Here is a 72,089-nt window from a genome sequence, read left to right as displayed (position 1 = left end):
TTCTCTGTAAGTTATGCTGATTCTGTTGAAATGTGGCCAGGAAATTTCTATCTTCTTTGATGTCTATCAGTTGTTCTTACAAAGTAATCTTGAACTACTCTCATACTATTAGTATTCTTAACAAATGAGTTCAGAACCCACCAGAACTCTTTGTTTGGAGGTTCTTTAAACAGGCTAGAAAATTTTATTTTCAACTTTTTAAAGAGTGTGGGCAGATGGCATATTTATACTATTTGTGCCAACAGATGAAAAATTCAAACCATTTCCAAAATGTTCTTTTCATATATAAGTTTCTTTAGAAAGACTTTCTTACTTGTTAAAATGTCACCTTTACCTCGAGGGGACAGATGAAGTTGCTTATTGTTTCAAAAAATCTGTTTCATGACATTTGTCATCATAGTAAAGGTCTGCAAACACAAAACACTCCTTTCTTGTAAGAGAAAAATGTGGAACTTATCTTTAAGTTTGACAAATCTATTCAGAACTTTTCCATCACCAACGAGTGGTTCAAAATATTTTCATGATCACTCTTCATCTCAATAGACAGTATTGCTGATTCTCTGGTCTGAGATACCATAGCAACTAGGCATACGTGAAGGGCAGCGACTCTCAATACTGGAAAGGATAGAAGGATGATGGCACCATGGCCAACTCTCTGCCTTGGAGAACTGCTCTCTACTTACAGGGTGTCTCCCACACTGTGTGACAAGTAACCCTTTGACATTCAGACTGAGGGTGCCAGTGACAAGCCACATAATACATTTTTATTTGGGTTTCGGATGAAAAATAAATGTATAGAGAAGCTTTAAATGTCCCAGTGGCTCACCCCCCACTTTGGAAACATGTTACTCTTAAGTTGGCTTCACTTTGAATCCATATAGTTCAACACTCTGGTTGTGAGATGTTGGGGACATTTTACAACCTTGCTCTGCATAGGTTTCCTCTTCAAACCTGGGATGATGGCAATACTGACCTCATAAGCTTGCTATGAGATTACATGAAATCTTACAATGAAATCGCGTAGCATGGTGCCCGGTACAATGAAAACTGGCTACAATGATGAGTACATTTCAGTTTCTATTAATCAAGAAGCCCACTTTAACCAGATTTCACCAGAAAGAGTCTGCCTAAGATAATCTATCATTCCTCCCCACTCCATTTCATCCACTATCCCAGGTCTGAGTTTAGGTGTGGCAAATACATCTCATGGGATCTCACATGTTAGATCCAATTCAGTAATAGTAGTTGCCTGGAGCACTGGGTTGAAATGGACTGTGATGTTGAGTCTAAGTTCCACAGGGGAAAAAGTGCTGTGATTGATTAGCGATGTCTGCCAGGGGCACAGGTTGAGGAGATGGTAATAAGCCATCCCAGATACTACTGATCCTTCTCTCACTTCTGGGTACCTTCAGGACCAGGAGAGTGCCTTGATCATCCTCACATGACCATTCCCTAGCATAGTTTCTACAATATATCAAGGAGCCAAACAAGGTTTGTTGGATAAAATGAACACATCAACAAATGGTTCTACCTTGTCTGTTACTACCATCACCTCTATCGGCTTGAAGGAAATTATCGTTTTCTAGAAGAAGTTTGATCATAGGGACCTGCCCAGGGGGTTTGGAGTTGGACAGGCCAGTCTGACTAGGTACCTCAGGTTGAAGAAGGGACTGCAGAAGGAGGGCTGTGGAGGAGGGTGAGCCTGAGGAGCACATGAGAGCGGGTTGCTGGAAAAGTCCCTGTAAAGCTTGTGGGACACAAACTGAAGTCTGACAGACTGCAAGTCACATTATAACCAAAGTGACTGTCCTAAATTATATCAATTGAACAAAGGAGTATTATATATGCTTTTAAGCCAATATTTTTAAAAATTGTTGGATAACAGATACAAAAATATTTCTGTGAGTGTAAGGAGCTTACAAATCACAAGGGTAGCTGTTGAGCATTCAGTTTTGCTACCTCTGAAGGTGTGATCCTATGCTGGAGGAAGGCAGCTGGATTGTAAGAAAAACTTACTCTGTGGTTTGGCCAAAGAGACAACTATGAAGTTTAGGGATTTGTAGAAATATGGAAGGAAGGGATCTTGAAGATCAGACCAAGGAGTCCAACTTTTCCGTTGGAAGATTAAAAAATATTTCCCTTTGGTTTTTGGACATGATCTCCAATTTTTCTAGTCCATGTCACCATCCTACCCCTAATGTGTCATGGATATGATCTTGTCTTTTCAAACTAGAGTAAACTAACCTTGCAGTTGACTCTTGAACAATGCAGGGGTCAAGGGCACTACCCCCCGCACAGTCAAAAATCCATGTATAACTTTTGACTCCCCCCAAACTTAACTACTAACAGCCTACTGTTGATCAGAAGCCTTGCTGATAACATAAACAGTAGATTAACACATATTTTATATGTTATATATATTATGTGCTGTATTCTTCCAATAAAGTAAGCTAGAGAAAAGAAAATGTTATTAAGGAAATCATAAGAAGAGAAAACACATTTACAGTACTATGCTCTATCAAAAACATCCAGGTATAAGTAGACTCACACAGTTCAAATCCATGTTGTTTAAGAGTCAACTGTAATTGAGTTTTAGGCATTTAAAACGTTGGTCATGCCCTCTTAAGCTAAGCCAAGATTCCCTGGGTATTATAGAACTTGAACGAAGAATGACTATAAGCTTTGTATACCCATATAAAACAGATATGTAGTTATACATGTACATTATAATTAATGTAAAATTACAGTTTAATGTCCGCCATTTACTGTTGAGTAATATTCATCATTCACTGTAAACTGGCAACAGAAAACACCCACTCGAGTTGTTAGGCATGCCTTTGATTTCCTGACTCTTTTATGCCTGGCTCAGTAAATTAAATCGCTTAGTGTTCTCCTCTAGAGGAGAGGGATTTTCTTGTTATTTGTTTCATAATGAACATTAGTCAACACTTGACTATTGTTGGCTATGAAGTTACACATTAGCCATGTATTAAATATTGTCTGTTGTGTGTACAGAATGTAACTGTGCAAGGTAAGGTTCTTTTGGCATTTGAGAGAGCCAATAAATAGCACTTCTCTTCCTGGATCAAGTTCTGAGCCAAGTAAGAAATCACACAAAAGAATAAGGCAGCCAAGAAACTAAATCACCTTTTTCTCCCACTGATAGAGCTGATATTGGAGAATGAGGCTTATAGACGCAACCAGACTCCAGAATTAGGCAAACCAGCCTACCCAGGCATAGGCAGGCATGGATGACCACAGATGTACTAGCCCCCCGGAACTTACAGCATGGTGGAGCACAGATGTACTAGCCCCCCGGAACTTACAGCATGGAGGAGCACAGAAGCAAATGCACATCTGCAGAAGAGAAGGAGAGCTGGGCCCCAAGTCCCAGCATCACCTTCCAGACTCACCAATCAGATGAATCCCTCCTCGTACCTCTTTTCCAGGGTAGCCCCGTAGCCTTGAAGTTGTGGGAGGGAATGGTGCCAGATTCAGGAGAAGGACAGCAGAAGGTCATCAAAATACTGAATAAGATCAAAACATGCAGGAAATATGTTATTATTCGTTTGAGTAATATATTTGAATATAGGCTCTGGGAAGGCAAGAAATTTTTTCTCTTTGTTCACTGCTATATTCCCAGTGTTTAGGAAGATTACCTGACACATATAAGGTGTTCGACACATACTGATCAAGTGAACAGATAGGGAGGAGTAAGTGAGCAGGCAGAGAGAATATTACCCATGTGGCTCTCCTTCCTCATGGAAAGAAATGGCCTTCCCCACACATCTAGAAGATATTTTTAAAATAATAATAGCTGTCCTAGGAAAAATTTTTTTTGATTTGACAACTTTGCCATCACATGATTTCATCGAGTTATTTGTGGTTAAGGAAAAGAATGGTATTATTTACTAATATTTATTGAAGAGATATTAAGTGCCAGGCACTGTCCCAAGCTTTTGATGAGTATTAACTCCTCTAAATTTTGTAGCAATCATTTGAAATAGGTACCGTTGGGGCGCCTGGGTGGCTCAGTCGTTAAGCGTCTGCCTTCGGCTCAGGTCATGATCCCAGGGTCCTGGGATCAAGCCCCGCATCAGGCTCCCTGCTCAGTGGGAAGCCTGCTTCTCCCTCTCCCTCTCCCCCTGCTTGTGTTCCCTCTCTCACTGTCTCTCTCTGTCAAATAAATAAAATAAAATCTTTAAAAAAAAAAAAGAAAAAAGAAAGAAATAGGTACCGTTACGGGTCAAGTTTAGGGATGTACAAAAGGACAGTGCTGAGTGTAACAAAGTCAGATCCAGACATTTGAGTTCCTGAGCTTGTACTATTAACCACTACACATCATTTTACTTTTGAATTACACCTTCTTCTCTCTCTTTCATGGGTACTCACACACATTCTTTGGTGGGTTGTCTTCATCCACAGCTATAAAAAGATGGTAACGATACTTATTTGATACAGTGGGGCTAAATAAAATAATGAGTTTTAAGCACATAGCACAATGCTTGGTCAATAGTAAATGATTCAAAAAGAGCTGTTATTGTCTGCATCGTTGATATTGATATTGCCCCTATTGCAAAGTCTTTGTTCCAGGCCCCATATTCATCTCTGGAACATCCATTCTTGGGTCCACCCAGATCCAGTCAGCTGCAGCAGGAATGATGGGCTCCCGTGTCCATTTTATGTCTGACAGAACTATGGACTTGGTGGGTTCTGAGCTCTGCTTCTTCCTAAACACATGGTCTGGACGTTCTTCCCATGATGAACTCTGTTGGTGGGCCTCACTTTCCATTTTATAAAGGAGGCCAACACCTGCCCAGCCCCTATCCTCGGGGAGGTCATGAAAGTACACACAGTGTTTTCTGTGGAGGAGAAAAGGATGTGGCAAACTACAGGGATGCACGTGGAGGTGCAGAACGCACCTGTATGCAATCAGCTCCTTTTGAGTTCCAGGAGAGCCCACGACCCACACTTCTCTTCCCTGAACAAGTTGTGAACCAACTGTGATATAAGACAAAAGAGCAAGGCAGCCTGGAAACCAATATGTCACCTTTAAAATTTATGGAGAAAGCCGATATTAGAGAATGTGGCTTACATACCCAGGCTTCTATGATATACTGAATTCTGGAAATAGGTAAACCAACCTATCCAGTCAAAGACAGTAAATCCTTGCAGAGGTCAAGGTTATTTAAGTTAAAAGAGATGATGCTTGTAAGGGCATAGGGCTCGTGACCCAACTAATGTGTGCTGCCATTGTTATTACTAAGAAATTTGGCCAAATGCAAATGAAGGAACTTGGCATTGAGAGTAACGTCATATAATTTGCCACTATTTCCTAGGCTAAGAAATAATGTCTCCACGTCTGACATGGAAGGCCTTGAATGCCTTGCACCTCAATTTCCATTAACCCTGGAGGAAGTGAGAGAAAAGTCAGACTATTGTGGTGAGGACAGCCTAGACCCCTTCCCGAATACACTAATGTACCCATTTACTTTCCCCCTGCATCTCTCCAAGACTCAAAAGCTCAGAAATGTATTGGAAACTTCTGGAGACATGTGATTTCCAAGAACCCACTCATCATGAGTGGTCATTAAGGTGTGTTTCAGTGTTTTTCTAGCAAGACTTTGAGGTAGAATTTTTGTTTTTTTTTTTCCTTCCTTCCATCCTTCCTGCTTGCCTGCCCCCCTCCCTCCCTCCCTTTCTTCCTCCCTTCCTTCCTTCCTCCTTTCCTTTCCTTCTTTAGCTAAAGAGCTGTGAGCAGAAGTAGATGGCTTGGTGCCAGAAAGGCGCCGAGGTGAATTAACACTGATTCCCCTGAGGGAAAATGTAAAACTGCTAATAACTTGTTTGCAAAGGTAGGCGAGGTAGAAAGTGTAAGCCTAACATTCCCTACAAGCTGCAGCTTGCTTTTCTGGGAGGAGAGACTGTTCTCAAGAGTTCTAAAATACATTGTGCACCTGCCATCTGCCTGCTGGCCAAGTTCATTGGCTCTCCCTCTCAATTACGATGCCTTTGGAAAGAAGCCTCCAGACTGTCTCATCTCCTGCATGGGGTGGTTGGTACTTGTTAGCTGTTGATGTTTCCCTTGCTGTGGGGACCACATGGTCCGACAGGACAGAACCTGCCTGGAGGAAATGTTACAGGCAGATGGGTAGTAGGATGGGGGATACCGGACAGTAGGAACCTGGAAGACCCTCTTCACAGAATCACTTGCCACCCATAACCGTTTTATATACTCAATTCACTTCACAGCTCTGAGGTCTATCAAAAATTATCTTGTTTACTGACTCATTTATTTTATTGTCTGCCTTCCTCACAAGAATAGGAGGTCCCAGGAGGACAGTGGTCTCATCTGTCATGTTCACCTCCTCAATGTCTTCATCAAGGGCACAGCCTGGCTCACGGTAATCAGGAAATAAATATTTGCTGAATGAATGAATGAAGAAATGAGCCCTGTCCTACACGCTCATGTTACAGAAGAGGATACAAAGCCACACAGTGACTTGCCTGCGGTCACGCAGGTGGCGGATGGACATGGCCTAGAACCCAGTTCCTCTGACTCTGAGCACCTTCTCGTTCCTCAGCTCCTTCAGGACTTGTAATCCCACATCACCTTCTCGGGGGGCCTGCCCTGGCCTCCGTGTGGAACACGCCACCCCTCCACACAGCCAACGTTTCACATTCCCTCCCCGGCTCCATGCTCTGCTCCCCGCGACCTGTGAGCCCTTATCGTGACTCTATAGATCTTAGCTTGTTCTTGTTTGTCCCTCCCTGGAGGATGTGGCTTACATGAGAGCAGGAATTTTGTCTGTGCGTTCATTGCTGTGCCCCCAGCCCTGAGCATAATACCTGATACACAGTAAATAACAAATATCTGCTGCTGAAGAAAGAATGAGCAGGACTATGGTCCTCAGCCTTTAGTGACGCAATAGGATACAGTCACCGTATGATGGATGTGACTCAAGTGCGTGGCAAGTAGATAGAAATTGAAAACTAAACTTGTGTTCTCAGTACCTTTCAGGCAGGTTTGCCTGGGTCTCCGTTCTCCCATCTGTGTAATGGGATCACATAATGACTATATGATGCCATTTCTCTAGACCCCTCAGCATATGTCTGGCATCTAGTAAGTGCTCAATAAATGATTTTCCCCTTGCTCTTAATCTGTCAGTAGGGTTCCTGGACCTAAGAATCCCAGGAAAACATAGGCAGGCCCTTGAAATGAGTGCTGAGAGGTGGAAATTATGAGCAAACGGGGAATGGAGGGGAAGCTGTGAGATAACACCTCTCTGTTCCCCTTCACGTCTTGTCTGGGCCCGAGCAGCATGATGCATACTCTACTTTGAGGGCAGAAGGCAATCTGTTCATTATGGTGAAAGGAAAAGTGCTGGCATGCTGGGATTTTCCCACTCTATTCTGGGAGCATTTGCCAAAGCGGTGTAGGTGAGAAAGTGAAAGCGAGGCCAAGGGAGCCTCCCTGCACTTATTCCGAGTTGTGGACAGCTTCCCACCTGTCCTTCTGTTTCCAGGCCTATGCTGTCATGTGACAAATGACACGCCACCTGAAATGACAGGTCGGGAGCCACACGGACCCCGTGTGCTGGTTTCTGCCCAGGGCTCTGCCCACTGGCTCTGACTCGCGGCCTGATTCTTCTGTGAGTATGGTTGAGTCACAGGAAGAGCCGCTAACGGCGGGGGTGGGCCATCCCCAGGCTCTGTGGGCCCCAGACACCTCCAGCGCCTGTCCCCTCCAGAGCCCCCTGTGCGGGCAGCATTTGCTCAGTGGTTCCGGCACTGGCTTCTCATCCTACCTGTCACTTACTAGTTGGGGTTGGTCCCTTCACTTCTTGAAGCTCACATTTCCCATCTATAAAATGGGAACACTATAATAGTTATAATAATAACAATAGCTACTTCATGGGATTGTGAGGGCTTTTAATGGGATAATCCACGGAAAGTGTCTGGCACATAGCAAGTGCTCAGTAAAGAATAGCTATGACCATAGTTATTGTTGCTGGGGGCACAGCGATGAACGCACAGACAAAATTCCTGCTCTCACGTAAGCCACATCCTCCAGGGAGGGACAAACAAGAACAAGCTAAGATCTATAGAGTCACGATAAGGGCTCACAGGTCGCGGGGAGCAGAGCATGGAGCCGGGGAGGGAATGTGAAACGTTGGCTGTGTGGAGGGGTGGCGTGTTCCACACGGAGGCCAGGGCAGGCCCCCCGAGAAGGTGATGTGGGATTACAAGTCCTGAAGGAGCTGAGGAACGAGAAGGTGCTCAGAGTCAGAGGAACTGGGTTCTAGGCCATGTCCATCCGCCACCTGCGTGATCGCAGGCAAGTCACTGTGTGGCTTTGTATCTTCTTCTGTAAAATGAGCGTGTAGGACAGGGCTCATTTCTTCATTCATTCATTCAGCAAATATTTATTTCCTGATTACTGTGAGCCAGGCTGTGCCCTGGACGTAGACATTGCAGAAGTGAACATGACAGATGAGGCCGCTGTCCTCCTGGGACCTCCTATTCTTGTGAGGAAGGCAGACAATAAAATAAATGAGTCAGTAAACAAGATCATTTTTGATAGACCTCAGAGCTGTGAAGTGAATCAAATACAAATATGACTATTGGCGGAAAGCAATTCTTTGCCTAGAATAGTCAGGGGTCCTGATGTTCTGCACCCCGGGGCCCTGTGTCCACGTGCCGTGCCACCTTTTCCGGTGGACCAGGACCATAAAGGAGGCACACCAAGCAAGGCCTGGGCCAGTCTCAAACTGGGAAACCACCAGTGCCAAGGAGCAGTGGGAACCATAAAGGCATAACTAGAAGTAGAGCCTTCCTTCCTTCCTGGGGTCTTGGGGACCTCTCCAAGTCCTTTCACAGCTTGATGACATTTATAGCCTGCAAAGTCAGAAAAAGTGGGACATGGCTATTATGAGATATCATCCCACACTGGCCATCAGCCAACTGCCTTCTGCTAGCACTTCCAGATTCTTTCCAGGCATTTGCTTCTTTTTCTTTTTCCTCTACTCTCTGCCATCAGAAAGCCACACTTCTGATCATTCTTCTCTTGACAGTGACAGTATTCCTTTCCCGCTGAATCTCAATCCTTTGATTTTTCTGCCTGGAGTCCTAACCTTGTTACACTGGCGTGGTTTGTGTTCTACTCTTTCTAGCCACAGTGGCTTCCTTGGCAGGCCCTGCTGCCACTTCATTAGCAAGCTGTTTACACCATGTCCAGGTCATTAATAAAGATGGTAAATGAGAAGAGGCCCGGCACCAGTCCCTCACACCCCTGCAGACACCTCCCCGGCGGGTAATGGCGATTTATTGTATTACTCTGTTTATCGTCTTTCAGCCAATTGTGACTGTGTTATCTTCTAAACTGCCTTTAACAGATTTTTCAAGGGGATTTCTCATGAAGCAGATAGTCACTCTGAGGCTTAATAATGCCAAGGACGGGTGGGGGGGTGGGGTGGGGAACTCACTTTGTTGGCAGGATCGGGTCCAGGGTTGGACAAGTTAAAAAGCTCCTTGACCCTGTGGATGCCGCTGCCCTGAGCCTGCCTTTACTGGCTTCCTGCCTCTTGCTAACTCTGAGAACTTGCTGTTTCTGTTCTTCAAGTCCCCTTGATTAAGATCTTTATGACTTCTAAAGTCTAATTATTATTGGAAAAAAAGTAATATGAACTAATGAGAATAAACTCTCCTCCTTCCTTCCCTCTAATATATTTGTTCAATTTAGCAATGCCTTTCTATTTATTTTGTCCAATACAAAGTATTTCCTGAGTGCCTACACAATGTGTTGGACATTGTTTAGACACAGAGGTACAAAGACAATGAGGTGCTTCTGCTTCTGGTAGGACATGTAAGCTCTTAGCACACCAATTCTCCCATAGATAACAATGATAAACTCTGGATAAAATTTTTAAAGTAATAATAAATTAAAAAAAACACCAACTATTTGAAGGAACTGGAGAGTGAACAAAAGCAAAAGATACTGGAAAGAGATTGACACTTGGAAGGAGAAAACAGCACTGGGTGAGTTTCCTATATTTATGGCTTTTAGACTTGGGGTACCCTAAGGGGTAGAGTGGCTAAAATCCTATAAAAAATTCACTGGTGAGTGGGAGGGGAATCTCAGAAAGGAAAGAATTGGAGAGAGAGAGAGAGAGAACCCAAATTCTGGGTATAAACTCTGAGTCTCTATCTGCCCCTTGAACAATGCACGTGTCAGGTAGATTGTAGGCAGACCAGTGGAGGATGAACGGACTGAACTGAGATGGAAGCTGCTGCCCAAAAGACAGAGTTTGTATTTTGAATCCAGCTAAATAAGTTATCTACTAAAACAAATAAAGTAAACACTCTTGAGAGGAATATAACATAATCAGGAGTCATCACAACATAACATGCACAATGTTCAGGACATGATCCAACAAAATTACTCAATATAAGAAGAAACAAGAAAATGTGACCCATTCTCAAGAGAAAGGAGCAGTCAGCAGAGACTGACCCCTATGGGACCCAAAGATAACAAAGTATGTTAAATAAATGATTAGAATACAATACCAACTGTGCCTTAAGTAGAGTCATAAAGTGATGTACTCAGCACAGAGATGGCACACGAGGCAGAACAATCTGAAAAAAAAAACATTTGATGGGTTTTCAAACTCAAAATGATTTTGAAAATCTCTTGTGATCCAAGGAATGAAAACATCCAGTTTGTGATTTTACTACATTTAGATTTTGTTCAGACTCCAGTGGAAGACTTTGGAGAGGTCATGTCACTGCTTACACTGCTGGAAGCACTTAACATTTCCTTTTGGGATGGAATGGGTCTGCATGGTAATTCAAACAAAAAGCAGTACTTATAGAGTGAAATAAATAAAATTTTAAATTTAATAATGAGAGACAGGAAAGTTTCCTCATAGGAGTTAACATCTGACCTGGAGTCTTAGGACTTGAAGAATGAATAAGAGAGGGAGAACACAAACTGTGGGGAAGTGGATGTAGGGAGTGAGGGAGGGTATTTTAGACAGAGGAAATAGCAGTGGCTTGGGAAATTCACAAGTTGAGTTGAAGTTCTCCTACTCTACGTTAATTGGCTCATCAAAAATATTAAAGTGAAGAATTATAGAAAGTTATCTTTACATGCCTTAAACATTTCATAGGAATTTAAAACATATAAATGGATATTCTTTTGCCAAACTTTTGATTTTAGTCCCAGCCCTTTTCTTGGAGTATGGTGTTCTGATTAGTGTTACATGTTGAATTTCTTATATAAATGAATCCCTATGCACTGTACACTATTTCCAGTTTTGATTTTATAAGTGAAGTGAAAACTTAGAAACACTTTTAAAGCCACCTTAAACAGAGACTATATTTTTGTCATATCCTCCCACTCAATCTGTATAGTTGCCTTGTTCACAACTAATCCAATAGCATTTAGGGGCAACTCACCTTAGTGAGTCTTTCCAAAGCATTCAACCTAGTTTTCATAGAAACATTGTTTTCTCTATGATATAGTGCCTCATTGTGTAATATTTATATATAAACTAAATTACATAATGGCAATGACAAGTACAGGGACAATGGACTCTTGGCAAACATACAACTTGACTTGTGGGAGTAGAAGTTCATGGACCCAAGAGAGAGCCACCAAGCATCTCAAGGGCTCAGTGTGCTGGTCAGTATGTTCTGTCAGGATGTTCACTGTCAGGATGTTCAGAGGGATTGGAGAACTTGGGTCAATAGGACAAAGAGCAAATGTCCTAATCTTGTATGACTGCTGCATAGCCCCGAACACCTCTCTAATATCATCTAACCCAGAACATTTATTCTAACATTATTAATTTCCAGCTGGGAGAAACAGAAGTGTCAGTAGGAAAGATATATTAAAGTACTCAGATCTAACAGAACACCAAAATCACCCCACATAGATTGATCCTTATCTAAAATTCTGTCAAAAACTGGTCATTTCTAGGTCATCTCAGTCCTCACGGACTTCCTCCTTCAGAGACATCTTCATCAACTGTAGTTCTGCTCCCTGAGTTCCTGTTCTCAGAGAATAACATTGGGTTGCTATTGTAAATATAAGATGAGTTCAAGAAATTTAGCAAATATCCAGTGGCCTAAGTGAAGCATTTCCTAAAAGCCAATTTGGAAAAGTCATTTACATTCAGTTGAAACGATTCATTAAAAATTTGGATTGGCAATCACATGTCAACAATCTTCTACAGATATCTAAAATAAGAAAGCTCAGTTGAAAAACAGAGCAAAACAAAACAAACTCTTGGTACATGTTTTCTTGAGTGCAGCCTAATTTAGAAGTCAGAGGCATTTATTAGTTAAGACAGGATAAAAATGGGAAAAAATGTCATTTTCAGAAGAATAGTTCAAATAAAATAAGTGAAATAAGACAATATAGCAAAATGCAATTCCAAAAGATGCTAAGGTAAAAGGATTTATTTATATGCATATTCTTGGCTGACTAGTTTAAGCTGATTTGGGTAATCAAGTGAAAAATGAATAAGAACTACTGAAGAATTAGTAGAATCTTTCTAAGTGGACAAAGCTTGTGAATTACCTACATAGATTTCTTTTGATAAAATATTGTACTCTTCTGAGCTTTTCTATTGTAGCAATTTGTACTATAGATCTAAATAATGATTCATGAGCACTCTCACTTTTCTAACTTCTGAGTTTAGGTGGTCAACAAATATTTATTGAACACCTACCCTGTGCCATATGCTGGATGAGGTACCAATTACATATGTATGAAGATGACTATTATTTGACACATAATTCCTTTGTAACCATTAGATCATTTAAAGAATAATGAAGAGTTTTACAATTTTCTCTGTTTCAGACTTATTGGAGAAATATATTGTTTGATCACACATGGGCATCGCTTCTCGGCCTTTTGGCTAAGATCAAGTGTGATCACACATGGGCACTAATTCTTAGCCACACATGAACAGAGCTTCAGTCATAATAGAATTGCCTTGTCAGAATCCATTTGCTAGCTGCCTTATCGTGCAGAGGGCATAACAAACACCTCTATTTGGACTCTTTATGTGAGAACAGGAAGGGACCACGTCATGTGCATCTTCTCACAATTATGAAGATATCATTTCAAAATATAGGCCACCTTTTCTTACAGTATTACATTATCCAATGACATTATCCAATATTTGGACCATTGTTTTTGCATTACGTATCTGTTTAAAGTTTTCACTTTGTTAGTGACCATAAGTCCTTATCTTACTAAGCTTAACAACATTCAACACACATGACCATTCCTTCCTTCTTGAAAGATTCTCATCCTTTCTTTTCTTTCATCCCATAGTCTCTTCTTTCTCTTTGTTTAACCATGTTATCGAGGTATACTTTATATATTATAAAACTCACCTATTTCAAGTATCCAATTCAATGCTTTTTAGTAATTTATCAAAAGATGTAACCCTCACCATAAATCAGTTTTAGAACATTTTCATCCCCCAAATGAGATCCCTCAGACCTACTTACAGTGAATCTCTTCTCATACCCCCAGCCCCATCTTTCTTGTTTTTCCTCCTACCTCCCTGACTACTCCCTCACTCTTTTGCAGGTTCATTCTCCTCTACTGAGTTACTAAATATTTAAAAATTCCCAGGTACTGTGTGGGCCCTCTCCTCTTCTCACCATGAGCACTTCCTTTGGAGGATGTCATTCTGACCCTGGCTTCAGTTACCACCTAGAAGCAGGTAGCTCTAGACCTCTCCATAATGCTCCAAATCTGAATATCCAAAGAATCTACTAGATTCCTCTATTATAGATGCTGAAAGGTACTTTAACTCCACATATCCAAAGCCAAACTCATGGCTTCTGTCTTAGTTCTGGTCCTTAATCTTAGTAAGCAGAACAATTATCAATTTATTCTCCAAAGCCAAAAATCTTGGGGCCATCCTTCACAAGACCCCCTTCCTTGCCATCCCTATATTTAATGCATCACAAGTTCTCTTCAATTTTATATCCTAAACATCTCTTAAATACAGCTCCTTATTCTCATCACTTCTGCCACTAGCCTTGTCTAGGATTCCATTATCTCTCACCTGGAATATACAATAATAACCTTTAACTTATATCCTTATCTTCTCTCTTCCCCTTCCAATCAGTTCTCCATATTATAGCCAAAGTGAATTTTTTTTAAGTACAAATTTGATCCAGTAGCTTTCCATTCCTCTTAGATTAATATAAATGTATTAACACAACTCATTGCACCCACTACCCCTGTTCCTTGTTCTCCAACCATTCAGCTCACCTTTAATTTTCTTAAAAACGCACATGTTCCTACACATCACAGGGCTATTGCACATTTGTTCTCTCTCCTTAATCCTCCTCTATCACTCACTTCCACTCACGAGGTTAAGCTGCTACCAATCCTCTAGATCTTGGCTCAGTGCAACTTTGTCATGGAAACCTCCCCACCCATCCTCCAAGTAGAGCAAATCACCAGGATATATGTTTTCTTAGTATTCTATACTTCTCCTTTGTAAAATCTACTATAGTCTGTAATTATGCACTTATTTATGGCTATTTGCTTAATATGTGTCTTTCCTACTGACCTGTGCATGCCGTGATGACCATAGGCACGTCTGTTTTTGTTCATCGAAGACCTAACACAGTATACAGGAGGTGCTCAATCAATATTGTAAAATGCATAAGTAAATGAATAAAATGAACAGAACCAGTAAAACCAAGCAGAATACAAAGCTAAGATCTTGCAATTGCTTACATTGCATATTCTACCCCTCCCATTCTGCCCCCTCCCTGCCCCCAGATCTTTAAAATGGCTGTATTTTATATATAATGTGTTTTTACCCAGAGAGAAGAGCTCAGTTTAAATTCAGAGGCTATTTTGTGACTCGGGCATGTCATGGAGTCAAACTCTTACTACTTTTCTATGAACATGACTTCAACTGTGACATGTCTTTATTTCTAAAATGATATAATCTCTCTCACTTCTTGGAAATGAAATTAAGAATTAGCCTTCCACATCCAGCAGTGCTCTAGTAAACATTTAACAACTGGCTCTCTAGAGGAGAAAAGCCCTGATGGGTAGCATTTGACAATTTCAGTCCAATAAATACTCCGACCATAGTTGATTTGAAGCCACCAACTTGATCTCCCCAAAAACAGAGCTGAAAAGGCAAGCAAACTCTTCTAAGAGGCCAGCTGGCACCAGAACACCTCTAGATCTGAGGGATACTTGTCTCCAGTTTCTCTTTTACTTCCTTAGCTAAAAATATGGGCTGCTCTTGCCTCTGTCCCACTTTCTGCAACTTCATGGTTATTTTCCTATTTTTAATACTCTCAACTGGTAGAGATCGCTATTTCTAATACAAGACTTTGGGAGAAGTTTTCCATATCTATTCCCAAGGCTAAATTTCTACCATGAACTCTACTCTGCCACAAAAATTGGGCAGCAGAGTTCAATCTCTGTTTGTAGCTTCATAAAGATTTGCATCAGACAACCAATCCCACCAAAAAGAAACACAGGTTCAGAAATCTGATCATGAGTTCATGTTATTCAGTGACTGTTTACCAACAGTTCCACATGCCTTTGCAGATACTTCGTGAACAATTTTCAAGGCAGTGTTTACGCAAAGCATTAACGAAAGGGCAAAAGTCTCAAGAGAGAGACCTCACCAGAGCGCATATCTCTCCAAGCATTAAACTGTCAACAAAATTAAACCTTCACTCCACCCTAGAGCCCAGTTTCTCAGCCAACGTTAGACACCCACGTGTGTTGGCCAAGATAAAGTCAACAACAAAAGCACACATGTCACATCTCCTGCAAAACGACATGACCACTGCTGCTCAGGCGTGGCAACCCAAGCCTGCTGGAAATCCTCACAGTAAACACACCCCCGAATCCATCTCTTGTTGTGTGGCTGAAGGCAGGGTACAGAACAGTTGCTTCTGAAAGCAATGAAGAAAAGCTAGCAACGGCCCCAACTGTTTGTTAAATGCCTAATGATTAACAGAAGCCCCAGCCTCAGCCTTTGGGCTGCCACGCAGGGTAGTCTGTTTAGTAAACAGTCAACCACCAATATCTTGAGCAGGTTGAACAGATGGCTCCAGGGCTCAGGCCAACTGTGCCTCTTTCAATTCCACACAGCTTTGGGTAATGAAGGCCACAAAATGCAAGAAAAGGTATAAACATAAACACTTCCTCCCTCAGAAATGTACAGGGGCTCCGATCACTAGGTGATGAAATCTGACAAAGGTGTAAGATTGAGGGAGGGGGAGAGCAGAAGTGGAGTGGATATGAAGTCATTAGGAACTGTCTGCTTGAGACTGAAGATGGAGGAGGGGGAAATGAAATCTCAAAAAATTTTTCTGCATGGAACACATAAAGGAACCCAGACCGTAAAAGAGCATCATGATCTCAGCCAGTAGCTCAGACTGGGCAGAGACCACTGATTCTAAAGTAGTGATTCAGCTGTAAATGGAACAATTGGCCTGCCCACCACAAAACCTCCATCATGTCCCAGATTCCAAACATTGTAAGGAAGAGAAATGTTAGAGGCTGAGCTGCCAACATCACAGGCCTGATATGATTGTGAATATCACCTGCTGAAGTCAGAAACAGGAGACCTATCAACAGTCCGAGCCTGCGGCTGACTGCCTGTTATGCTCTCTTTACACTTGTAAAATGGGTACAGAGAGCCTGACTTCATCTAGTTCATAGAGATGTCACCAAGATAAACATGTCTTCTGGGCCAAAGGGGATTGTAAATTCATGCTTTTAGGCCCTTCACTCTTAAAACTTTATCTGGCACTTATTATACGAATAAGTGCCAGATAAAGTTTTAAAAGAGAAAAATAAAACAGACACAACCCTCATTTCAGGACAAGGTAAACTTTTTTTTTTAATTTATTTTTTATTATGTTATGCTAGTCACCATACAGTACATCATTAGTTTTTGATGTAGTGTTCCATGATTCATTGTTTGCATATAACACCCAGTGTTCCATGCAATACGTGCCCTCCTTAATACCCATCATTGGGCTAACCCATCCCCCCATGCCCCCTCCCCTCTAAAACCCTCAGTTTGTTTCTTGGAGTTCATAGTCTCTCATGGTTCGTCTCTCCCTCGGATTTCCCCCCCTTCATTTTTCCCTTCCTTCTCCTAATGTCCTCCATGCTATTCCTTATGTTCCACAAATAAGTGAAACCATATGATAATTGACTTTCTCTGCTTGACTTATTTCACTTAGCATAATCTCCTCCAGTCCCATCCATGTTGATGTAAAAGTTGGGTATTCATCCTTTCTGATGACTGAGTAATATTCCATTGTATATATGGGCCACATCTTCTTTATCCATTAGTCTGCTGAAGGGCATCTTGGCTCTTTCCACAGTTTGGCTATTGTGGACATTGCTTCTATGAACATTGGGGTGCTTATGGCTCTTCTTTTCACTACATCTGTGTCTATAAGGTAAACTTCTACAGGAATCAGCAGCACAAAGCAGGAAACAAAGCAGGAAGAGTGCTCTTCCCTGCCACATGCCCTGGAAAAATATATATGGAGCTAATATAGAGCTTTCTACTTGGGGAAAAGGGAGAGGGCAGACCCAGCTGCCTGTTGCTGCCTGCAGAGTGGTGACTGGACAGATGCTTCCTCAACTTTCACTAAAGGACAGGGGCCCTGAGTTTCCAGTAGAAGGCAGAGTTTTGGTTTAACAATGCAAGTGGTCTAATGAAGACATCCACAAAATACAAGGAGGGATGATATTAGAGAAACAAAACAAATCCTTTCTGCTCAAAGTTGTACCTAGAAGTCAAAATTCTAAAACATAGAAGGAGATTAATCTAAAGAAGTTAGCCAACAACATGAAAATCAAGAGATTAATTCACTCCTGAAAATTAAACTATCATTTCCTTGGCACCTGTAACTCAAATGGGCCTATCTGAAAGTGACTATGTGAGTACATTTAAGGACTTCTAAGAAATAGAGAAAGATTGCCATTCATAAAAAAGAACAAAAGGGGGGCGCCTGGGTGGCTCAGTCGTTAAGCGTCTGCCTTCGGCTCAGGTCATGATCCCAGGGTCCTGGGATCGAGTCCCGCATCGGGCTCCCTGCTCTGCGGGAAGCCTGCTTCTCCCTCTCCCACTCCCCCTGCTTGTGTTCCTGCTCTCGCTATGTCTCTCTCTGTCAAATAAATAAATAAAATCTTTAGGAAAAAAAAAAAAAAAAAAAAAAGAACAAAAGGTCATGAGACAAATAGGAATAAATGATAATAATAATAATCACAATAATAATAAAAATATACAGAATGTGTAGATTTTAGAAATCTCAAAGATGACTTCTGGTTTCAGCTCCAACATGTAAAGAACTTGGAAGTCATCACTTTTGTCCTTGCAATAAGAAAAAACTGAACAAACTAAAAACCAATAACTTTTCCTGAACCCATCAGAGAACTAGACAGACAGGTGGGTTCAGAGTCACAACCAAGATCTGATTTCCTGAAGCAGAAGATGCTGGAGCCATGACCTAGTAGGAATACTCCCATGGTGGTTTTGGTGAACTGCAAGAGGCAGAGTATGGGCTAGCCTAAGAGTGAGAAATTCCTGGGAATCCAGTATTAGGAGGACCCCACACTTTCATGGGTTTTTATTCCAGGAAACCCACCAGATTCTTATAGTCCTAATCTGAGAAAGATACCTTCGTAACTCTTATAGGAGGAAGGAAAGCATAATCCTTGTGAAACACACCCAGATCTTTCTCCATAACAAAGGCTTACTTTCTAGGGGAAAAATTTACCAGAGCCCTATCCCAGCAGAGTGAGAGTAGGGGGGGGGACATTTCTCCCATTCCATCCCCCTAGTCCTCTCATTTCATGTAGGAGGGGAAAATGGCTGAGCAACCTTTATGAAGGTCTCAGCCTAGGGACACAGGCCCATGGAAGGAGAGATTGATTAAATAAAACTAGAACACTTTCCCTCTCCCTTACCTTCCCACCACACCCATAGGGCTCCAGTGTAGTAACTGGGTTATGGTTGAAAGAGCTGTAAGATGAAAACTCTGAGGAAGAGTTCTCAGGGAAACCAAAGTAAGAGAGGGAAAAAGAAAAACAAAAAACAAGGATACTAGAATAATTTGAAAGCTCTGGAATCTGTAGCTTCAGAAAAGATTAAACGTAGCCCTGCTCTAGATAGATTAATAGAAAACATCACACCAAATGTCTATTTACCTTGGTTCCTATAACTGGATGTATTACAATACATTATGCTCATCTTTTGACAAAAGATTTAAAGACATGGTAAAAGGTAAGAAAAAACACGGGCTGAAGAGATAAAGCAATCATCAGGACCAGACTCAGATGTGACACAGATCATGGGAATTTTTAGACAGAGAATTTAAAATTACTATGATTAACATGTTGAATGCTCTAATGGAAAAAAAAAATGGAGGCACAGAGGGCTGTTATAAGCAGACAACTGGGAACTTGAAGAAAAAATCAAAAGAAAATGCTAGAAATCAAAAACACTACCACAGAAATAAAGAATGCTTTTGATGGGCCCTTCAGTAGTTGGGAGAGGGCTGAAGAAAGAGCTGGTGAGCCTGGAAATAGAAATTAATAGAAACTTCCCAACTGCAAAGCAAAGAGTAAAAGAGAATTAAAACAAAACAAACAAACAAAACCATTCAAACATTTTGGGACATCTTCAGAAGTGTTATATATGCATCATTGAAATATCTGGGGCGGAAACTGAGGAGAAATGCTTGAAGTCATAATGGACAAGAAATTGATAAAATTCATGACAGATTTTAAGCCACAGATCTAAGAAACTCAGAGAACACCAAGCAGGATAAATATGAAAAGGACAACACTTAGTTAGGCACAGCATATTTAAACTACAGAAAACCAAAAACAAAGGGAAAATCTTGAAAGAAGTCAGAGGAAAAGAACATCTTACCTAGAGAGGAACAAGGATAGGAATTACAGCAAATTCTCATCATAAGCCATGTAAAGAAGAGACCATGTGAAATATTTAAAGCATTGAACAAAAACAAAAATTCACCAACCTATAGTTTTATATACAGTGAGATTATCCTTCAAAAGTGAAGGAGAAATAAAGACTTTCTCAGACAAAAACTAAGGGAATGCATCGCTAGCAGATCTGCCCTGCAAAGAATGTTAAAAGTTCTTTGGAGAGAAGGAAAGTTATATAAGTCAGAAAGCCACATCTACATGAAGAAATGAAGAATGTCAGGGAAGGAATAAATGAAGATAAAATAAAATATTTGATTTTTCTTATTCTTAATAAATCTAAAAGATAACTTTATTTGAAGGCATAATAAACATGTCTTAGATGATTATAGCATACAGATAAGTGAAATCAATTATAAAAATATCATGAGCAATGGGAGGGGGGAATGGAGAGTACTCTATTATAAGGTATGTACACTACATTGAAGGCAGTATACTGTTATTTGAAGATGGATTTACATTAGTTTAATCCAACTGTATCAATAATGACTTTAAATTTGAATGCTCTAAATACAGTAATTAAAAGATAGAGATTGCCCAAGTGGAAACAAACAAACAAACAAGATTCAACTATGCTGTCTACAAGAAATGCCAGCAGAAAAAAAATGAAATTAAAAAATTCAATGGGTGGAAAAAACTCAAGTTTGGTCACAGAGAGGGTATTTAGGAGATAAAATTCAAGAACAGCATCTATAAAGAACTTCTCAAACTCAACACCCAAAAAACAAATAATCAAGTCAAAAAATGGGCAGAAGACATGAAAAGACACTTTTCTGAAGAAGACATACAAATGGCTAACAGACACATGAAAAAATGTTCATCATCATTAGCCATCAGGGAAATTCAAATTAAAACCACATTGAGATACCACCTTACACCAGTTAGAGTGGCAAAAATGGACAGGGAAAGAAACAACAAATGTTGGAGAGGTTGTGGAGAAAGGGGAACCCTCTTACACTGTTGGTGGGAATGCAAGTTGGTACAGCCACTTTGGAAAACAGTGTGGAGGTGCCTCAAAAAATTAAAAATAGAGCTACCCTATGACCCAGCAATTGTGCTACTGGGTATTTACCCCAAAGACACAGATGTGGTGAAAAGAAGGGCCATACGCACCCCAATGTTCATAGCAGCAACGTCCGCAATAGCCAAACTGTGGAAAGAGCCGAGATGCCCTTCAACAGATGAATGGATAAAGAAGATGTGGTCCATATATACAATGGAATATTACTCAGCCATCAGAAAGGATGAATACCCAACTTTTACGTCAACATGGATGGGACTGGAGGAGATTATGCTAAGTGAAATAAGTCAAGCAGAGAAAGTCAATTATCATATGGTTTCACTTATTTGTGGAACATAAGGAATAGCATGGAGGACATCAGGAGAAGGAAGGGAAAAATGAAGGGGGGAGAATCAGACGGGGAGACGAACCATGAGAGACGATGGACTCTGAGAAACAAACTGAGGGTTTTAGAGGGGAGGGGTGGGGGGATGGGTTAGCCCAGTGATGGGTATTAAGGAGGGCACGTACTGCATGGAGCACCGGGTGTTATACGAAAACAATGAATCGTGGATCACTACATCAAAAACTAATGATGTATTGTATGGTGACTAACATAACATAATAAAATAAAAACTAACTAAATAAATAAACATTTATTCACCATCAAAAAATAAAAATAAAAATAAATAAATAAAAATGATTAAGTGTGCTATTGAGGTACAAGAAGTTTTGATTGGGAGGCTTAAACATACCTTTTTTTAAAGATCTATTTTTATTTATTTGAGAGAGCAAGTGCAGCAGGGTGCGGGGCGGGGGGGGGGGGTGGAGAGAAAGTCTCAAGCAGACTCCGCGCTGAGCACAGCACCAGCTGCAGGGCTCAATCCCACAACCCCGATATCACCACTCAAGCCAAAACCAAAAGTCAGAGGCCTAACCAATGGCACCACCCAGGCGCCCCTCAACATATTTTAACTAGGAGTTTCCGAAGAGGCTGGGGAAGCGGGGAGACACAATATTCAAAGAGGAAATGGCTGAGAAATTGGCTCAGGACTGAAAAGGGATTTGAGACCTAGGAACACCCAGGGCAGAACAGAAAAGATGACAATAAATCCACACATATATGCAAGGAAGAGAAACTGCAAAATATAAAGAGGCCGTTTTAAAATCTACCAGAAAGAGAAGACAGATTATTCTTCTCATTAGCAACAATGGATACCAGGAAAGCCAGGAGAAAAGAGCCTCCAAATTCGAGGCATTGTATCTACAGATGCAAATTAGGTTCAGGTACAAGTCATAGAGAAACGCCAAATAGCAACTTAAATGATGGGAAAGTTTATTTGTGTCTTATGTCAAAGACCAGAAGATAGTCTTCAGAACTACTATGGGGATACTCTTCCCTGCTCCTTAGGGATCCGGGCTCCTTCCATCTTTCAGACCTGCAGTCCCTAGGATGGGTCTGTCCCTCATCTCATAGCCAAAGAGGGCACTCCAGCCATCAGATCCATGTTCCAAGCAGCTGGATGGAGGAACTGGTAAAGGAGAAGCAAAAGGCACAACCGAACTGTCTATTGAGGAGGGTTCCAGAAGTAGATTTACAACACTTGCATCTACGTTCATTATCTAGAACTCAGTGACATAGCAACACTTCTCGAAAGGTGGAAAGGGCGGTCTTCATTCTGTTGTGCCCAGTTAAAAATTGTCTTCTACAGGAAAAGGATACAATAGATCCTGGGGGGACAAGTAGCAATTCCTGCCATACTATGTATGCAAGAAGTTTGAGGGTTTTGTTTAAAAAAGAAGACATTTTGGGGCACCTGGGTGGCTCAGTCGGTTCAGTGTCCAACTCTTGATTTCCGCTCAGGTCATCATCTTAGCGTCGTGAGATTGAGCCTCCCATTGGACTCTGTGTGAGATTGAGCCTCCCATTGGACTCTGTGGGGAGTCTGCTTGAGATTCTCTCTCTGCATCACCCTCTGCCCCTCCCCCACCACGCTCACACACACACACACTCTCTCTCTCTAAAATAAATAAATCTTTTAAAAAAGACATTTTAATTTCAAAAATCTTAACTATAGTCTTATTTATTTATTTTGAGAGCGAGCGAGTGGGGTGAGGAAGAGAGGGAGAAGGGTAGAATCTCCAGCAGACTCCCTGTTGAGTGCGGAGCCTGATGCTATGACCTTGAGATCACGACCTAAGCCGAAACCAGAAGTCAGACACTCAACCAACTGAGCCACCCAGGTGTCTCAACTATAGTCTTATTTAAAATAGCAAAAGCTAACAAAAATGTAACTGAGATCCAGTAAGATTTAGGAAACTATGGGTAATTTAGTTTCTATAATAGTGTTGCTCTCACATTCTTAGACCAGGGCTTTTTTAACTTGGGAGTTCACAGATGGGTTTTAGGGGATCTGTCGACCTTCTGCAATTATATGCAGACTGTGGGGGTTTGTGCCATTTCCTAGGAGATATTTCAGAGTTTTTGATAGGTTCCCAGAGGTGTCTAAAATTCCCAGAGGGGCTAAAATTAACTTTCAAACATGGGTTTAGGTTAAATCTTAAGAATTCTATGTAAATGTTTACACGATTTTAAAGACTGAGAGCAAATTAGTTCAACCAAATCCTATAATATAAAAGCTGCACATAATTAAATGGTGTAACAGGTGTTTATAACGGGAAAATTTGCCCTATAGCCTCTTGGTTTGCACCACTCATCTGGTACAGAAACTCCTCTATTATTAGTTATCTTTTTACATCTTGCCCACTAAGTAAATCACGTCCCCTTTAAGGCAAGACTTTGTTTCTTATACATCTTTGTATCATGTCAAACACAACTGCTTGCCCATAGTAATCCTACTGACTGTTAGACAGCCATTTAATTTTTCCCTAGTAACTACCTATCTGACTTGGCCCCATCCACTTCCTGTTGCCTAGAGGAGAGTCCATTTGGTGATATAAAGCTATTATTGTCCCTTTAATATTTAACTTTATTTTCTGCTTCCTAATCTTTCTCTGAAATTAGGTTGCAGAGGTATGGTATCATTCTCGTCATAGAAAGGACAATGAGCTTGAGCTTTGGATATATTAACTACCCAATTTTGGATAATAAGCCCGCAGCAGAGGCCCATAGAACTCAAACTTCCTAATTCCCTCTCCTGCTCATACAGGCATAAACGCACACTTTTTGCAGGGGATGAAGGGCAAGACTTATCATTCTTGCTGTTTTTTTTTTTTTTAAGATTTTATTTATTTATTTGACAGAGAGAGACACAGCGAACACAAGCAGGGGGAGTGGGAGAGGGAGAAGCAGGCTCCCTGCTGAGCAGGGAGCCCGATGCGGGGCTCGATCCCAGGATCCTGGGATCATGACCCGAGCCGAAGGCAGACGCTTAATGACTGAGCCACCCAGGCGCCCTCATTCTTGCTGTTTAGATACCACACCTAGTTTCTACCCCCAAGCAAACTTCTCCTAAACCCTCTTCTACCATTGTGTTCTAGGCTGAGGAATAAGAGGATTTTATCAGTAATACACAACCACAGAGAACCTCAGACTTTCAAGTGCTCCCCAGGCATCGTTATAGCAATCAATTAGGGTAGACACAATTGCTCCCATCAACTTCTTTTTTGACAAATAAGGCAAATCACAACAATAGTTGCTAACATTATTGAGCTATTTTATTATTGTTGCTTTTAAAGAGCACCTAATATAATGTCAGGACTGACCTAAATGTTTGACATGAATCTAATCCTCCATGTGGCCCAAGGAATTTGGTGTTATAATATTTTTATCCCCATTTTGTAGATGAGAAAACCAAAGTGTGGAAAGATGAAGTTACTTGTACAATGTGACACAACTAGTAAGTGAAGGGGTCAGATGTCAAATCCAGACAATCTGGCTCCAGCTTGAGTTCTCACTCACTGCACCCAGGACAGGTGCCGCAGAGCCAAGTGCCTTGACTAAGCTCGTGAGATTTTCAGGATGGTGTAGCGGTTTAAAGCATACACTCTGAAGTCAGGAAAAGCTGTGTATTAATTTCGGGTCCACTAGTACTAACTCAGGGAAATTATTTAAACCTGATTTAGTGAATATTTCAACCCTCTGAGCTATTTCTCATTGGCCAAGTATCCATCCTTGTACCGTTCCCGCAGGATTGCTGTGTGTTTGAAGTGTGAATTGCTTTACACATTGCCTGGCACAAAGCATGCACTTGATACGCACATCCATAAATAGAGACACATGGGATGTAAATGGAAGACCTGAGAGTCGATCCAAATATTTGACCCCTATCCAATCACATTGTGTCATTTCAGAAAGTCTAGCTAGAGAGAGCTGTTGAATCAAAAGACCTAAGTAATGAGGGGAGACAGGAAGCAGGAAAAAGTTGGATTGTAGAATCCAGCTTTGGCACATAGGACTTCTGGTTTCAAACTCCTACGCAGTGCGTAAGAAGAGGCTGGGCTGTGAGCAGCCTTCCAAACGCAGCCATGGGCAATGTTCAGGTCTAATTTTGAAATGGCTCAAAATGTCCCCTGAAGAAGCCTGAGCACAGGGTGATGACGACGACCACACGGGTGACTTCTTGCTCCCCATAAAGGAGAGGAAGGAGGAAAGCTTAAACTGCATGTCGGCCAACAGACGGGACGGAGGAAGCTCTTTCAGGAATCGTGACTAGTGTCTAACTCATCAGGAAGACAAAATCCAAGCCCAGATGAAGACTAGTCAGGAGTGGAAAATTAAATGCAACTTTGCACATTAGATCTCATTAACGACACTTAAGACAAAGTTAAGAAGACTCGGGTGTCAGAGACAGTATTGCGGGGTAATAAATGTATTGATTATAGAATGCATCATAATTAAAAGAAGTTATTCCAGATAAGGCCTGGTAGTTTCAAAGATATTTTAGGAAAAAAGGTGTTAAAAATTTGCAAGAGGTAACACAGTCCAATAAATACGAGATCACTCCAGAGGTCTTTGTTTACCATTTTAAGGAAAGAAAACAAGCCTGGTAGTGGAAAATTCTGTTGGGTACTTTTAAATTGCCATTCTGGCTTTTTCCCTGGAGCCTAGAAAGGTTCCTGCATTCATCTACCAGGTTTGAATTGTAAAAGGCTCACTGCAAAACAGCATGGAGTAATTAATATGGCAGAAACTCATCAAGTTGTCTCCAGAAGGTCAAATGCATGATGCACAGAATATAATTAAAAGGTTAAACTGGGCTGTCAACTTTTACATTATTAGCTGCTTGTATGGGTCAATACCTTTCAAGGATATGGGCCCAAGAGTGAAATTTCTAAGGAGCTGGCAGAATTGTGGAACCTTTTGTGTTTGCTTTAATCACCTGAGGCAAACATTTTAAAATCTCTTAAAAATGTTGAAAATACGTAACGTCTTTAAACCAACAGTCACAAAGAGACTGAGGTACATTCTCTAGTCAATAATAAGTGAAACAAGCAAATATATCCGTTAAATTGAAATCTTTATTTAGTTCCATTCTAGCCAAAATAAGGTGCAAGAAACAAAAATCTCTGACCTCTGTGCTCCCAATCATACAAGACCTTTGGGGGGGAAAAAGTCATTTCCACAATAAAGCAATCTGTGAGAGGAGAGAGGGCTGAAAGAGAAATGGAGCATCTGAGACTTTGTTATGCTACCCTGAATTCTGGACATTTTTAAATTAATAAGTGTATAATTAATTATTCAATCAGAAATGTTTTTAAAAGATCTTATTTATCTGACAGAGAGAGAGCACAAGCAGGGGGAATGGCAGGCAGAGGGAGAGGGAGAATCAGACTCCCCGCTGAGCAGGGAGCCTGATGCTGGACTCAATCCCAGGACCCTGAGATCATGACCTGAGCCGAAGGCAGACACTTAACCGACTGAACCACTCAGGCGCCACTCAGTAAGAAATTTTTAAAGAAAAAAATATCTAAAGTGCATATATGGGTATATATATGGTCAGGAAGAATTTTAGAACCACAGCTAGAAAGAGAGAGCTAGCTTGTTTTTGAAGGGGTGTAAATAGAAAGAACAAGCACCTTTTGTCACACTCTGCATTCTCACAACCAAAGGGCCCTGTAACCAATCATGACCATTCCCATCCCTCATGAAGACCAGATGGTTCTAGTAGAAACAGATACGCGCATATGTGTTCATAAAAAGGAGTAAGTTTACAGACACATATGTACTATTTGTTGAACACCAATGTGGTAGATACTGTTTCAAGCATTTTAAATACGTGATCTCATTTAATTCCTAAAGCAAACCTAGGAGAGGCAGGTAGTGTTCCCATTTCCCTGAGTGGGAAACTGAGGCTTCTGTAGGTTCTCAAACTTTCTCAAGGTGACCCAGCTACTAGCTGGACTCTAAAGCCTTTGCTTCTAGCACCATATCATGTTCTTATCCAAACGTTGCCTGGCCCTTTGTCTTTGCCAAGAGGGGCTCTTACCACGTGATTAGAAACTGGGTTCACCATGATCTCTTTATATCCTAATTGACTTCTGGCATCCTTGACATTTCTAAAATGCCCCAGGATGCCTCTTCAGATTTCCCCATCTCTCCTCTTTCTGGTTGGCCTTTTGCCTAAACTCCTAAGAGAAACCAGACAAAACAATGTAGGACAAAACAAAACCAGGCTTTATTTATTCCATTAAACTGTGGGCCTCTCAATGCCATGGGTTCCTCCAGAGAGTTTATGCCAATAACTTGAAACCGCCATGACCCTCTTTCTTAAGCCTATGTTCCTATTTAATTTTGACTCTTGAGCATCGTCCCGGCAGGAGCAGATTTCCACTGATTCTCTTTTGCCAATTATTAGAGGGCCTGTTTGGAGATTCATATTTCTGAGACCCTTGGGTGCATCCAGTTCTGACTCATAAAACCCAATGAGGAATTTACAGCACTGATTTCTGCCATAAGCATAAAATTGGCCACCTAATGTCATGTATGCAGAGGCCTCCCCCCCTCCTAATCACTTCTTTATTACACTACTCATGTCAAAGCAGGAGAGTATGCAGATGTTATTGTAGCTCAGAAACGTAACGAAATGATGAGCTGGGCATCTTCCCACTGCCCCGTCTCCCTGCACTGGGTTTCTGGCAGCTTGTCCCCTGTGGTCTGCATCTGTAGGCTGCCCTGTCCCCTGGTTGGGTTTGGTCAACAGGCGGGAGGAGAGTTGCAGCTGCGGTACTCATTCACATCTCCCTCTGTGAGGATTCACGGTGGGTTTCTGTGTCCCTTTAAGAACCTACAGCTCCTGTCATGCGCATGTCCCCACATAGCTCACTTTCCGTTCCCTTAACTGTTCTCTTTCAGGTGATGGCTCCTCCATGGTGCTAGCCTGGGGCGCTGCACCATCTCTCACTCTGCCTCCCTAACCCTGCCCCATCTTTGTAAATGGTCTCGTTCTTAAACTCCCTAAATATCCATTGGCTGTGGGCCATCTTCCTGTTTGCTGAATTCTGATGAATACAGATGGGCGTTCATGTGACCTGAGATTTTCCTTGCGTGAAGATGACTGCCTGTTTAATCAAATGACATTGTTAGAGATGGAGTCCAACCTGTGTACTGCATTGCCTGTGGTCTCATCACAACCGAGATTTCCCCTCATGTGGGAAGGAATATTCCAGTAAGTGTATCAGGTTGTCATGCAACTGAAATGATGCCTCAGTGTCTTCAGAATGAGCTTGATCTGGGGGTCAGATTGGCTCACAAAAACCACCTGAGCCCTCAGGATGATTGTTTAAAAACCAAAATGAACCAAGTGGGAATGTAACCTTGACACTGGAGAGTCAAATATAATTGTCCCATCAAATGTCTTGGAGAAACCCAGAACATTCTCCTGGAGATCATCCAGAGTCAAATGGTTTTCTAGATCCTTTATGTACACCCTAAATATAGGAGAACTTCCCCAATATTTGTTACTAACCTCTCCGAGGATGAGATTAAACCATTTGAAAACCTTCTATTCAGGTGGGAGGTCAAACCGACCATGTATTTGCCTTCAAGGAACAAAGCCACAGCTGGTTTGGGGAAGAACCTAAGCCTGGAGTGGGGTTTGCTTCTACTCAGTGGTAACAGGCCGACCGAACCTTCCGCCCTTTCCTCTGACCCAGGCGGACAAATCAGAGAAAGAAGTAAAGCAACAGGTTTGGTTTTCTTGATTTTATCTTATTTTTTTCACGAAGAGAATAAAGAGGATACAAGGCAGGAATGTAGGAAAAGTTGGTCTAAAAGGCAAAGAATGGGCATGTGGGTGGCTCAGTCGGTTAAGCATCTGCCTTTGGCTCAGGTCATGATCCCAGGGTCCTGGGATCGAGCCCCGCATCGGGCTCCCTGCTCAGGGAGGAGCCTGCTTCTCCCTCTCCCTCTGCCCTCCGCTCCATTCTCTCTCACTCTCTATCTCAAATATATAAAATCTTTAAAAAATCAAAAATAAAAGGCAAGGAATGAGCTCTTAGCCATCTTGAACATGACTTTTTGGGCAAGTGTTTTGGCATCATGTGCCCCTGTTTCCTCTTCTGCGGAGCGGAGGCCTGGACGAGCCTGCCTTCTGCCAGAGCAAATGCCATCGTCAGAAGTGAGGACAGAACAGGCAGCGTCCCAGGGGCCACAGAGCACAGCAACCGAGAGGACACAGCCAGGTCCCCCGAGCTTGGCTCCTGGACTCACCGCTTAGAAAGTGAGCCCTTGGCAAGTCACCTGAGCATTGCGATCCTATCAGTACCTCTCCTCAGAGAGTTGCCATGAGGATTGCAAGACTGAATACGCATCAATGTTCAGAACATGGCCTGATACGTGGGCAGCGCTAAGGGCTAGCTGGGCTTACCAAGGCCAAGGCCGCCAGGGCTGGTAGGTCTGGGGGTGGGACCCCCTCCTGTTCCTCCAGCCCCGGGATTCCGGTCTCCAGCCGGGTGTGAGCTTGCTGTGGTAAGCTAGGCCTGCCCCGGGGAGTTTCTGTGAAGCAGCACAGCCCCGAGTTGTTTGTGGGGCCCATTTAACACCAGCTCAGTCACAAGACAGTTTTTTGAGAGTGAGACTGTATGCTATTGTTTTTTTTTTCCCCTTCGTTATCTGAAACGAACAGTTTGCAATATGTGATAATACGGCCGCATCTGTTTCTGAACGTTTCCACTCACGAGAACCCAAAAACTCCCATGAAGAAAAGACTTTTCTTTCTGCTGGACTGGAGTCTTTCTCAAACAGCTTCTACTGGGAGATTAATTATAGAAGCCACCGTATTTCCTGCAAATGGTAAAACATGTTAAAGGAATACGAAGACACCGCTTGATAAATGGCTTGACTCTTTATTGCCTAACGATTCAAAAGAAAAAATGCATGTTTGAAAGAGAACAGGAGGTAATGGAAATCTAAGTAGATGGACTATAAAATAGGTTTTATTAACTATTTACAGTGGCTACGTAAATTGTTTACATCTCTGCTCCAGAAAGTTCCCTGCCGGGGTTGCGGGGCCTTTCCCGATGCTTCTCTCTGCTTTGGAGTAGAAAGGTGAGTGGATCCACGTGTGCAGGTTGTTAGCTAGAGCCCCGGGGAAGCTTCGCCAAGTACTGGTAACCTTGCCTCAGCGCCGGTCTGTGTCCTTCAGAGAGAAGGTCTTCCACCGAGGAAAGGAAAGAACCACGAAAGACAAGTGCCTTTGCATCCTGGCGAATGTCTCCTGTCACCATTGTCTCTGGCAATTTCCATAGTAGCAGAGCAAGAGGCCGCAAGTCAATAGTGCGGTCATTTCTTAGGACCCAATATAGAATCGACTCTACAACTTGCTAATCTATACATAACCTCTCCCTTGTCTCATTTGTGAAAAGTCCACCCCGGGGAAGGGGGGGAATATTCCATATGTCTGGAATGAATTTTGACTTTTTAATAAGGTGATTCCCTCTTGTCTCAAAAGGTACCATCGCTTTTCCATCCCTTGTGGGATCTGTCAGGTCGCTGGTGAGGCATCCAGACCCCCGGCTTCTCTGCTCTCGACCTACCTTCTGGTCCATTTGCTGAGCATTAGGAGAGCCCTTGCGGTCGTGCCGTGTTACCCTGTAGGCGGACTGGTTGCACTGAAAACGAAGACACCCAAAAAGACATCCTTTTGAAAAGAATGTGAAACTTGATATTTCAAAAGAAGCACAAAGACAGTCCTCCCAGCGGGGAAGATATCAGAACATTGTTCTGCTTCTCCACACTTCATTATGGTTTGGTACCATTTTTATTTTTAATTATAGACGGGGGGAGGGGAGTAGCAGCCCCCTAATCTTCTCAGTGCTTCGGTCCTCCGAGATCTTCATCGAATCCTGCTCTGGCTCTGGGCTCGGATGGGCATGAAGGGTCTCCCAGGGGCCTGCTGCAGATGCTGCGTTCATGCTGTGAGCTCCCCAAGACTAGAGACCGCGAGTCTGGCTGCCTTGCGACCCTCAGATGCTAGCACAATACTGCGCCCCCAGCAGGTGCACGGGGGTCGCTGGTGCTGCTAGTAATAGTCGCAGTGTGTGTAGCTATTAAGGCAGCTCGGTTCGACTGATGAAGCCAATGAATGTTTAAGGTGCTAGATAGCTCCCCTCTGGAGCCAGTGAAGGAGAGAGCTGTGTTTGAAGCAATTAGTATTTGCAAAGCACTGTGCTGGGGGCTTGGCATAAGTTAACTCTCTCTCTAATCCCAGTATCAGGCCCTGAAGTTGGCATTAGCTCCATTTTACACTGAAGGAACCTGAAGCAGCTTGACAAAAGTCACTCGACAGCAAATGAAATAGGAGAGCATCAGACCGAGGTTGGCCTGACCCCCTAATGAGTGCTCTTTCCATTACTCGTGTTGCCAGACCACTTGAGTTCAATAGACCCACCGCTGGTGGACAAAACTAAGATAGATGCACGTCAAAAATAGCTCAGCCAGTCACTATCTTCCAAGTCATGCGCAGCATTTAAAAAAAGTTAAGGACCTATATGCAAGATTGTAGGTGGGCGTAGGGTAGGAAGGCTTCCCTGCAAGTGTTAGGTCTCCAGGGAACAATTCCTGGGTCTGAACGAATCTTGGAAAACTCTTAGGACCTAGGCCCGCCCTTAGAGTTTTGAGAAGCGCTGGATTGGGGATGGAGCCAGGCACAGAGCTAGGAGCAGTGTGACTGGCCTTGGATCATGTCTCACCTTCTCCAAGCTGGGAACGTGGGGTGGGGAGATGTGGGGGGAGCTAGGCAGTGTCTGAGGAGTGGTGCCATGATATTGGCAGAAGAAAGAGAAAAAGAAGGAAAACATTCCTTGTCCTCTTTTTTTTCTTTTTTCTACCTCAAACGCTGGTTTAGTTCAAGACTATTTTCAGGAAATCTTGGACTTTCCACAATTAATCAAACTGTGGCAATGCCTAGAGGAGGTAGAGAACAAAGTCTATAGGTCATGGGCAGGAAAGGCAGCTGGGGGGCAAAATAATCTCACCTTTCTGCCTGGGGGACATCTGTACTTCCTGGGGACAAGAAACGAACCTACTCTTCTGCCTGACAATGGAAGGAAAAGAGTCTGAACTGGAGAGGGAAAAGGTAGTAAGCAGCATAAAGGAAGAAGCTTCTTAAATGGAGGGCAGAAACCTGGTATCCTATGTATTCTTTTGAAATAGGAGTCAAAATCACCTGTCGGACTGGTATGGGGCAAGACTGAAGTGCAGGGAAGTGGACAGATAGCCTTTCAGAGTCCTTCCAGCCAGACGTTTCTATAACTGTATGGCTCCTTTGGATAATTCCCCATTCCGTCTCATTCCTTCGAGTCTGGCTTTTCACTGGCTCCATTTATGGGAGAAAAGAGAAAGTTACTCCCTAGTTGCACAAGGCCAGGTCTGGGTCGTTCAGTATAATGAAATGGGAAAGCTCACAGACCCCCACGTTCGACAACGAAAGAAGAAATTCACAGACCTCTGCTCATGACACGAAATGAGAAAATGTGCATTTCACATTGTTCCCAGGGCACCAGGGCTTTTGAAGACCAGTGAGAGAGAGGAGGATGGGTTATCATACGCAATACTCCGTATCTGGTTTACCTGTCTAACCCACTCTTCGTTTTCCTTAATATTTGGTACATTCCAAATTGTAAAATTTAACATCAAAGTTAAGGGTGTGAATAGAGTGTTAGGTATGATTAGTCATGAAAACGAGGTGGTTTATGAGTGCACTGAAACGAAACTGAAGAATGCAGGCATCGAGTAATAATGAACCGTGTCAACTGAGAGACCTAGGGAAGAAAGGAGAATGAGATTTGGAAAAGAAAAAAAATTAGATAGTCCACATGGCAGGGGGCTAATTATCTTGACATCTAATCTTCCAGAAGGCTAACAGTTAGTTCACTTGCTAAAAGTCATCTAGGAGTGAGTCGCAGAGATATTTTTAAACATGCCATTTCATAATGCAGCCATGTCTGCATCTGATAGTCAAACCCTTAAGGACCCACTGAGAGAGCAAAATATGAAATACTCTGTTCAGCTTTGTGCTTCAGACACTGGGAGGTTATTAGCAATAATAAGCCCTTTGCCACCATTCAAATGAGTTCCTGAAACTCGCAGTACTACTTTGAGTGATTGCAGCACCTCTATGTGAATGGCCCAATACTCGATTTTGTGTCACTATTTTTGTCTGATTAGGCTAATGGTTTTGGAAAGTGGTCTAGGCAGAGGGGTGAGGGATACCGGAGGAATAAAAAAATACAAGAACAAGACGTAGGTAAGATTCTGGTTCCAGAACTCCCTCTAATTGACTTTGTTATCTCAGGCATTTAGATAAATTAATAGAGTTACAATGTTTCAGGCACTTTACATGAATTAGCTCATTAATCTCTGCAACAACCCCATGAAGTAGATTCTGGCATTATCAGTCTTGTTACAGATAATGAAACTGAAGATCAGAGAGGTTAAGTAACTTGCCCAGGGTCACATAGGAAGTGACCCAGAGAGGTCAAATTTGTACCCAGCTTTTCCTCCCTGCAGAGTTCATGCTCTCCTCTTCCTTGGTATCTGACCTCTTGGAGCTGGTCAGTAATTACCATGTGTAGACAATGTACCCACACTGTGCTGGGCACTGAGTCATGGCTGGGCTACAGTGTGGACCAAACACACATGGCCCTTGTCCTGAGGGGGCTTCCAGCCCAGAAGTAAAGGCAGACACCAAACAAATAATTTAAAATTCTTAAATAATCTCAAGTGAACAAAGAACTCTGAAGAAGAAAGGAGCATTAGGTTTTTTTCTCAAAAAAAAATGAGGAAACTAAATTATACAGTCTTCCTTCCAACTCTATCATTCTACTCTCTTCAGAAACTTATAACCCCAAGTAGAATGCAAGCCAAAGGTACAAATCATTTGGCCTACAAAAATTTTGTTCAGCCCATAAAGCTTGCCCTGATCAATAAAAGCCTCATGTTCTTCAATTACAACAACTTTCCTTCTTTCTTTGAGGCCTCGAAGAGGGTCCAGCTTTGTTCTAATCCATAACATTTATAGAATGCCTTTGAGTTGACCAACATGTTCCCACTCGTCCCCTCACTGAGTCTTCCCTAGGGTCTTGAGAGGTGGATGCTGGTCCTCTCATTTTGTAAGTGACAATATTTACCGAGCCCTCTGTTATGTGCCAGACCCTGAGCTCAGAACTTCACATGCTTTGTTCAGTCAATTCTCCTAATGACTCTATGAAGGAAATATCATGATATACATTGAGCCAGTCGAAGCTTGGGGAAGAATTTTGTCTAAAGCCCAATAGCTGGGAGGTGAAGGAACAGGGATTCTCTGCTCCATAGCCTGAGCCCATGACACCTTGATCGGAGCTACGACTTTCCCAAGGCCATGTAGCCAGTGAGGGGCAATATCAGGATTTGAACTTGAGTCCTTTGTTCTTTCCTCCATAACCCAGAAAACTCCTATGCTTAGGTCTGATTCTGGTGTTTGGGCACATAGGCTAGTGGAAAGAGATTCTGAAAGTAACTGATTCTGAAAGTGTAGATAGACTGAGTGATATGTTCTATTTCATTTTAAAATGACATATGGCTATTATCAACTTTTTTTTTTTTCTGGGAACAAAGAAGGTTTGCATTTATAAGGCAGAATCATTAGCAAAAGCATTGCCTATGTATGATTGGAGTTGATCCCGCTGTAGCCTTATGCAGTTTTGACATGTGTATTATTATGACAGTAAAAGTCAAGAAATGCAGAAACGTAGGATGCAGACACACCAAAATTAACTTCTAATGTAGTCAGCTAAAAGAAACCAACCTCCAAGCCAATGCATTGTCAAATGGTGATATTGCCCAAGAAAGTAGATTTTGAGGGGCCCCTGGGTGGCTCAGTCATTAAGCATCTGCCTTCGGCTCAGGTCATGATCTCAGGGTCCTGGGATCGAGCCCCACATCGGGCTCCCTGCTCAGCAGGAAGCCTGCTTCTCCCTCTCCCACTCCCCCTGCTTGTGTTCCCTCTCACTGTCTCTCTCTCTCTGTCAAATAAATAAATAAAATCTAAAAAAAAGAAAGTAGACTTTGAAAGCTTTAATCCCCTTAGATCTCTCCCTGGATTTTTCTATGACTCGGTCTTGTTCCTCTAAAGCTCTTATGAGTAAAAAAATTCTCTGTGGTCTTTTGATAACATAAAATTGATAAATGAATAATATTATTTACATCAAATACAGTTTAATCTGTAAGTGCTATGTAATGCTATTCAAGAGAGATGACTGCTCACGTGTTAAAATTCAATATAAATGCGGAAATCTGGCTAGTTTTAAGCAATGTTAATGTTTTTAGAAACTGGAATTTATCAAGAAAAAAATTCCTGAGTATAAAAAGTTATCTATTCTTAGAAATAAGAGGCTAGGCGAAAGGAAGAGAGAGAGAGAGAGAGAGAGAGAGAGAGAGAGATGGAGAAGAGAGAAATAAAACATAATGAAAGGTTCAGGTTAAAGATACGGGATAATTACCGCCCAGGTTTTTGACCAGCAATTTACTTCCCTGTCACTAGATGGGGCTCACTAGTTGAGGTTATTTCCCTTCAAGATTTGCATTTTGTGGCCGGCAACATAAAGAATTCAACTGGGCTTTGGGTTCAGCATTTTAAAAGATAAGTGATTGGAAGGTATTCAATGGGAATCCTAATAAGATTGACTTTTTTGTTGACCACAATAGTCTTATTGAGCAAAGCTAGCTCTATCCCAATTTAACATGAAATAGGTCACTATTAGAAAAGACAGCTTTATTGTGTTTGTATTTGGGATTAACGGATAAAATAAATAGTTCTTTTCTTCCCACAGGGGTTGATGAGCCAGCTTTATTCTAAATGACTGAAGACTTCTGTTCTTTTCAACAAACACAGTCCTCCAATTAGGAGCTGCAAATAAGATTATATGCCCTGAATAAGTCTGAAAAGGTCCTTTTATAATTAGAAAGTTTGTGTGTGGGAAGTAGAAGCAGCATTAAGTGCTCACTGTGGCTTTATTAAGAGAGTGACATGAAGATTTCCCAAATCCTCCTCGGAGTGCTCTGAAATGATAAAAATAAAAATGATAGAAAACAGTAAGCATATTCCATTTCTTCTCCTTCTTTTTTTCCCCTGGAAGCCTTCATATTTAAGCTGTAGAAACAAGGCCGTGTTTTTTATTTCATCAGGCATATTTTGGAAACAGTGCCATTTAATAGCACAAAGATTGTTAAAATACAAGGGAACATAAATTCAATTAAGGGACGACGTTAAGATCGTCTTGCTAACAGAGGGCATTCTGTGTTAGATAGATTTTTCTTTCCGTGTATTTTCACTTACACACTTTTATGCTTTTTGCTCTAACCCCCTACTATGGCATAATATTTTGTTAAATGCTGTTGAGTTCCTAGCCTGTGGACACACAGTGGCAATTGTTCCCATCTAGAACCTTCCAGATCGACCAGATTTCAGTATGTGAATGGATATTTCCTGGGTGAATAAATGCCCTCCCCACAGCGCACTCAAGGACCCAGTTGACAGCCTCACAGAAAGATGCAGCCCTGCAAAGCCACCTGGGCTGGGGGTGTGGGGAAGGGGGCACAGCTTCCCCTAAACTCGGAGGGAGGGAAGGCAAGGCTGGCAAGGCAGAGGAAGAGCTGAGAGTCTCTAGGTATGAGGGAAAAACAGCAGCTCCTGACAGCTGACACACGCACATCCAATCTCCAGCTCAGCCTCTTCCAAATAGACATTTCGGGTGCTTGCTTCCAGTAAGCCGGACGGGGTCCCAAAACTGGGGGTACAGCAGCGAACAGGACAAAGAGTCTGCCCTTATGGAACTGACATTCCAGCCCCCTTTGACCTGTGTACCTTTCTTTGCCACACTGTTATCTTTAAAATGGGTATAATACCTACCTCACAGGCCTGGTAGATTGGAAACATTATAGCTAAGGGTTCAGCAAAGGCCCTGACACTTAGGAGGCGCGCAGGAAATGTTACATAAATGAATGCACACGCCCACAGAATCAGAGACAGACTCACTACACCTGCTTTCCTGAACTTTTAAACCCACTTTGAAAAATTCCATTGCAGATACCATCTCCTAAGATTTAAATTTTGTATACACAAAATACACACACACCCCCTTTAGAATCACTGAATACCTCCGGGGTGAGAAAGATCTTGTTGAGTATTGTTTTTTTCTAGTTTAAATTATGAAAAAGATTATTATTCAAAAATAAAATTTGATAACAATATTGATGTGCTCTTTCAAACTACACTTTCCCTACTTCATTCTTATCCAATCCAGAAATTAAGATCTATCTCTCCCTCTAGGGGTCACCATGCCAAATAGACAATAAATGTGGTTAACTGCTAGCCTGTTTGACCAACAGAATGTTCATGGCCAAGTGGAACCACTTGTCATAGCAAGGTATAGTTTAGACTAGTGGTTCTCCTGACTGCACACTGAAGTCATCCGGAGGAGCTTTATAAAAGCACCTAATGCCTATGATTTCTTGGCTCTGACACCGAAAGACAGGCAATAATAACAAAATAAATAAGTGAGACTACACGAAAGTCAAAAGCTTCTGCATAGAAAAGGAAACAATCACAAAATGAAAAGCATACCTACAGAATAGGACAACATACTTTCAAACCATATGTCTGGTAAGAGGCTAATGACCAAAGTATATAAAGAACTTACAACTCAATAGCAAAAACACCCAAATAACTCACAAAAAAACTTGAACAGACATTTCTCCAAGAAAGACATACAAATGGCCAACAGACACATGAAAAGATACTTAGTATCACTCATCATCAGGGGAAGACAAATCAAAACCACAATGAGATATCACCTTACACCCTTTAGAATGGCCATTATAAATTAAAAAAAAAAATTTAAGAAGCCCAAAATAATAAATATTGGCAAGGATGTGGAGAAGTCAAAACCTTGTACACTGTTAGTGGGCATGTAAAATGGTGCAGCCATTATGGAAAATAGATAGATTTTCCTCAAAAAATTAAAAGTAGGGATGCCTGGGTGGCTCAGTCAGTTAAGTGTCTGCCTTTGGCTCAGGTCATGATCCCAGGGTCCTAGGATTGGGTCCCATATCAGGTTCCTTGCTTAGTGGAGAGCCTGCTTCTCCCTCTGCCTGCCACTCCCCCTGCTTATACTCTCTCTCTCTCTCTCTCTCATAGAACTACCATATGATCCAACAATCCCACTTCTGGATATTCATCGAAAATAAATCAGGATCTTGAAGAGATATTTACACTCCATTGTTCATTGCAGTATTGTTTACAAAAGCCAAGACATGGAAGCAACCTAAGTGTTCATCAGCAGATGAATGAATACAGAAGATACAAACAATGGAATATTATTATTCAGTCTTAAAAAAGAAGGAAGTCCTGTCTTGTGCTACAACATGAATGAAACTCAAGGGCATTACGCTAAGTAAATAAGTCAGGCACAGAGGGACAAATACTACATGATTCTACTTACATAGAGTATCTACAGTAGTCAAACTCATAGAAGCAGAAAGTCTAAGGGTGGTTACCAGGCCCTATGGGAGGGGGGAGAGGAAAGCTGCTCTTCAATGAGTAGAGAGTTTAAGTCATGCAAGATGGAAAAGTTCCCCAAATTTCTGCTGCACAACATGCATATAGTTACAACCCTCTAGTACACCCTTAAAATCTATCAAGAGAGTAGATTTACATTGTGTTTTTTTAATCCCAATTTTTAAAAAAGTACCTGGATCCATCCTAACCAATGAAATCAGAATCTCTGCAGGTTGGGGTGGACATCGTTTATTGTTTTTACTAATATTGCTGTTCTTCCTCTTTGGTTGTGCACATGAAAGAGTTCTATATTACTAGCTCTATAAAGCTGCATTATCTTCTGTTGTAAGTATACGTCCCCTTGCCCATATCTGTTCCCTAATAATAACTAGAATACTTAACACCTACTTTGATCAGTACTGTCATCCTTCAAGTTAGCTGCTCTAGAAACGTGGGGGTCACCCCTTCATCGGGTCATCAAACACTGTTAATTCTACATCTTAAAGATCTGTCCATCCACCTCTCCTCTTACGCCCTCTCTCCACTACCACATCTTTAGAATGCTCTTTGTCCTTTCTGAAATCAAAAACTAATTATGTTACTCTCATTTTTCAAAAGTCTCAGCAAACAGCCTTGCTCTCCGGAACAAAATTTAAAGCAAAGCCAATATACCCCTTTAGCCAATTCTACTCGCTAAAATAGAAGGGCGGGGTCAGATGAAAAGAGGTCAGCTTTCCATAGTATATTTTATATCCCTATAATTAACCTTTCTGTGTACTAATCAAATTGGGGTTTGAGTTTTGAGTCACCCTTGCTATTCTAAGTGTCGCAATTGATTTGGATATGGCGGCGTATGTGATGGCCACGTCTCCGCCATCTCAGCCTGCTGTTCCAGCCTCACCCTCACATGCAGACAAGGCTCCAGCATTTCCAGCCTACTCGCGGCTCCTCAAATGGGCCATCTCTCTCTGGCCTCTGAACATGTCACAGGTTGTTCACACTCTCTGGAATATCTTCCACCTCCCTGCCCTTCTCCATCTGACTAACCCCTCTTCAGACTTCAAGATGGAGCGTACAGGTTACATTAGCTTAGGGGTGGGGACAGGGATGGTCACAGAAGTGGGTAATGTAAGGAACCTGGCAGGCAGCACCCAAGGGCTTTTGAGCCTGTGCACTTTCACTTCCAAAGCTGCCATCTGAAGCCAACCTGGCTAGCTCAGCCGAGTTTATAAGGACTCACTCATTGCCTCATCTTTGCAGGTTACCCAAAAGGGAACGCTCCAGAGGAAAGGGCACCAAGCCACAGAATTTTAATTGCAGTTTAGAATTACAAATGTGAGTAAGCCAAAGTGGAAAAATTTGCAAAACTGAGAAATCACTATGAATTTTGCAATGATGCCAGCAACGGTTGTGAGTCGGTCCGCACAAACATACACACAAGTTATATAAATACAAAAAGCTTTTTAAACCCATCCCCAACCGCTAAAACGAAAGCCAATATGCTCTTTTTTGTCTACCACCCACTCAAATGGAAAGGAGAGGGGTCAACTGAGAAGAGGTAAGTAAGCTTTAGATAGCATATTTTATATCCCTACAATTAATATTACTTTCTGAACATTAACCAAATTGGGGTTTGGGTTTGGAGGAGGTCTTGCTCTTCTAAATGTTCCAGTTGATTGAGATATGGCTATTGATTTGCTTTTGAGACTATAATCCATTTGACAACCAGGGGAAATTATCTTCTTTGGATCTGACCTGCCAGATTTGATTCCCAGGAAACAATGAACATCCATTAGAGGGTCCATATATATTAATGAGCAAGAGGGTGTTGAACTGCATACACTGTAATTATATCCCACAATTGCTTCTACATTTAAAACAAATTCTGATATTATTTGCATGCATCATTGAAAACCAATTATTTATACATGTTGCAATTTTGACTCATAAAAAATGAACACTTGTTTTATGCTTTTTGAGGAGGGATAAATGCAATGAATAGAATATAATGGGTTCTCTGAAATTATCAGTTACCAAAAATATTTCTTTTTAATCCAAGAAAGCCTGTTAAACAGGAATGTTTGCATTATTTAGTTTATTTACTTGCTTGCAGTTATTCTTGTTAAAATCTACAAGTCCAATTATTTGACTGTGACATTGGAATTATGTCCAAATAATTAGAGAAACATTTGCCTATTGGTAATTAAAGTTTCTGAGGTGAAAAGAATTTAAAAGATTATGTAAGAGATAATAAATAATATTATCTTCTGTTGAGTAACTGTCCCTTTAGTTCTTTGGGAAAGGAATGGTATTAACTCTTAATTTCTACTTAAGTAGGACTGGGAGGGGAGGTTAATGAACACCAACTACATGCCAGACACCATCCAGGGAACTGAAAACACGATGACAAATAAGAAAAACCCATCCCTCAAGAAACTTATATTTTAAAGGGCCACAGTGTCTGGGAGATGAAAATATCAGATATGGGAAGATATCACAATATCCTCTCCATCAACATGGAGGGAGGCCAAGGCACTCTAAGAAGCTTGAATTAAGTGTAAGAAGGAGCATGAATATTTCAGAGGCTAGAAATGTCTGCAGGCACATAAAGTTTGGGACCTTATACAAGGGGAGATTAAATTTGCTGATTTAACAGATAGATGAAGCCAAGCTTGCTCGCTTCTGAGCCTTCGCACATGGGAGACAGTGTAGTGTGGAGGTTACTGGCTCTGGAGCTAGGCTCTCCATAGTCTCGGCTGTTTATTAGCTTAGGACTTCAAGCAACTGGCCTTAACAGTCTCTTGCCTCCGCTTAGACTTCTGTAAAATGGAAGTAACACTTGTATTTACCCTGGAGGACTGTTGTGAGGGCTCGGTGAATGAACGCTTACAACAGGGCTGGGCCCCTGCAAGGGCCTAGGAAATGCTAGCTACGATTGTAAGGATCTCATCTGCTTCTTTCTCCACCCAAATCCTTCGGTGTCTTTAGAACTTTGCTTTAATCCATTTCCAATAGGTCATCTTAAGATTAACTCAAGACATTTCCTGGGGCTGACTTGACAAGGAGAGGGAGTGGGGGACAAAATTGTCCCCTCTCTCTGCCATCAGGTTTGAAATTACCTCATTAGTGCCTCCTTTTTTTTTTTTTCCCCATAGTGCAGGCTTGCGGAGCTTTGAAGAATTCCATCTCAAAATGCAGATTCCCCTGGGAGAGGCCTCTTCCAGTCTCAAGGAGAACAGAGGTGGCAAGTGTATGGCTCCGCGCTCTGCAGCTGCATTTGTAAACACGGCATTTGGAAGGAAAAAAATCCTGGCCCAGAGCCGCCTTTTTCCCCGACGCCCTGAGAACTGTTGCAGGTCCTTTCCCAAAGCTACATCTGTGAAAGGCCGAACTGGCAGGAACAATTCTCAATGCACAAGCGTCTGGGATGCCAGGCAGATGAAGAGCTCAGGCGAGCAGAGAGAACAGCCCCAGGCCCCTCCCTCTCTCAACAGGAACTTCAAGGGTGCAGACATCGGAGCCTAAGTTTTAGACCACACGTATGTTTTCACTCTGTCTTAGGATGTTGAGGTAAGGAGAATGCAGCATATTAAAATGAATACAGAATCAGGTAGCACCTCTCTTCCCCTCCTGATCTTCTACCTTACGGGGGGTGTGGTGAGAAAAGTCGCTATGGACAAGACAAGTGATGAAATGAAGAAGCTGATATGGTGTCTGGCTGGATCCGTGCTGTGCAGTAGAAAGACAGGGTGAGGCACGTCTGTGAATGTGTGATTTTAAACATTCTAGTCACCACACTGAAGAAAAGGGAAAAAGGAGAAGTTCACTTGAATAAGGTATTTTCTCTAACCCTGTCGGTCCAGGACATCATCGATTCACAAAATAACTGATAAATTATTAACAAGATTTTTACATGCTTTTCTTCATACTAAGTTTTGGAAATCCAGTATGTGTTTTAGACTCACAGCACTCACAATTTGGACTAGGCACATTTCAAGTACCCAATAGCCACATGCTCCTAGTGGCTACCATTTTGGACAGAGCAGGACTAGACCCTTCTTTGAAAGGTACAATAAAACAAAAAACTTCCACATTGCCAGACCAACGGAATGTCTACCATCCAAGTGCATTGGGACAATCTGAGATTCATCTTTATAAGTCATAGACTTTTCAGCCCCCAACTATGAACTGTCACTGGCTCTCTTTTCTGGCAGCAAGAGACAGCCGTCACTCTACCCCAAATCCCCGCTCCTCATATCACCTAGGAAGTATCTTTTTGGTTGATTTCTTTACATTTCCCAAGTTCCCAAGGAGTTAAGTAAGACTCCTCTGGGCATTCACAGCTACCAATTAAGGGTTTCTAGTTCTTCCTAACAAAAGGTCAGACTGGGTAAGGGTCAAGAGCTGAAAATCCCAGATCAACTTTGGAACGATGCAGCCAATGTGGAGAATGGATTGCTCCATCCACTGTAAGGGAAAGGGGTGGGGAGTGGAAGAGCCTTTGTCCACCTCTGCATGATTTCCTTCCCTCCCAAATGTCCCCACCCAGTCCTTAGGAATCCATAATCCATGACCAAAACTTCTCTTATCATTCTGCTACTCACAGAATCATCTCTCTAATGCCATCTCCTGAGGACTCTGGCTTTCTCTATAGCTCACAGAGACATTTTTCCTTCTCCCATACCTCAGGAGAGCCTACTGGGCCTAGCCCAAAGGTCTCCATCTTAAGGAAATCTTTTACTGGCCTGCAAGTACAATAGTTGTTCATGAAATGAGTGTATATTCTTTAAGCTCTCTGCAGTTTTCTATCATTCATGGTACTCCTCCTATTTTATAATTGTTATCAATCTGAGTGATTATAAAATTAATATCTATTCCCCCATATGTTTCACATGGGCAGAAATGGATCTGTTTTGCCAACATTTTTTTTTTTAAGATTTTATTTATTTATTTGACAGAGAGAGACACAGCGAGAGAGGGAACACAAGCAGGGGGAGTGGGAGAGGGAGAAGCAGGCTTCCCATGTAGCGGGGAGTCCGATGTGGGGCTCAATCCCAGGACCCCGGGACCATGACCTGAACTGAAGGCAGATGCTTAACGACTGAGCCACCCAGGCGCCCCATGTTTTGCCAACTTTTAATGGAGAAATTATGGAGTATTACCCCACCCTCCAGCAATCCAACAACCCTATGGGGTCATTAAGAATTTAATACTGTCCCAAGCATAGAAAAAACTCAGCCCCAACCCTCAACCAAATCTTCATGCACTGTTTTGTCTCTCCTTGTTTCATTTAGTCTTTAAACACAGACTGTTCTTCTTTGGCCCCCTTTTACAAACCCTGCCTGAAGGTGGCCCACCCAGTCTGCAGAACACCCTTCTCTGCAGGGTGCACCCCCTTCTTTTCATCAGTGCCCACACCCCACACCCCTGTCTCCCAGAGCCTCACCCAATATTTCAGAGACCATTAGAATGTTTCCTCTGGCTTATGGATAGACCAAGAACTCTGTGTTTCCATGGCTATATATTTTTTTAAAGAATTCTTTATTTATTCTAGAGAGAGAGAGACAGAGTGCGAGCGCATGGGGGAGGGGCAGAGGGGGACAATCTCAAGCAGACTCCCCACTGAGTGTGGAGCCCCACAAGGGATTCAATCTCACAATCTCATGAGATCATGACCTGGGTCGAAACCAAGAGTCCGCCGCTTAACTGAGCCACCCAGGTGCCCCTCCATGGCTATATTTCTGAAGGGAAAGAAGCTATACCCTTAAATCCCTACCTTTTATCGTGAACAACCACCACAAAATCACATCAGAATGCTTAAGGGAAAATATTGGCAAATCAAAAAGACAGACCATAAAGAAGCCTTATGTCAAGACAACTGCAAGCTCACATATTTCATGAGTCAGCCTGGGGTTCATTTTCCACTACTTCTGCCCTTGGCTATGACTTGTTTCAAGATCCTGCCAAATGAAGTAAGAATTTAGAAAGCTTCATGCAGGCTTCCTATTTTCCACAGATGACAGTAAACTAAAGGTTCTCCAGAGACATTTTGGTGAATGAAATTTTATTGTGAAGAGTGATTCAGTCCAGTGCCAGCAAGGAACTCTTGTTTGGAAAAACTTAGTGCCTGAAACAGTGGCTTTGGATAGTCCCTCTGGCTTCAAATAGCATTATGAGTCACTGAAAATAATTCTCTTGGCAGCTTAGGGGGTCTCTGATTGCAATGTTTAGGTCCATGTCTGTGAACACCAGCACGAGAGGAAATGAAACATTTTGTTTTCTAGGCTAGGGCATGTGTTAAAATAAGTTATGATGAGTGGGACCTGTTCTTGGGGAGAAGAGCTGAAAATTCTTCTTTGTGATTTACAGAGAGACAGAAAAAAAAAAGAAAAGAAAAGAAATCCCTGCATAAAACATCAATAACAGCCAACGCTTTTAAAGCATTTTCACTTTGGTCCTCTGACAGAGACAGGGAAGGAACATTGTGGTCATTGCACAGATGGAGAAACTGAGTCTAAAACCTGCTGGGAGACTAAGAATAGCAAAGTCTGAACATGAATAATTATTTCCTATTTTACTCGCTATTCAATGCTATCACTCTCTCAATGTTATTTTTAAATTTAAGGCCTTAATTTATCATCTTTGAGTGATATCTGGAGAGGACATATACTATAAACACAAAGTGCTGTATTTTTACTGCTTTTTGCAAGTGACCGGAAAATCCTTTTAACCTACTAATAAGCTTTTGAAAGTTTGCTGAAGGGTGTAGCAATCATGTGTATTTCTGCAGAATTCAATATTGTTCTTACAAATGTAGAGACAATGACATAGAACAGGAAAACATAATTACTTGTAACCAGGGAATCTTTCATTGACTGGAGATTTCTCTCAGTAAATTGTCCTAGAGAGTAGGCACCAGAGGAGAGAGAGAGAGAGAGAGAATGTGTACAAAGAAGATATCTTATCTTCCTTCCGGAGCAAAAAAGGACAGCATTATAAGAAAGAACTGTACACACACACACACACACACACACACACACACACACCCCTTCTTCTTTTCCTCCAGGCCTTAATAAAAACCCAAAAACAGCTTCTGCAAACAGCAGACCATTCCAGGGGAAAAGCAGATGCCCAGAGCACTCTGACTCAATCAATCAAACCCTGGACCTAAGAGCACAATTGAGTCATTTTCTCTTTATTGCAACAATTCATAAAATTGGAAGGAATAAAAAAAAAAACCAAAACCCATCCTTAATCCTACCAGCCCAACAGGACTATTTCCATGTTTGCAAATTCCCTTCCAGTTTTCCTTAATATGCTTATTTTTTCTGAAGTCCCTGTGATGTAGTTATGTTCCTTGAATCCTATCAACTATTTCAGAAGAAAAGTTTAAATTGAAATACCATCACACTCCTGTTTCTGTGGTGGCCATTTTTATGTACTTTGGGAGTTATTTCAGAAGCTTGTCTCCTGGGCAAAAGTTTTTGGCATCACTGCTTGTACTCAAGTTAAAAAGAATCTATTAATATTGTCCTTGACTCCCCCACACAGCCCAGTGTTTGGTCAAAATGCAAATTTATGTGACAACATATATTTCATAATAATTTCTTTCTCTCATCTGAAATTACTTTAACAAATAAGGCCCATAATTTGTATTTAACTAATTGAAATTTATTATCATTACTTCGGGGCAAAGCATCATCCAGGCGACATTAATAGATGCGGTGTGGTACATGATTGACAGTTTGTACCATTGGATCGTGCTGTCTGGTGTTTAAATAATGCCAGGGTTCAAGTGATTAAATCCCACTACAGAACTGGTCATTTTAAACAAAGTGATTTCATTTACAGCATCTGATTTGCATAATCACTCAGCCTCTCTAGGGAAGTATTATTGAGGGAGAGATGGAGAGATTGATCCTGCATTCCTAGATATAAGGTTTCAGAGCTGAATTTGATACTTGGATCTCACAGGTGGATTTTTAAATAATACTGTCAATTGGAATTTTTGCCATCTAAAAAATATTTCTATTTCGGTGGAGTTTCCCATCAGAGTCACAGTCGTGAACAGGAGGAAAGAAGGTATTTGAATTTGCCCTTGAAATAAGAAAAAAGTACAGCAACTCTACTTCAAAATACAACCAAAATCCAATTTGGCTCTTGCCAGCAAACTAAATTCTCTGTTATCAATGTGCAGGTCACATCTGGGAATTTTCTTGAAAAATCAAGAGAGAATTACTTTTCTAATGACTCCGAGCATAATCTTTCCCAATAAATAGCAAAGGAGGCAGATGGACAACTCATATATTCCAAACATATTTGAAAGGTAGACTAATTTTCAGAGCTGAAAACTCTGGAAAGAAGCAATATATGGCTTTCGTCCTCTACCTTGAAAAAGGAAGTATTGGAAACTTAGCGGTTTGTTATGGGCTTTGCTTTTTTAAGGAATCTTCATGTGGTATCTCTCACCGGCTGCTTTTATCTTTTATTATTATTTTTAAGGTCTGTCATGCTCCTTGAGCTTCTTAAATCTTTGAACCTTTTATTTCATATGTCAAGTTCAAATTTCACAGCATCCTTCTCATTCACCCACTCGTCCACCCCTGGTTGCATCCATTCATCCATCTACTCGCTCCCTCAGTTGTCCTCATAATTCATAGAGCTTCAGGAGCTGCAAATACAAAGTCATGTAAGACACAGACCCTGGCCTCAAGGAACTTAGACTCCGTCTTTAAAGGACATTTCTTTTTCCCCTCTCTTTTTTAAAAGATTTTATTTATTTATTTGACAGAGAGAGACACAGCGAGAGAGGGAACACAAGCAGGGGGAGTGGGAGAGGGAGAAGCAGGCTTCCTGCGGAGCAGGGAGCCTGATGCGGGGCTCGATCCCAGGACCCTGGGATCATGACCTGTGCCGAAGGCAGACACTTAATGACTGAGCCACCCGGGCACCCCTCTTTTTTTAAGTCAGCTTCACACCCAGTATGGAGCCCAATGTGGGGCTGGAACTCACGACCCTGAGATCATGTCCTGAGCTGAGATCAAGAGTCAGACGCCCAACTGACTGAGCCACCCAGGCACCCCTTAAATGACATTTCTACAGCAGGAATTATGTATTGCCAGAGAGGCAGATTCTCCCAGGATAAGTCACTTACTGTGTGTAAGTTGAGAGGTACATAATTTTAAGTAAACTTAGTAATTAAATAGAGAAAAAAGGAGGACTAGGTTATGAAGAAGAGAGTGGAGAAGAATGAGAAAGATTAACTGATCTGACAGCTACATACTGCATCGTTCATTTACCATTGTGAAATAGTCATTGAAATAGAAATGATTGATTACATTATTAATTAGCTAAATAATGATTAAATCCTAGTTCTGGTTGGTCCGGGATTAAATCCTTTCCTAATGTGGAGGTTTGTTAGCTCTACTGGAGAAAAACTTCAAAACCTAGAGACTGTAAGGAGGAGGAAAGGGGTGGGGGTGAAATGGAGGTAAAAATTCTTTTTTTAAGATTTTATTTATTTATTTGAGAGAGAGAATGAGAGAGAGAAAGCATGAGGTGGGGAGGGTCAGAGGGAGAAGCAGACTTCCTGCAGAGCAGGGAGCCTGATGCAGGACTCGATCCTGGGACTCCAGAATCATGACCTAAGCCGAAGGCAGTCGCTTATGCAACTGAGCCACCCAGGTGCCCCTGGAGGTAAAATTTATCATTTATGATCCATGTATGAGCTATTTTAACTTGGAAATAGTATCTTTTATAGAGGTGCTTAATTGATCTTCCAATGGCCAACTTGGTCATAATACTCTCATGCATGAGAAGAAACTTTGTATTTATTCTGGGCCAAACCCAGTAGATCCAAAGAAATCAAGCTTACAAAGAAAATTGAGAGCAGCCTAGGGGCACAGGCATATTCTTGAGGCTTTCCTTGGACTTTTGGAATTTTGATTTGTTTTTGTTTTTTTGAATGGGAGTAGGTATTTGGGAAAAAAACACGTAAGGGGGAGTATTATAAATCTGTTTATAACACAGATTCTTCTGTTCTTAGATTCAGGCTGGGAAGTAATAAAAATGTCAGGATGGACAGGGAAACATGAGCCATTTCTTGAAATGCTACATGACCATGCAGATTTTATGTTTTCCTGTAAATTTTTTTGAAATTATTTTGCAAAGCTAGAGCAGAGGATATGGGCTGCCCTTATGAACGATTCTCATAGGGCAGTCACAGGAGGTTTTTCTGAAGAGTTATATGGAGAAAGATTCTGACTTCCATGTTACATTTCACCACAAAGTACCTCACTCAGTTCTTCCACAAGCTGGTCACAGGATAAGCTAGATGTGATTAAGGATCTCACAGAGTCATGTAAACATCTGGCGCTGCATTTCCCGCATCTTTAATATTCTGTCTTTCCTTCTCTCTGCTCTCCTTCCCTATGTCTTTTGCTATTGTTATCAATGATATCATAATTAGCTGCAGGTATCACTCCTTGTCAATAAATTCAATATATTCAATAGTTTGCAAATTTACAGCATTGGTAGAGTAGGAAATATTTGTTTTTCATAATATGAAACCTCAAATTTCATCTGTGTTCAGATTGGATTGCAACATGCCACCGACTTGCTGTAAAAAAACAGGAAAGGAAATCAGGAGACACGCTTCTTACTATTTACCCTTTTGTTCTGTTTGAAAACTTTGCCATAAATATGTATTACCTACTTTTCAAACTCTATGCAATATTTAAATAGTTAGTTAAAATCACCTCTGAGATGTTTTGCAGCAAAGCTTGTTGAGATATCTCAATAAAGGTCATCTGAGGTCCAGTGCTGCTCTCATTCAGATTTAGAACAATCAAGGGGAAAAACAAAAGCTGAAATATTCAGGAGAAGCAAGATTTTGTTTACGTAATTTAAATTTATCCCAAACTAACAAAGACCAAAGCAAGTACTGAAATTTGCTGGAATAATCATCTCTGCAAAATGGAGCAGCATTTTATTATCTCTCTATCCACTGTTAACAAGGAGAAAACAGCTAATGACGACAACAGTTGAGCAAGTGACAGAGGAGATGGTTCTCATCAGCTCAATCCCTTTGTACAGACTTCTGTAGACTGTCACTTTTTAGTGTCTTCTCCTCACTCATAAATCCCAAGGCTGTGGTTGAGGATAGCTTCCCTGGGAACACAATCTGCCTCTCCTGGGCAGAAGAGAAGCCATGGTGGGCAGCTTCAGTAGAACCTGATGAAGGCAACAAAGGATCTGAGTCTGCCCCAGGGACATACAAGTAGCCACAAGGACCAGAAAGATGAGGCTCAGGAAATCTTTATGAGCACAGCCCTGACGTGAAACTAGTAAAAAAGAGAGTATGATACAAGACGTTGGCTAGTGTGTACTATGTACAGGGAAGAGACGTGCAAATTTCCAGTTATTTCCTCATGCCCAGCCTCATCACCTGCCTGAGTTCCTTTTCAAATGACTCCGTGGGACCAAAGCAATATTCCCTGAGTCTGACTCTCCTTTAAGTTTTGGCTTCTCTCTGGCAAGTATCACTGTTGAACATATTCTTCTTAAAACTCCCTTCCACATCACTGAGACTTTTTAGAGGGCAAGGCTATGTACATCTAATATTAGTAATAACAGCAATAATTACTACCAATTAGAAAACATCTTCCGTGGACTTGGTACTTTGCCTAAGCCTCTTAGGACTACCCTCTGATACCTCATTGGTATGATTATTCCCAGGAGAATCAAACAGAGGATGAAGGGATTTAATTTACATTTCTGACATCACATTTCCAGTGTTCCTGACCCTGTTACTTCGTAACAATGGGACCTACAGAATACAGCGAGCTACCTACAGAATATCTACCAAGCAGTAGCACTGTGGCAGTTACAAGAAAGTGGGGCATGTTAGAAGAAGTAGTTTTAGAAACAGATCCCTGACCCTGATACATGAAAAATGCTCAGGGATTGATAATTACCACCACCACCACTCCCATAATCATCACCATCAGACTTGAGCTCTTTTCTCCAGGAACTCTTGCTCACTTCAGTATATTATACTTCCTTATAAATGCCATAGTGTCCATAGTATAGTAGATAATCTTTAAATGTCCCTAAAATACTTGCTGATGGATTCACTAATTGTCATTTGTCTTTCCAGATACGGTAATATCGACAAAAGGACAAATCAGTAAAGTAACAAATTGGCATTCTGTTCTATGAATCGGGATATAAGCATTTTGGCTAGAAGACCATTTCCTGAGTTTCAGCTCCTCAGACCTGCAGGAACCTGGCACAGAAGGGAGAGACTTCAGGCTATCCTTCAACCACCATCTCTAGCTACAAGTCCAGCTAACAGAGTCACTAGGGAGCCGGAACCAAGGAAATCAGAACAAGCTTTAAGAAGCAAGAAAACCCCAAGAAAGTAAGTAATCCTAGCTAAATGCTTTGTTAGACTGAAAGGAACATGGTCTTTTGTGCTTTAATCTTTTGACCTTGTTAATGGAAGGCATGGAGTAAAATTGTGTTTACCCAAATTTCACTACAGCAGAGCTAGGAAATCAGCTAACGGTCGGAAGTTAGCAGAAAGGTCTTAAAAACTTCATCTTCTGAAGCCATCGTAACATTGCCATTCAAATGAAAATGAAAAAGAAAAAAAAAAGCACTTCCAAACGCTAAAAGAGATTTCTATCTTCCCATCATTTCAACAGCAACCACTATAAAATATGTTCTAAAACAAACACAGAGCACTAAAAATTCCACTGTTTAAGCTCAAAGTCAAACATCTGTCTTGTTGCCTTCTAGTTTCACCTTGGTTCCCGAGGGTCTCAACTAAAACTGCAGAAATTTGGAGCTTTTCCCCCTTTCATGCATTTTCAAGTGTTAGTTCTGAGATGTTTAATAATCTTCATTAGTTAATCATTCATTCAGCCTAAATACACATGGAAAGAAGGAGCATTTATAGAGCGGAATCAGCCTCCTGATTCCAAAGGATGTGGGGAGAGTGTAGGACAGTAGTAAAAACCTGGACGGACAGACATGAGTTTGAACCCTGTCTCTGCATCTTACTTTCCAGGTGACCTTGGTATATTACTTAAGCTTACTGAGTCTGTTTCCTATTTGTGAGAAATAATAACAATAATACCTGAGCCATAGGGTTGTTGCGAAGATTCAAAATGAGAGCTTATAAAGTTTTTGCCTGGTATTTAATAAGGAATAGAAACCATTATACCATTATTGTCCTCTTTCACATGGATGGAAGAAAATTAATAAGAACTACCATTCATTGAGCACCTATTATAGATCTTGTATGTAGCGGCATCTAATTCTTAAAACCATGTTGTAAGAGCAATATTATTACCCCCATTTTATAGATGAGCCACACAACTACCATGCAGCAGAGCCAAGGTTCAAATTCAGGTTTCTCTCCCTAGAAGGCCTGGATCCTTTCCTCTATCCTTCACTACTTCCTTAAAACCAAGAAAAAAATCCAACTAGTCACCCAAACACTGGTAATTTTCAATAGCAAATTTCCTCTTCAAAAAGCTTTTCCTAGTGGCCAGGCAAATTTTGCAATGTTATCATAACTGATCATGAGCCAGGGATCCTACCCAACCCATGCTTCAACATCTTAGTAATGAGACCCACAAGCCTTAGACTTGTTTTGGTCATTCTGTACATCTGGTTTTGGATGGAACATGGTGGTGAAATCTTCTGACTTTGAGAAACTATCACCTGTCAGTTCTAGCAAAAGTTGGATTCATAAATATCTTAGTCTGTCTGGGCTGCTATTACAAAAACACCATAGCCTGGATGGCTTAAATAACAAACATTAATTCTCATAGTTCTGGAGGCTAAGATCAAGGTCTAGAAGTCCAAGATCAAGATGCCTGCAGATTGGTGTCTGGTGAGAGCCTGTTTCCCGGTTTATAGATGGCCTGTTCTCATGGTGTCCTCACAGGGCAGAAAGTGGGAAGGAGCTCTTTGGGGTCTCTTTTATAAGAGCATTAATCCTATTCATGAGGGCTCCACCCTCATGACCTAATCACCTTCCAATGGCCCCCACCTCCAAATACCATCACTTTGGAGGTTAGGATTCAACATGTATGAATTTTAAATGGTCACATTCAGTCCTTAGCACTAATCAATAGCACTAAGTCAATATTTGCAAGAATAAAATCAGTGGGTTTTTTATTTAAATTCAATTAGCCAACATATAGTACATCATTAGTTTTTGATGTAGGGTTCATTGATTCATTAGTTGCATTAACACCCCATGCTCATCACATCACATGCCCTCCTTAATGCCCATCACCCAGTTACCCCATGCCCCACCCACCTTCCCTTCTGCCACCTTCAGTTTGTTTCCCAGAGTCAAGAGTCTCTCATGGTTTGTCTCCTTCAGTGTTTTATCCCTTGTGGGGTTGTTCATTATTCCCCTGTAGTCATCTCTTTCTCACTGGTTTGGTTTTTGGTGTGAGATCTCAGGATCATGTGTGTTACAGGAGTGATGGGGAATGCTCCATGGTTTCACATCAACCATACTGTCCATCCATAGCTCCTGTAGGCAGCCTGACATTTTGCCCTTGTACTGTACTCCATGAAGAGGATAGGTGGTTGGTAAAAGACTCACTTGGAATAATAATGTATGTTGCTCCAACTGCCTTCTCCATGTTCAACAATTCTGAAATTATCTTTGTATATTAGGTTAGAAGGGTGAACAAATCACTTAACCTTTATGAGCCAATTTATTGCCTGTGTAAAATAGAGAATTTGGATTACATTGGGTTCTTTCTAGCTCTACAATATTATAATTACATTATTTTACATGATCACCCAACCCATTGGTTTTCCCAAAAGTAGAAGATAGTCTTAGAATACATGATGATGAATTATATCTATATTCAGGAGATATTGATACAGATTATCTTAAAAGCCTTTAGAATTGAATAGGTTGAATAGATTGAATAGATCACAGTCACTTAGAGTTGAATAGATTGCAGTCACTTAGAGTAAAAAAAAAAAAAAACCTAACCCTAAATAAAAATGTGAATGATGCATATGTGTATCTTTCTGTGATTACAAATATTGATAATTTAACAATGTATCACTAGTGAGCTCCCTTGTCATAAGTATCATCTTATTTCATAAAAATAATAAATTGATAACATATAAACACATGTGATAACTAACATATGAAAGGAAAAAAAACACTTAAGTACATCAATAGGGCAAAACTATTTTTTAAACAGTTTAATTCCTTTATAATTTACATAATTTCAAGGCTAATGAAAAATACTTTTACTAAAACAATTATTTTAAATGCATTCAGAAATGTTTTGTTTTTTCTAACTAAAATAGATTATCTTAAACTTACCTATTAACCATTTCTTTAAAAAGGGCTTATGTAAAACATTCATTAAAATAGATTTGCAGGCCCATTTTGTGAGGCAGGAGATTGGAGTCAGCATACTTAATTTACTATTTTGATGGAATCCGAAGGATTTTCATTAAGAGCTGAAATACTTTGAACCCAAGTATTTAAGCTTCAAAACCAAGCTGTAAGCGCTGGAGGAAATGTAAGTCAAATTTTGATTTAAGTCAACCTAAGATCCTTAGCTGAAAAAGTACTTACATTCTAAAAATATTTATTAGATTAGATTATTTTTGTATTTTGGCATGCACACATACAAACACATGTACTTCTCTCCTGTGAATTCTACAAATCAACTGACCACTCTTTTTGAGGCATTTAAAAAATGATTATTTTTATATTAATTTAATGAATATTTTTATGAGATATCTATCTGTGTGCCAAATGGAAGCCCCCAAAACAACTCAAAAGTAAAGCATCAGAAGACATAAATGATAACCAACCTATGAAGAGAGAAATTGTAAGGCATGGGTAAAGCCCCATTGAGCTACTGAAATTAAGTATCAAAGAACCAAAATATTGAACCCTTCTCTGGGGTCACAGAGATGAACACATCAAAGTACTGCAGAATAGGTTCTTCTCAATAGCAGGGATGGGGTCTTATTTGTCTGTAACTCGCCAGGACCCAGCATACTGTCCAGCACATAGAAGTTGCTCAAGATAAATTTGCCTTCTTTCAGGGTCATAAGCCATTGCAGGACACTTAAGTATATCTGAGACATATGTGAAGCTGCTGCTTACTACCTCTGTTGCCAATAGGATGTAGGGTATTTGGGGTTGTTTTTAATTCAAAATTATTAGGTCTGTCTAACTGATGGAGGTTTGTTGGTGCCAAGGGGTGGCTTTGAAGGACTTTGCCCTTTGTTCCATTCTCTCCTCCTTAATATGCAGACACACAATTCTTTAACCTAGACAACTGATATTTTCTTAACCTATTGATACAGGTTCTGTGAAAGAACCTCAGAGCTCCCTTACACAAACCTTCACTACCACTTTGTCACTCCCTATTCTCTCACTGATGACTGGGGTGAGCATTCATTCTTAGGGGCAGTCTTTCTTTGTTAAATAACTTGTAGCTCCTGGAAACTGAATGTTCAGTGAGCAAATGGCCCCAGATCTTGCTGTGATAGATAACCAAGAGGACAAACTAGACTAGTCAAGAGAATCACAGGTTTCCTGTTACAAAGACAAACTCATCTTTAATGATCAGATGAAAATGCAAATTTAGGGAAAACAAATCAGGTTATTTGGAGGACAATATGCACTTGGAGGATATTCACGTCATTGTGGTTTCCTGAGGAAAGAGCCTCTATTTTGCTTGCAAGCAAAGTGTCGCTTCTAATTATTCAAACTGACATCCCACAGGAGCTTTTATGAAAATTGAGTAGATCCAGAAGAATGGGCAGGCACCAGGGTTTTTATTTTGGAAAATGGGAGAGGTCAGCAACCTGTAGGTAATTCTGATAAAAGAGAATTCTTGAGTGGCTAACCCCAACTCTCTTGGTAACAGAACCTCGTTGAATAAACTTGGGCAGCAATACTTCTTCTGTTTCCTCATCTTCTATTAAAGCAGTTAAATAAGCCCTTTCTTAAGTAAGAGTCCTTTTGTGGCACCCAGTATAAAGTAAAACATGAAGATGAAAAGAGTTTCTTGAGATAACCAAATGATGGTCTTTGAAAAATTGTTGCGTATTTTATTGTAATAATTATTATTATCATGAGCTTTATTAATGACTAAGATGCCCAAATGGGGGATATCAATTTTCTATTACCACAGTGTCCCATAACAACTATAAAATCCCCACTGTATTAAAAAAAAAAATTATTAACTCATGAATAGACATGTTGGCCAATTTGGGCTGGGTTTGGCTGGGCAGTTCTTCTGGTCTTCTCTAGGCTCATTCACAGCTGTAGCGGTTAGCTGGCTGTCACCAGGTCTAGGATGGCCTTGGCTGGGAGATTGGGGCAATTCCACCCTTCTCCATGTTAGTCTCATCCTCCAACAGACTAGCCTGGACGTGTTCTCGTGGCAATGGCAAAGGGCAAGAGCAAGAGCAAGCCCACTTTCACAAGGCTTTTCCATGTCTCTGCTTGCATCTCATTGGCTAATATCTCACTGGCCAAATCAAGTCACATGACCAAGTGCAGGGTCAGAACGGACATGCATTGCAAGAATGTAGACTCAGAGCATTGAGGCCAATGAAGCATTGAGGCCAATAAAGCAATCAATCTACCACACAGAGCATGCTATTCTAGTTTATCTGGGAATATTCATCTATGTAACTTTATTTTGGTAGAATTAAAACAGAATTTTGACTGTATCAAAACCCTTTAAAGCAGTGTTTCTCCAGCTTTTTTGACTGCAACTCAAAGTAAGGAATACATTGTACACACAATGTGACTCATTTCTTACAAAAGCTTCACAAAATATTACTTCTTACTGTGAACATTTCTTCTTCTTATACTATTTAATTTTTCAAGTTGCTAGTTGTCCAGTAAATTAATTTCAGGATTCCTTAATGAGTTAAAACCAACAGTTTGAAAAATACTGATTTATAGGGCTTAGCCTTCCCTGATCCATTTCTCGTTTGGGGGAAGAGACCACAAATGTTCATCAGGGCCAGAGAAGCCAAGCAGAATATCTGAACTGGGAATGTTACAGTACAACTACAAATGATCCATAGTTCTCAGAAGTGTGGGCATAAATAGTCTGAGACCTGGCTGCATCTGGCCACCCCCAGATCCAGGTGGCCTCTAGCATCTTGAGGCTGAGAAATGGCAGGAGGAAAGAGAGGAGAGTGTTAACAGTCACTGAAACACTTGGCTAAGTTCTATAATATAGCAACATTTTCACAAGGAAACTGAAGTTTAGAAAAAATAAGTTAGCCAAGGCCACACACTATTTGGTGGGACAGGGATTTAAAGGTCTCAATTGCCTCGTATTCCATCAAAACCCTCATTTCTATGGCACAGAAGGAAGAGAGGAGTAGGAGTCAAATTATTCACACCAAGAGTAATTCATACTAATGTGTGACATAACCTGCATTTAGCAACAACCCACTAAGAGTAAGACATTGCTTTGTGGTATATTTAGAAAGATTTGTAAGAGGGCACCCTAGATGGAACAAAATTCTTATTTAAAAATGTAGGAGCAGAGCAGTTAGAAAAAGTGCAATTTAAAATGTTGCAGCTTTTACTATATAAGTGGGGGAAGGAGGACCCAAGTGGAGATTTGAGTTTACTTTTGAGGCAGACAACTGTTTTTGTTCCTTTATTTGTTTGTCTTTTCTGGAACAACCACCACTTTGAGACTATTAGTTATGTAAATCTAAGGCATATTCCACCTATTGTTCATGGGAAAAGCCCACGTGTAGGGAAGTAACCTAAATTTTTCAATGTAATCTTCTGTTTAGTCCGGTAAATTTGGAAGATGTTTGAAAGAGAGCTGCATCTTGCAGACTATTTGTCCCTTAGAGAGCAAATATTCTTCTAAATACAACTTTAGACTGCTTGGTACCTCTTTAGTATTATGTATTTTTGGAGAAGTTTGTGCATGTTTCTTATCTAAGTCATTGTCTGCAGGGCACCAGACAAAGCAATGGACGAGGCTCAGTACACTCTAAACTGAAAGAGAATGGTAAAGTCCTGTAGATGGTGTTATGGGAGACTGAAAGATCAGATACTGACAAAAGTACATAATGTCAAACTAGCATTGTGGTGTCTTGGACGTGGAGGGTAGTCATAAAGCAAGACCCTATCTCCCTGGGATTTTCTGGAAAAAAAAAAAAAAATCCTCCTTCCAATGTCCATAAGAGAGAGTACTCCTTCCTGGAAAGGAAAATGCTGACTGGAAAGATGGGGCTTGGCCTGGGAAGAAGAGAACAAAAATTCCTCTCTCTATGACTCTGTGAATTTGAGCCTGGACTCCAAACCCCATCCACAAGCACCAGATCATGAGTGTTGGAAAGTACACCAACCATTGTCACCTGGCAACAGTGCAAAAGAGATACAGAGAGGTAGGTAAACCAGAAGTCCCAAGGATGGGTCTGGTGCTGGAGAGTAGTTGTTAAGTAGATCCCTATGCTCTAATCCTCTCTCTCATACCTTTCATGCTTTAAAAAATTGAGGACAAAGGCCAATCCAATATTTAGGATAAAGTAAGAAAAGGAAGAACACTGTCTCATACCAAGACCAAAAATAATAGTGACAACAGTGGTCACGAGTGAAAGACAGCTTTACTAAGCAGAATGAGAAACTGATAAAGGTTATTTGCAGTAGAAGTGGGATGGTCAAATGAGGAAGACAGAACAGAAGAGTGTGGAGTGTAAAGAATCTGAACCTACAAGTACCTCAAGCAGTTTCCTGAATGGGAAGGTCTCAGGAATAGCTGGGAGACACTCTGAAGATTCTAGCAGGCAATCAGTGGGTAAAGGGTGGGAGAGAGGTTTAAAGCATAATTTGGATGCCTCTTTCTGGAAATGTGGTGATACGATGGATATCCTAAGGAGCCCCAGTATGAAACACCTTAAATGCTGGATGAAATTTTCATAATATTTCAAATGCTTAGCTGAGTTTTTTAAAAAATGAAAGAAATGCTCATAGAATAACAATAGGAAAAAGGCATAAATCTGGAGTAGGAATTGGGCATTAAAGCTAAATTTTACCTTCAGGAAATCTGCCAATACATGGCTATAAAGACTTTTTTGTTTTTAACAGGATTATACACATGTGCTGGGGACAGGAGACAATGCCTGTGGTTTATGCAAGCTAGGAAAGCAAATTGAGGCCCTTGCATAGAACCAGGCCTACAGAGTCATCAACCTCAGTGAAAACCAACTGGAAAGATTAAATTAATACCACGGCAAGAACACAGTAAGAGCTCTTGCCTCTGTCAGCTTCGACACTGGAAAACAAAGGCTCCTCTGAGAATTATTAAGCACAAGGTGACCATTACATAGGTTTAGTGTCAAAATTCACACTACTTGGGTAGCTTGACCCATCCAAACCGAAAATGATTATAGGTTAGTAATGACCCAAGGTGCCTGGAAGAAGCAATCACAAACCTCTGGGGAAATGAACCTTAATCCAAGTCTCAAAGAATTCCCACAGAAACATTCCAATGACCATAAGCTCACATTAAAAAGAAAAGAAAAAAAAATCACAAACACATAAACAAACCACCATGAGCAAGAGCCAGCAGAAATACATAACAGTATCAGATCTACAGGAATACACACATTGGAAAAATTTGATATAAAATTTAAATTAAATGTAATATGTTCAAGGACATTAAAAGAAACATTAAAAATATGACCAAGGAACCATAAAGTATTTTTTAAAAGACTATGAGTATTTGATATTAGGAATTACAGTGAGTTTTTAAGGGGGTAAAAAAGATTATATTGTTGGAGAATCCTTGTGTATCAGAAATATATACTGAACTATTACAGGTAAAATGATATGATGTCTTAGATTTGCTTCAGAATTATCTGAGGGGGTAGAGGAAGTAGGTATAGAGGAAATAAGATCAGCCATGAATTGTTCATTGTTGAAGCTAGGTAATGGGAACATAAGAATATACTATTCTTTTTACTTTGATATGTTTGATATGTTTGAAGTTTTCTTTTAATGAGCAGGCAAGTATGAAGAAAAGCCAGATAGGACTTCTAAAAGAAAAAGTATACTAAATAAAATTAGAAACTCAGTGGACATATTATATAACACATCAGGTAGAGTTGACAAGATAATTAGGGAACCAGAAGATAGATCTAAAGTAATTGCCAAGAATGCAGTACAGAGAAGCAAACTATATAGCAGTTTGAAATACCTGCAACGTAGACACAGGGGCTAAAGTACATCTAATAAGATGTCAGAGGAGAATAAAAAGAAAATTGGGAAGAAGTAATGTTAAAGAACTGTTAGGCAAGAATTCTCCAGAATCGATGAAAGACACAAACACTCAGATTCAGGAAGCCGAGCAAGTCACAAGCAAAGAAACCCAAGCCTGGGCACATCATGATGAAACTCCAGATCACAATAATAAAGAAAAGATCCTTTAAGAGAAAAAAGATGTATTATATGGAAAGGAAGGGTTAGACTGAACATTGACTTCTCAACAGCAGCACTAAAAATCAGAAGACAGCAGAGAAATATTTTCAAAAAAAAAAAAATGAAATGGCACTATTTCTCTCATCCTACACAAAAGTGGATTTTAGTTGGAACAAGCACATAAACACGAGTCTAAAAACTTTAAATCTTTTCCAAGAAAATAATAGGGACTATCTTAAGGTTCTGAAGTAGGGAAGACTTTCTTAAACAAGGCACAAAAAACACAAACTATAAAGAAAAATTTTGATGTATTTGATAAAACTAAATGACCATAAAGATGGCTTAAATGTAAGCTACAAATAGGACACGTACTTGCCATAATATAGCCAACAAGTGATTAATATCCAGCATGTAAATACTTTAAAACTCCTCAAATTTAATAAGAAAATGGCAAACGACCCAATAGAAAAGTAGAGAGAAGGTATAAAAAGATAATTCACAGGAGAGGACACTTAAGTAGCAAATAAACATATATTAAAAATGCCCATACTGTTGAGTACAAAAAACAAGTCATGGAAGCATTCCTTCAGTCCAATTCCATTAATATCAATTTTAAAATATGCAAAACTAAAAATATATTGTTCAGAAATGTATTTTTGTCAGGTAATAACTGTAAGGAAAATAAGAGAATAAGAAATACAAAATTCAGGACAGGGTTTACCTCCAGCGAAACGGTAAGCGATGTGATTAGGAAGAAGTACAGAGGAGAATTCAAAGATACGGATCTTATATTGTGATCTCATATTATCTTATATCCTTGATCTTAAATTGTGTGATGAGTGCAGGGGTGTTTGTTCTATGGAATTTTTCTGATGCTTGAAAGAGAGAGATCGAACCCATAAGATGAGCTAACATACAATGTGTATCTGCATGCAAATATGTTCTATATACACATTGTATGTTAGCTCCTATTGTGTTAGATTTCTCTTTATATAATGTTATTTATATAAAATAATATATATTAAAAACAGTTACATATAGATTAAATACACATGTATTATTTGTTATATCCTGTTGTGGTGGATAGATTTCAAAATGGATCCAATTCCACCCTTCTCAGGGGAAGAAATGAGAGGAAAACTATCCTTCTTGTCATAGACTATGGAAAAAGATTTTCTTAAAACAAGGAAATTCCACGCAGTTTTCTGAACAGGACTGCTGGCTTCCAAGTCTTGTTCAGTTGCTCACTTCCATGTAAATCATTTTTGTTAGACATGTGGTTTTATAAAAATGGATGTGTTTTCCATGCTTCCCTTTTCCTGTAAAGGCCAAGGATCTTAAAATAACCTGACTGAGCTCCAAGCTGAAACCTAAACATGACAAAACATATAAATCCTCCAGGCCCTATCTGATAGAGAGCTAATTACACACCTCAGGGTTTCCCTCTGCCAGAAACAATGAGCTCCATCTACCTGCCTCACTCAACGGTGACTGGGAAGGTGGGCAGCGGAGGGGGTGCCGTTGCTGAAGGAGTCTACTAAACTTGAGATATTTCCAGAAGCAATCCTTTTGTTTCCCCCTAGGTAGGGAATTAATGTATCTGAGGGGTAATATTTCAAGGGCCACCTTTAAAATAAACTTAACTTCAGAAGTTTTAGATTCACAAAAAAATTGTGAGTATAGTACAGAGAATTCCTATATGCTCCCCCGCCCACCCACCCACACAGTTTACCCTATTATTTACATCTGACATCTCTTGGTACATTTGTCACAATTAATGAACTAGTATTAATATGTTATTATTTTTTAAGATTATTTATTTGAGAGAGAGTGAGCACGAGAGAGCACAAGCAGGGGGAGCAGCAGAGGGAAAGGGAGAAGCAGGTTCCCCACTGAGCAGGGAGTCCGATGTGGGGCTCCATCCCAGGACCCTGGGATCATGACCTGAGCCGAAGGCAGACACTTAACTGATTGAGCCACCCAGATGCCCCTTAATATATTACTACTAACTGATTAATATTTTGCCCAGATTTCCTCTAATGTCCTTTCTGTATTCTGCATATTACTAAGTCATCATATCTCCTTAGGCTCCTCTTAGCTGTGGCAGTTTCTCAAACTTCCCTTCTTTTTGATGATCTTCAAAGTTTGGAGGAGTACTGGCTAGATATTTTGTAGGACGTCCCTCAAAAAAACAAAACAAAACAAACCACTGATGTTTTACTCATGATTAGACTCGGGTTATGTTTTTTGGAAGAAAACCCACAGAGGTAAAATGCCATTCTCACAAAGTGTCATTTTTTTTATCTCATTTTTCTTTTTAAGGTGGGTGTAAACGTGTAGGAGTGAAAATGTGCAGAAAAGTAAATTGCAAGGGAATAAATCAAAATATTATCAGAAGCTATCTCAGGATACCAAAGTTACTGGATATTTGTAATTTCTACTTTTTGCTTGTCTGTGCTTTCTAAATGTTCTACAATGGACATGTGCCTTTAAATTGGGGTGGGGCGGGGCGGAAGATGTCTGTTTACAGAGTTGTCTATACCTGTCTGAAAAAGTACTTAGCTTCCTGAGATGCACAAGTTCTTCCCAGGGTTGGTAAAAATAAGGAAGTATTTGCAGTTCTCCCATGTCATGGGGAGGTGGCCCTTCCTGAGCAAAGTCAGAAGAAACCTACACTCCATATTACAGCTGTTTCTTGGTCTATCCCAACACCTTGACAGAAAGCCAGGGAGGAAGTCTGGAGGGGGAAGGAAAAGAGTGAAAGATTACTCTACAAAACTATTCTTACTTCAAGCATGGCAGCACCAACAGTTCTCTCCTCTGTGTCTTTCTTTGTCTTCCTGTCTCTGTCTCTCTCTCTCCCTCCTATTTCATTCATTCCTTTATCTTCTCAGCTAGTATTTATTGAGTGCCCTGAAAATTGAGAAAGATCTCAAAAGACATCCCTATTCTTGAGGCACTTTCTTTCTAGTGGGGTAGGGGCATCTGGCCACAAATACTCTGTTGGGTGGTGATAAATGTCATGAAGAAAAAGAAAACAGGGATAGATCTGGAAGGAGCAAAGGGGATTTGCTATTTTAGAGCAGGTGGTCAGGGAAGTCCTCTCTGATGAGATGACCTTGAGCAGGGATTAGGGTTCTATGCAGAGGAAGTGGCAAGGGCAAAGGCTCTGAGACAGGATTTGGGGTCCTGCAGGTATGCTGGGGGAGTGGGAGAGCCGGATCATGGAGAGTCCTGTAGACCTACAGATAGAGGGCTGTATTCTGTTAAATGGGAAATCATGGACAGGTCTTCAGTTGAACAGTTGATATGATCTGAATTAAGTACTTAACAATCACTTCTGTTTGGAGATTTGATTGGGGGTGGGAAGGCTGGAGTGGGGCATGACAAGGCAGGGAAGCTGGTCTGGAGACAACTGCATTAGTTATGGCGAGAAAAGATGATGAATTAGAACAAGGTGGTAGCAGTGGAGGTGTAAACAAGTAAGTAGACTCCAGATATAATTTGAAGAAAGAGACAATGGGATATGCTAATTAACTTCCAGGTTTCACAGCCACATATAAAACTACTCTGTACCCAAAAATATTACTTCACCTAGGTTTCAGACTTTGAATTGATTGCAATTTGACAAATTCCCATATATATATATATATATATATATATATACATATATATATAATATATATACTCTCTCTTTGAGGAGATAATGGAAAGGAAAGAGGACTTTTTTTTCCATTTATTTTTCTTTTCAATTCTCTTCTCTCTCCATTCCCCTTCCCCCCAAACCATCCACTGTAACATAGTTGAGTCTTTAAACAGGCTTATATCCTTGCTAAATTCATAGAGTTGTTTTATGTATTGCGTTTCTTATTTACCAAGAGATATTGACTTAAAGATCTCATTTTTATTTCTTATTTTTTTACTCAACATTATGTCTTTAGGATCTATTCATATTGTTGTTTGTACATCTAGTCATAGCTTTTGTTTACTGTGTAGTATTCTGGAGTATCTATAACCCTACTCATGAATAACTAGGTTACTTGCAAATTTGTGCTATTATAACATCACTTCTAGGAATGTTCTTTTTTTTCTCTTTTAAAGAGGGAGAGAGGGTGGGGGACACAGGGAGACAGAGAGAGGGAATCTCAAGCAGGCTCTACACCCAGCGCAGAGCCTGATGCCAGGCTCAATCCCACAACCCTGAGATCACAACCAGATGCTCAACCAACTGAGCCACCCAGGCACCCCTAAGAATATTCTTACATAGATTACATTATGGACTTCTTTGTGGGTATCTCTAGGATAAGAAAACTCTCCTTTCTATTCACATCCTTTTGATTTTTTCCAATTTTAGGGGTTCCTCATGTTCTGGATATTAATCCCTGTCGGTTTCAGACATTGTGTTTATTTTCAGTCTGTCATCCATATGTTAACTTTCTCAATAGTTTGCTTTATTTGAACTAAAATCTTTCACTTTAATGTGGTCAAATGATCTGTTATCTTTTTAAAATCCTTAAAGTGTATAGAGTTCAGAAGAATCTCAAGAAGGACTTAGACACAAGGTAGGAATGTGATGCACAAAAGAGCATGTTTAACACTGGCAGATTGCATTTCTGTTGAATAGGGCATGATGTGAGAAACATCAGTGTTGGAAGTTTCATCCACTTATGGAGCTATGTCCTATCCCTACTCATTTTCCTTCCCCTCCACACCTTCTCCCTCGGGAGGTCACATGCTCCACTCTCTTTTTTGAGCACTACAATTGAGACAACTCCTGTATTCAGCAGACTCTAGCCAAGACCTTTTTTTAAATTCCAGATTCACATCTTCAACTACCTGATCTAGGATGCAGTAGAAATGTATGAGTTTCGCCTGCCTATCATTTTCTCTCTCTTCCTCAAACAGAATTATAATAGCAAACACTTACATACCACTAATTACATGACATTTTTCCTGTGCTTTACAAATAGGAATTCTTTTAACCCTTATAACAACCCTGTGAAGTAGACAATATTATTATTTCCATTTTAAAGATGAGAAAACTGAGGTTCTGAGAAATTAAGTGACTTCCTGATATGATACAACTAGTAAGTGGTAGAGCCAGGACATACCTTGTATCCATGGGGAACCTATGCTATATGTTTGGGAGTGCAACTGACACCATCACACCCCTAGCCCTAGTCCCTGGCACATGACTGGTTCAAGGATGGGCATGTGATCCAAACTGAGCCAAAGTCCTTCATGCCTGGAGAAATGTTCTATGTCTGCTTATGATTCTAAGGTGGTGTGTATGAATCTTAAGGACCATCATGATCTTCACATAAAAGAATCTGACAAGAAAGAGAGACTAATACCTTATGACATCATTTGAGTCCCTTCATCCAACCACAAGAAGCCAGCATGAACCTCGACTTTGTAGTTGTGGGAGTTAATCATTTCCTCTTTTTCTTAGCCTAGTTGGAACTGGGTTTCCATTACATGTAATTTCAAAAGTCCTGATTACAATTAATGATCCATGAGCACCTTTGTCAGACCCCTGGCTGCTATCATCATTTAGAAAGATTCTAATAGCAGAAATTCCCACATTATGAAGTCAGCTTGTCAATGTGCTTGTCAATGACAATTTCCCCCGTTGTCATACACATGAATTCAAAACCCCAAATTCCAGCCTCCTGAGCAACCAGGATGCAAATATGTGACCCAGGCTCTGACGATCCACATCCATCTTTGCTGGTGTAGGAGTGTGTCCTGGAGAGGTCTGTGTGTCCAGCTTTCAAGAGTTGCAGGAGTTACAAAGACAAGTTCTTGGTGTAAGCGCAGCCTTGGTGCTGGAGGACCAAGAGATGCAGTCAGGTTCCTTTCGCTTCCTGTTTGCCAACTGCAACAACAGCAAAGGTAGCACCTTCTCAGGGCAGCTCTGGGATATGGTTTGGGGCATCGTTGTGTAGGCTTAGCCTTGAATCGGTTTCTCCAGATCTCTTAACAATTCTGAGCAGTAATCAACATCCTTTCATAAATCGCATTTCCACTTCAAGTAGGCAAAACGGTTGTGCTCTTTGCAGGTAAGAACTCTGGCTGATCTGGGCAGTCATAAAACACAAGTTCCAAGAGAACAGGAGCCAGCTCTCTCATTTGCCTTTGTATCCCCAGCATATGATACATTGCCTGACACATAACAGGTGATTAATAAATCATAAAATGCAACTACAGTCATATCACTATTCTGCTCATCATCCTGCAAAGGAGGGGGAAAAAAAACAAGAAAAATTGCATACAATCCCATCACCAGAGAGAATGGCTATTAAAACTTCAGTGACTCTACTTTTGAATTTTTTTCTGTATAAATATAAACATAGACATATAAAGAAATTGATTTTTAAAGCAAAATTTGATTATAAGATACATGTTTTTAATCTGTTCTTCTTTTCTCCCTTTCTTTTTTAAAAACTCAATACATCCTAGGCATTATTCCATATCAACGAGTTTTACCTACATCATCATTCTTACTTGCTAATGGCTTTGTATAAACCATAATAAACCAATTTCCCATTTGTGGAATTTTAAGTTGGTTCTAGCATGTATGTACTACATATGTAATACATTTTATATATGTATTCAATTGTGATTATATTTGCAGTTATATATATATGACATAAGACTATGTAATATTCGAGGCTCTTAAATATCTTTCACCATATATCTCTGCTCACAGGATTGGAAACTTCTCTCTTCATTTCTCCATAGGAACTGCCTCGATTCCTACACCTTTTACTCTAAATCCCTGGGATCAAACCAGCAAAAATTAGAAGCATATCAAATTATCCCCATTACATATTAAAGGGTTTGGGGATTTGTTTATTTGCTTGCTTATGCGTTTGCTTATCTATTTATTCATTTATTTTGCTAGATTTGTGAAAAACAAAATCCATTACACTTTAAGCCTAGATTTTGCATTATGTTTTCAGAGTCAAACAAGAAGTTTTCTCAGGTGAGTTTTTTAAAAGCCACCTTACGTGTGCATGTAGTGACATATTCTAGGTAATTAAGTATAATGAACCAGGCACTGTGGAGAAAGCCCTGAATCAAAAAGAAACAGATCTGGCAAAGGAGAAGAAATATCTGCAGATTGCCGAGGACCGGGTCTGATATGTGAGTCCTGCCAATTTACCTGTTTTGTGTACAGCACAAAATCCCACTGGGCATTGAGGACCTCCCTGGAGGCTCTGTGGGAAGAGATGGGGCCCCTTGTGATGAGCAAACACGTATTTCCAATTTGGGGCACCTGTGGTTAATCGTCTTTTTTGTCTCAGGGATAGCTTTTCTGCCTTTTCCCCAGAAATGTATTATCCTCTCAAAGATACCTCAATATAAATAATAGAAAAATTGTAAAAATGAACAAATGTACTCCTCTGCATTCGAGTGGTTGCCATGGCAATGAGTGAACCACCAGTGTAAATTTCCTATGCGCCAGCCACTCACTGAAGGACCCGAGTCTGCCTCTCTTCACCAGAGGCTGCTCTGCAGCTGAGCTTGGGAAGCCCTATTTTCATAAAGTTAGAGGACATTCAAACCTACTGGAGAAAAGCTGCCCACCTTCTAAATCACAGATCTCTCAACTTCTCTCTCTGTAATCCCACTCAAATTGCACACTCAGTCAGTTTCCTAATGGAGTCAGCGGAGAAGTCTCATACCAGTCCTAAGTGTTCATTAGAAATATTGGTACTAATGAACTAATTTATTTGAAACATGCACTTAAAAATCACTCTTCTTTCTGTGTCCAGGTTAGCAAACCATTTTCCCTCTAAGTGACATGGGAAGCTCCCCGTGAAATTGTCATAATCTCTTCTATATTTGGGGGCCGGTTTCATATTCTATCTTTATGTTCTTGTATCTTTCTCTTTCTTCCCCCCCTTCTTCTAATTCCTCTTCTTCCTAAGGGTTTACTTCCATGTCAGCAGTTAATGTCCAGAATATATTAAGGAAAGCATTATTATCAGGATTCAAACTGTGATATAGCCAGAAAAAGCCAATAGTGGCAAGAGCTTGGTGGTAGAGAGAGGGGGAAGGCCAGTGCCAAAAACGCTGCATGTTTGGGTTACATTTGACAACTATGGAGGAGATACTAGGACCCCAGAGTCTCCCAGTGAAATTGGCCTTTGATCTCTGGCCACCTCAGAACCCTTCTTCCCCAACTCTATCTCTTCCCTAAGGCTTTTAAAGGGTAAAATTCTTCATGTCTGGAAGACTCGACTGGTTCTGGAAAAGCACTCAGTCCTTGCATTGTCCATTTGCCAGCACCGAGGGGAGGGAGGAAGCTCATTCTTCAAGACTTTGAGGATCTTGGACCCCTTTAATCTGACGATGGCTAAAGACCTTGCCCCCAAAAGTGCACAGGCAGACACACAAGCACAGTTTCACTAAAATTTTGGTACAGTTTCCGAGGGTTCATGGATCTGTGAGGGAACCCAGGGTAATAATCACAGAGCAAAATGTACTAGTCAGGAGGAAGGGGTATGACCCCAGATCCTGGCATCTAGTTTTCTGTCCTAACAGCATTTCATGCATGAGTGCTGATTAAACATTTCTTTGATGCCTAATTTCTGGCTGGATACTTTGAAACAGCAAACAAAAGAAAAAGAAAATACATAATCCTCATTCTGGAATATTTTGTAGATTAATGAAGGGGATGGGAAAGACAAATATCCGAAAGCAAATAGAAAATAATACAAAAGCATAAACGCATAGAGGCACATGAGAGCATGCACGTGTGCGCACACACACACTGCAGGAAGAGACCCTGGGGGCTGCAATTAGTCACAAAAGCCTTCCTAGGGGGCGCCTGGGTGGCTCAGTTGGTTAAGCATTTGGCTCAGGTCATGATCCCAGGGTCCTGGGATGGAGCTCCCTATTCAGCTCCCTGCTCAGCAGCTACTCTGCCTCTCCCCTCGTGCTCATGTGTGCGCATGCGCGTTCTCTCTCAAATAAATAAAATCTTAAAAAAAAAAAAAGCCTTCCTAGAAGAAGCAATTCTTGGATAAAAATCCAGATTACAGGTTGTACCGCACCACAATGGGGAGAAAATGAGAAACTTTCAAAGAAGTTGGACTCTCTGAGGTTAATAGTGTGATGGATATTTTGGCTTCCTTATTAATGCTATGGTTAATTTTTTCCACATCCGGAACTGGCAAGGAGAAAAGATGAACAGTTTATAGAAAATGAGGAACTTTTCTATTTGCCTAAAAGTGGTGCGGCTCTGCATATTCTCTCATCGTTTTTAAAACAGTTGTGGAAAACCAACAGTGCCAAGAAGCCATTTCCTTGTCACCCGGGGCAGAATTAACTGAAGTCAGAGTACGGCTCTGTTATGGGAAGAGTTCATGGAAGATATTTCTTAGGCAAGGAGAAAAATAACAAAAGGGTTTTTTCCAACTTAAAATATTTACATGAACAGGAATACTGCGCTATATCCATCAACTGCTAGGCAAGGCAAGAGTGCAAAACCAGGCACCCTTCCTTGGGGCTGAGGCTCTACCGAGCGGCTGAGCTATGGAAGGCCGAGTTTATAGAAGAATGCATAACCAGCTCTTGACTATCTATATGTAACAGTACTGAAAAGGAGGGTCTTACGTCTAAAGTATATGCCATTGACTTTCCAAAACAACAGGAAAGGATGTATACTTTAGATAGCAGGTTCTGGTTTCTGTCATTTTTAAAAAGATTTTAATACAACTGTCCAAGCTGACCAAATGATTTAGACAAACCTAATCGTGGCTGTAAAAAGAAATCATTGCATTGGAGTTCCACTCCAAGGCTGCATATCTGAAGTTCAGAAAATGACATTTAAGAACATGAAGTTTTCCTAGACACAGAGGCAAGAACGCACCCAAGTTAAAGTTCTCCAAGGTGACAACTTGCTCCCAAATTGTGTAGATTAGAGCACTATTAACAGCTACAGGAATAACCTAAAATATCACATGAAAGCAAAGTAGGAAAGTGAACAATATTATTAGAACTTGAACATTTCTATTTTTTCATCTGATTTTTAAATTGGTGACATTATTGCTGAGCAAGGACATTATAAATTGGGAAAAAAGTCACTCCTGAGTATTGCATGAATATGCCACTTGGTTTTACATTTAATTAAAGTTATTTGGAATCACTTGCTAATTATTTGAGAAAAAGAAGTGGAAATGGTCAGCAAGCCCTTCTGTTGGTCACCAAGGAAGGGGATGGAGGCTGGGATCCAGCGTCCATCCCTACTGCCCATAAGGCTCGCTGCCTTGATGTCCCAGCTGCCCGATCAAGGAGCCCGATCAAGGAGCCCGTTGTGAACCTCATCCTACCCAAAGCCCCTGTAGCAGCTGGTACCACTCCTCCTTTCTTGGAGCTGCTTCTCAGAGGCTATAGCAGAACGCCCTTTGCTGTCTCCTCCTTTTTCATGTGGTTTTTACCTTTCCCCATCCCTCGGCTCTATCTCCTGTATCTCTCCTTCCCCTCTCAAGTCTGAGTCTTCACCCAAGTCTCCATCTACTCACTCATTCAACAAATACTTATGGAGCGCTTCCTGTGTGCCAGGCACTGTTCTAGGTGCTTGGGATACATCATCATAGAAACCCAAGACCCCTGCTCTCGTGGAGCTGCCATTCTAGGGGAGCATCCTAAGTAATGCAAGCCAGAAGCCTGGGAATCTGTCTCCGACATGCCCTCCCCACTGCCACCACCCTAATGAAGGTTATTTTCATCTCTACCTCATGTCTTTTTTTTTTTTCAAAGATTTTACCTATTTATTTGACAGAGAGATACACAGCAAGACAGGGAACACAAGCAGGGAGAGTGGGAAAGGGAGAAGCAGGCTTCCCGCGGAGCAGGGAGCCCAATGCAGGGCTCGATCCCAGGACCCTGGAACCACAACCTGAGCTGAAGGCAAACGCTTAACGACTGAGCCACCCAGGTGCCCCTCTACCTCATGTCTTAACGGCAGGCTCATGATGACCTCCCGTCTCTTCCTACTTCCATCCCCGCTCCACGTTACTATAAACTAATGATTACACTTCAGAAAGAGGAATCTTTTTAAGCAGCCATGTAGCTCAGGGTCTCAGTGGCTTTTCATTACCCAGAGGGTAAATCCAAAGTGAGGCCTTGTGCCGCTGAGCTTCCTTCTTCCCCCAGTTCCTAGCCTACTCACTTGGCACCCTGCATACTCTACCCCAGACACCCCAAGGCTTTCCCCACCCCTCTGTCTCCTGCAGAGCAGGGACAGTGTCCCCACCATTATTTCCTGGTGCAGAAATAATCATAGCAATAGTTACTGTGTATTAAGTACTCATTTAATGGCTGTTGTCAAACACTTCACAAACACTTGAATTCATACAACAGTCGTGTGAGGGAGGTACTATGGGTATTGACTCTGCTTTACAGAAGAGGAAACTGATGCTCAAAAATATTAAATAACTTGTCCAACTTACACAGCTGTGAACTATTCCAAAGCCCCTGCTCTCTGCACTGGCTGAACCGCCCCCCCCCCCCAGCCCCCACACCTCCAGGACCTGGCCCATATCTGCATCTCACTGAATT

The sequence above is a fragment of the Phoca vitulina genome, unplaced genomic scaffold (assembly GCF_004348235.1).
Source record: "Phoca vitulina isolate PV1807 unplaced genomic scaffold, GSC_HSeal_1.0 scaffold3, whole genome shotgun sequence".
NCBI lineage: Eukaryota > Metazoa > Chordata > Mammalia > Carnivora > Phocidae > Phoca > Phoca vitulina.
The sequence above is the reverse complement of the archived record's forward strand: the minus strand, read 5'-3'. Positions refer to the sequence as shown.